The following is a 56,472-nucleotide window of genomic DNA, read 5'->3' on the forward strand; positions in this document are numbered from 1 at the left end:
AAGAAAATAAATCGGCACCGACTCTTCCTGAACAGTCACAGGAGCCACACTTAGTGAACAGTGAGTGTCACACACTGTCCTGGGGAGGAGCTCCAGGTGGACAAGAGGACGCTGAGCTCAGCTCCCCTAGAAACACATCAGGGTTCCATCTCCTGAAAACACACGACTCTAGCAGGAAGCCTTGTCCACACCAAGGCTGTAAAGAACTGTCCACACGGAGCTGGGTGGGAAGGGAAGAGAAGCCGGCAGATCAGGACTGAGTCCCCGGGAGGGGCCCAGATGAGGAATGGGGACAGGGGCTCAGAGGTCCTCCCTGGAGAGACCCGTGCACATCATCCACTTGGCACTGCAGCCCTGGGACAACCCCATGAGGTCACGGCCCCATAGCTGCTGTGAACCCAGGGGGACCCACAGGAGATCTGCAAGAACCTCAACTCCAAACCCTAGATGGCCGAAGATTAGTTCAAGGATTATTTCAAGACATAAATCCAAACACTATAGAAAACATTCTGAGTTTAGGAGAGAAGAGGTGGTATTCAAGATAAACTCAAGTAAAGTGATATAAAAAATCCCAATGTTGTATCAATAGGGAGACATAACCAAGAATAATATTATGGAAATAGTAAACAAAAATGACTAAGGGATACCATGCAATATCTGTCAGTTGAGCAAAGACAATGTGTGGTAAAGTGTTGACAGAAAATGTTATTCTATTCAGCTTTGTCACAAATATGATTTGAAAGATTTTTTTTTCCATCCTGTGGTTTGTCTTTCCCCCCTCTGGTAATTTGTTTCAGTGAGAAATAGTTTTGAATTTGGATAAAGACTAATGATAATTTTTTTCTTTTATTGCCTGTACTTTTGGCGTCAAATCCCCCAAATTGTGACCATATCCAACAATGAGAAACTTTTTCCAGAGGTTTTCTTCTGCGAGTTTCATATTTATATTTTGTGTGTTTAGACCTCAGAAGCATTTGGAGTTGTTTTTTCTATAAGGTCACCCCCCAACTTCTTTTTGCATGTGGATATCTAGCTATTCCACCACTGATAGCTGAAAACACTGCCTTTATAACTGTACCTATCTATTTAAAACAGATGTCATTTAAGTTCATGCATACCCTGAAAGATCTGGGTTTCCCTTGTAGCTCAGTTGATAAAGAATCTGCCTGCAGTGCAGGAGATCCGGGTTTGATCCCTGGGTCAGGAAGATCCCCTGGAGAAGGAAATGGCAACCCACTCCAGTATCCTTGTCTGGAAAATCTCATGGACCTAGAAGCCTGGTGGGCTGCAGTCCATGGGGTCGCAGAGTCGGCCACGACTGAGTGACTAACACACACGCACCAAAAGATCTACATCACTTCCAAGTGTTTTGTGTTTTGGATGTCATGTTTTATATCTTCAAGTCTATCCCTTAACTGTTAACTATAGTCTTCTATCCTTTTTATTAGTTTATTTAAGTGGTGCATGCACTTCTTTTGCCATATATTTGCTTTTGCTATGGGTTTTTTTTCCCCTTTCTGTATTTCCTTATTTCTATAAGGAAATAGCCTTTTATTTTCAAAGAAAAAAACAGGCTTCCATGGTGGCTCAGATGGTAAAGAATCTGCCTGCAATGAAGGAGGCCTAGGTTTGATACCTGAGTTGGGAAAATCCCCTGGAAAAGCGAATGGCAACCCACTCCAGTATTCTTGACTGGGAAATCCCATGGACAGAGGAGCCTGGTGGGCTACAGTCCATGGGGTGGGTTGCAAAGAATCAGACATGACTGAGAGACTGACATCATTTACTGTAGGGTCAGTTTAGTGAGGATCTCAGCTGTGCTTCTCTAGGAAACTCTTTATCTCTTCTTCAGTTCTGCATGACAATATTACTGGGTAGAAGGTCCTTGGTTGTAGATATTTTTATCCTTTCAGTATTTTAAATATATTATGTAACTCCATTCTGGCCTATAATATTTCAGCTGCAAATCAATTGAGAGCCTTGTGGGGATTCTCTTATATGAGACTGTTTTTCTCTTGCTCCCTTTGAAATTTTCTCTTTAATATTTGACAGTTTTAAGTCTTGGTGTGGGTCTCCTTGGTTTAATTTTTTTGGGACTCTCTGTACTTCTGGCACCTGGATGTATTCTCCTTTCTTTAGGTTTGGGAAATTCTCTGTCATAATTTCATCAAATGCATTTTTCTGTGCCTTTCTCTCACTCTTCTCCTAGGACTACTATTCTGTGAATGTTACTACATTTAATGTTGTCCCAGGAGACCATGCTTGTGAAAAATTGATTTTTCTTTTTACTGTTCTGATTGAGTGATTTCCATTATTGTGTCTTCTAGGTTGCTTATGCATTATTCTGTATTGGCTAACCTGTTGTTAACTCCTTCTAATGTACTTTTAATTTCATTTATTGTGTTATTCAGCTCTCATTGAGTCTTTTTTATATTTTATAGCTCTTTGTTGAAGTTCTCACTGTGTTTCTCTATTCTTTTCAAAATATATTATTATAACTTAACAATGTTATATATAATTCCTATGGTAACAACAAAGAAAATAAAATAGAGTATATGGAACATAAATATAAAAGAGATGAGAACCAAAGATGTCACTATGAAAAATCATCTGAACATTAAGGAAAGTGGTAATGGAGGAAATAAGGAACTAAGTCACACCAAAAATATGAAAAGACAAAAGTATTTTCCTATCAGTTATTACTTTTAATGTAAATAAAATAAACTCCACGTTCAAATAGTATATATTGTCAGAGTAGATTTTTAAAAAATATATCAAATTTCTGTCATTATAAGCGATTCACTATAAATCTAAGGACACAAATCTTTGAAAGGAAAAAGTGACAAAAGACATTCTATGTAAACAGTAACTGAAAGAGAGCTAGTGTGACCACACTCAATTTAGTTCAGTTGCTCAGTCATGTCTGACTCTTTGCAACCCCATGAACTGCAGCACGCCTGGCTTCCCTGTCCACCACCAACTCCCAGAGCTTTCTCAAACTCAAGTCCATTGAGTCGATGATGCCATCCAATGATGCTTTCTTCTTCTGTAGTGCCCTTCTCCTCCTGCCTTCAATCTTTCCCAGCATCAGGGTCTTTTCCAAAGAGTCAGTTCTTTGCATCAGGTGGCCCAAGGATTGGAGTTTCAGCTTCAGCATCAGTCCTTCCAATGAATATTCAGGACTGTTTAGGATGGCCTGGTTGGATCTCCTTGCAGTCCAAGGGACTCTCAAGAGTCTTCTCCAACATCACAGCTTAAAAGCATCAATTCTTTGGCCCTCATCTTTCTTTATATTACAACTCTCACATCTATACATGATTATTGGAAAAATCAGAGCTTTAATTAGACAGACCTTTGTTGGCAAAGTAATGTTTCTGCTTTTTAATATGCTACTTAGGTTGGCCATAGCTTTTCTTCCAAGGAACAAGTGTCTTAATTTCATGGCTGCAGTCACCATCTGCAGTGATTTGGGAGCCCGAGAAAATGAAGTCTCTCACTGTTTCCATTCTCTCCCCATCTATTTGCCATGAAGTGATGGGACCGGATGCCATCATCTTAGCTTTTTGAATGTTGAGTTTTAAGCCAGCTTTTTCACTCTCCTCTTTTACTTTCATCAAGAGGCTCTTTAGGTCTTCTTCACTTTCTGCCATAAGGGTGGTGTCATCTGTGTATCTGAGATTATTGATATTTCTCCTAGCAGTCTTGTTTCCAGCTTGTGTTTCATCCAGCCTGGCATTTTGCCTGATATACTCTGCATATAAGTCAAATAAGCAAGGTGACAATATACAGCGTTGACATACTCCTTTCCCAATTTGGAACTAGTCCATTGTTCCATGTCTGGTTTTAACTGTTGTTTCTTGACCTGTATACAGATTTTTCAGGTGGCAGGTAAGGTGGTCTTGTATACCTATCTCTTGAAGAATTTTCCACAGTTTGTTGTTATCTTCACCGGTCAAAGGCTTTGGTGTTACCAATAAAGCAGAAGTAGATGTTTTTCTGGAATTCTCCTGCTTTTTTGATGAGCAAATTGGATGTTGGCAATTTGATCTCTGGTTCCTCTGCCTTTTCTAAATCCAGCTTGAAGATCTGGAAGTTCACGTTTCACATACTGTTCAAGCTTGGTTTGGAGAATTTTGAATGTTACTTTGCTAGCATGTGAGATGAGTGCACTTGTGTGGTAGTTTGAACATTCTTTGGCATTGCCCTTCTTTGGGATTGGAATGAAAACTGACCTTTTCCAGTCCTGTGGCCACTGCTGAGTTTTCCAAATTTGCTGGCGTATTGAGTGAAGCACTTTAACAACATTATCTTTTAGGATTTGAAATAGCTCAAGTGGAATTCCATCACCTCCACTAGCTTTGTTCACACTGATGCTTCCTAAAAGGCCTACTTGACTTCACATTCCAGGTTGTCTGGTTCTAGGTGAGGGATCATACCATCATGGTTATCTGGGCCATGAAGATCTTTCTTTGTATAATTATTCTGTATATAACAGACAAAATTTAAAGGTTTTAAAATAAAATGTGTGACAAGACAAAGAAAGTGAAGTGAAGTCACTCAGTCGTGTCTGACTCTTTGTGACCCCATGGACTGTAGCCTACCAGGCTTCTCCATCCATGGAATTCTCCAAGCAAAAATACTGGCGTGGGTTACCATTTCCTTCTCCAGGGGATATTCCCCACCCAGGGATCAAACCCAGGTCTCCTGCATTGGAGGCAGACACTTTAACCTCTGAGCCACCAGGGAAGACAAGACAAAGAAGGATATTCTATACTGATAAATGGTCAATCCAAAAGAATATAGAGAAATTACAAACATAGATGGGCCAAACATCAGAGTTCCAAAATATATGAAGCCAAGATAGATAGAATTGAAGGGAAAAATAGGCAGCACTATAGCACTAGTTGGAGACATCAATATCTACTTTCAATAATCGATAAAACAACTAGACAGAAGACCAATGAGGAAATAGAAAGAGATGCTGTGAACAACTGTATGCCAACACACTGAATAATGTAGTTGAAATGGAAATTTTCTAGAGACACACAGTCTATGAAGACAAAATCCTGAAGGAACAGAAAGCCTGAGTAGACTTATTCCTACCAAGCAGATTGAATCAATAATTAGGAGACTCTCAAGAAAGAGAAGCCCAGGGCCAGATGACCACACTAGTAAATTCTGCTGAGCATTTATAGCAGAATTAACAGCAATCATTCTTAAATTCTCCAAAAAATATTGAAGAGGAAGGAATACTTTCCAACACATTCTATCAGGCCAGCATTAGCCAGAGACCAATCCCAGACAAAGATACTACAGAAAAATCATCTACAGACAGATGTTTCACATGATGATTGCTACAAAAATTCTCAATAAAATACTCGAAAATTGAATTCACGAGCATACTAAAAATTATACACCATGACCAAATGAGACTCTTCCCTGGGCAGCAACTGTGTACATATTTATTTTAGTAAAGGCAATACACCATATTAACAAAAAGAAGGGGGAAAATCACATGATAATAACAAGTGATGTGGAAAAAAGACTGTGACACAACTCAATATCCTTTTATGATAAAAAAAAATTCAATAAACCAGAAAGAGAAAGAAGCTTTCTCAACATAATGAAGCCTATACATGAAAAACCACAACATCAGACTCAGTGATAAAAGACTGAAAGCATTTTTGGTTAAGATCAATAATATAAAATTTTACCAATTTTCATCACTCATGGTAAACATACAATCATCAGTTTCAGCTACAGTAATAAAAAAAATAATATGCATTTAAAAGTAGTAAAATTATCTCTGTTCTGAGATGACATGATCATGTATGTAATAACCATAAAGATAAAACAAAAAACAGTTACAGCTAATAAATAATTTTAGCAGAGGTGTAGGATGCAATTTCAAAACAGAAAAGTCAGTTACATTTCTATACACTAATAATGAACAATCTGAAAAGAAAAACTTTAAAGCAATTCCACTGGGAAAAAAACATGAAAAAATAATGCATTTGGAAATAACCAAAAAGGCAAAAAAAAAAGAATGATTAGTAATATAAAATTTGTTTGAAGGAAGTAAAGACAAAAATACATGGAACGCAACCATGTTTCATGAATGAAAGACTTAATATTAAGATGAAAAAACTAATCAAAGTGATCTACACCTTCAGTTGAACTTTATATATGCCAACATTATTTGGAGGAAGGGGAAGTAGAAAAACTAACCCTAAAATGCACCTGGAATTACAAAGGACCCTGAATGGACAAAACAATTTGAAAACGAAGAAATAAATCTTGGAAAGTAGAAAGTAAAGAAAGAACAGAGAACAGAATTTGGTTTCTCACAATTTGAGCTTTCATAATTAACTACAAAGCTACTATAATCAAAACTGTGGGTAATGGCATAAAGACAGATATAAAGACTAATGAAATAGAACTCATACAGAAATAAACACAAACATAATATATGATAATCGACAAGGTTGCAAAGACCATTTACAAGGGAAATTCAGTCTTTTTAACAAACAATGCTGAATAAACTTCACATCTATATTCAAAATAAAGAAGTTACCCATTAACTTATATCACACACAAAACCACACACACACACACACACACACCAAAATGCATCAAAGACCTAAGCATACAAGACACAAATATGAAACTCCTGGGAGAAAAACTAGAGGGAAGGCTTCAGGATATTAGATTTGATGTTTCATAATAAGCACAGGCAGAAAAGTAGATAAATAAATTTTGTCAAAATTCAGAATGTTTTTGTATCAAAGAAATTATCAAAAGACTAAAAAGACAATCCACAGAAAGGGGAAAAAAACTTTGCAAATTGCATTTCCAATAAAATTGAATAGCATGGAACTTCCTGGAAACACCCTAAAAATCTTATTTTCAAATTGCTTGATTCACCAAGGTCTCTTGGTGATCTTTACTTTTTATTCCTTAATATGTCCATAATTAAACTTTTGATTATCCCTTCCTAGTGATGCAAAATGTAAAGTGTTTTTATTTCCTCACTCTTTCTGAGTTTGTCTTGGCTACCGCCATTTCTCTTCCCTACTGAATTCAAATCATTTTCTAAGAGCATTTGGATTTATACCTTGAACTAGTCCTCCTGCTGCTGCTGCTGCTAAGTCGCTTCAGTCGTGTCAGACTTTGCGACCCCATAGACGACAGCCCACCAGGCTTTGCTGTCCCTGGGATTCTCCAGGTAAGCACACTGGAGTGGGTTGCCATTTCCTTCTCCAATGCATGAAAGTGAAAAGTGAAAGTTAAGTCGCTCAGTCGTGTCCGACTCTTAGCGACCCCATGGACTGCAGCCTACCAGGCTCCTCAATCTATGGGATTTTCCAGGCAAGAGTACTGGAGTGGGGTGCCATTGCCTTCTCCTGAACTAGTCCTAGTGTTTCCCAACCAGCACACGAGGCTTCCCTAGTGGCTCAGACGGTAAAGCGTCTGCCTGCAATGCGGGAGTTCCGGGTTAGATCCCTGGGTGGGGAAGATCCTCTGGAGAAGGAAATGGCACCCCACTCCAGTACTGTTGCCTGGAAAATCCCATGGATGGAGGAGCCTGGTATGCTGCAGTCCATGGGGTGGCAAAGAGTCGGACACGACTGAGTGACTTCACTCACTCACTCAGACATGGATATGGTAGAAACTGTTGCAGTCTCTGTGTGAGCAGCCAACACACAGGAAAGGAAACACATTCTTTCACAAATATCGTACCAAGCACTCTCGTGTATTTTCTCCACACCCTCCAATACCAACTTCTGCTTCTCTTTGACTTCAGTTTTCTACACAATATATCCCAAACCATAGTAACTGTGGGGACAGGATGATGGTAAGCTCCAGATGACGGTGGCCCTGGTGCTTTGGTCATGTTCCCCGGTTCCTGCTTCTGTTCCCTCCCCTCCATGTCTCAGAACCACCACCTGTTCTTCTTCATCTTTGTATTCTTACACCTACTGGATCTCAGAGTTTGAGGGAACTTGAAGGCCAGTAACAATCAGAGGACAAGTGTGATCAGATCACAATAGGAATAAAGTGCTATATCAATAAACATCATCTTTTTATAGAAGCAGTTGATAATAATGTATAAGAAATGCTCAGATTCTCAAACAAGCATTCAAGGAACTCTTTTTAGGTAACGTGCATTTCAATATCTGCTGGGTGTTCATCCAATTCATCTTCAATAAAAACACAGTCTTCATGTCCTGAAGCAAGTACATCTATTGTTCTTGATCCGGTAACTAGAAAAGTCTTCTCACTATAGTGTTCATGATTTGCACCCACAAATTCAGATGAGTGGGAAGGAAGCACAGTTTTTCATTTCAAACATGATCTTTCAAGGAAATGGTAGCTGAAGAACATACTCTATTCTAGATACAGAACCAAGACTTGGGAGTATCCCCATCATCAGGGACTAGCTCCACAGAGACACCCATTGTTTCAAGTCCCTTGTGCATTCAAGTCCAGCTGCCTGAATTGTGGTCAGCTCAGCTCCAGAGGAAAAAGAGGGTTACTGCTTTGAGGTCTCAGCATCCAATTGTTGATATAAAAGAGAAACAAGTGCAAAAGTTTTAACATAATGGCATATACAAGCATGTGAATGGAGGACAGCTTAGGACCATGCTGGGAGAAAAGACCTCCACATCAGAAGACCCTTTGCTTATTCTCCAGACCAAAAAGAGTCTCTCTTAGACAGTATCTGGAAGGTTTCATGTGAATTTTGGCATTCACAGTAGAAACAGATATCAAGGACTATTGTTCTAATATACAGAAATTCAAATAATTTATCTTATTATTTGTTCAAAAACTCTTTTTGAACAAGGAAGAACCCTGACTTTGTGGATATATGACATGTCTAATGTACACAACAGGTCTGGTGGATCAATGGAAGACAATTCATTCATTACTCACCATCCAGCAAACCCCAGATTTACTGTCACATGTATGTAACAATAAAAAGGTATGGCATTTTCTGTACCTCAGCATTTATTTGCCACAGAAACTGTATGTCCTGCAGAAAATAAGGTAAAAAAAAGAGTCTGTGATCTCCTGGTTTTCAGAAATTAATTAAAACAATAACTGCTGTCCCTTTCCAAAGCATGGAAAACTGCCCATGGCTGAGATCTGCGAAAGAGTAGAGGTAAAAATAAAAATGATCTTAATCACAGACATACTCAAGGCGAAATGCCATGCTGATGGAGCAATAGCATCAATTATACTCCTCAACATCCTGGTGCATATATGTTAACCAACGTTATATTCTCTTTCTGCATTGACCCCTTCAACACTCTGTACTGCTCTTCTCTGTCCTTTGTTATAGACTGTATTTTAGAGTTTATTTTGTCTGATATGAGTATTGCCATCCCCCACTGTCTCATCATTTTCATTTTCATGAAATGTCTTTTTCATCCCTTTGCTGACAGTCTCTGTGTCTAAAGACACAGCTCTGCAGTGAGTCTCTTGTAAGCAGCATATAGATGGATTTGTGTTTTATTATTATTAAATCAATCAGCCAATCCATCTTTTGACCAGATAGTTTATTCCGCTGGCTTTTAAAGTGATTATTGATAGGATTGTACTAATTGCCATTTTGTTACTTGTTTTCTGTTTTCTTTCCCCTAGTTTTGTGCTGTTCTTTTATTCTTCTTTGCCTGGCCTCTTGATGAAGGTAAAAGAGGAGAATGAAAAATATGGCTTAAAACTCAACATTCAAAAACAGTTTATGGCATCCGGTCCCATCAGTTCATGGCAAATAGATGGGGAAAAATGAAAATAATGACAAAAGTCACTTGGATTTTTCTTGGGCTCCAAAATCACTGTGGACAATGACTCTAGCCACAAAATCAAAAGACGCTTGCTCCTTGGAAGAAAAGCTATAACAAAACTAGACAGTGGATTAAAAAGCAGAGACATCACTTTGTCAGCAAAGGTCCATCCGTATAGTCAAAGCTTTGGTTTTTCCAGTAGTCAAGTACAGATGTGAGAGTTGGACCACAAAGAAGGCTGAGCACTGAAGAATTGATGTTTTCCAACTGTGGTGCTGGAGAAGGCTCTTGAGAGTCCCTTGGACTGCAAGGAGATCCAACCAGTCAATCCTAAAGGAAATCAACCCTGAATATTCTTTGGAAGGACTGATGCTGAAGCTGAAGCTCCAATACTTTGACCACTTAATGTGAAGAGCCAACTCATTGGAAAAGACCCCGGTGCTGGGAAAGATTGAAGGCAGGAGGAGAAAGGACCGACAGAGGATGAGACAGTTGGGTGACATCACCGATTCAATGGACTTGAGTTTGAGCAAACTCCAGGAGAGGGTGAAGGTCAAGGAAGCCTGGCACGCTTCAGTCCATCATGTCACAGAGTCAGACGTGACTGAGTAACTGAACAACAGCAACTTGTGGTTTAAAGATTTTCTTTAGTTGTATGCTTGTGTTCCTTTCTCTCTCGTTTCTGCGTATTGATTGTAGATTTTTGACTGGTGATTCCTGTGGGGTCCATATGTGTTAAATTCAAGCTGTATTTCCTCATTTTAATTTGATAACCATTTAAGTTCAAACACATTTTAAAGGATCTGCTTTTTTTACTCTCCTCTCACACATATTGTGTTCTTGATGTCATATTCTTCCTTTCCTATAAACTCTTACGTCTTGGTGGCATCTCTTTTTCCACTTAGAGAAGATCCTTTAACATTTTTTTTCTGACTATTTTATTATTGATGAATTCTTTTAGTTTTTGCTTGTCTGAGAAGTTTTTTTAGGTCTCCTTCAATTCTGAATGATAATCTTGTGGGTTATCTTGCATTTTTTTCCTTTTGGTATTTCAGAAAGATCACGGCATAGTCTTCTGCCTACATAATTTCTGCAGGAAAATCAACCAATAATCTGATGTGGTTTTCCTTGTCTGTGACATGTTGTTTTTCTCTTGCTGCCTTGAGAATTCTCTCTTTGTAACATTTGCCGTTGTGACTGTGATACATCTTGGTGTGGGCAGCTTTGGTTTTATGTTGTTTGAGACTGTGCTTCCTGCACCTGGATAATTTTCCCTTCTTTGGGTTCTGGTTATTTGGGGTCAGAATTTCATCAAATGTCTTTTCTGCCCCTTTCTCTCTCTCCTCCTTCTGGGACTACTAGAATGTAGATGTTAGTATACCTGATGTTGTCCCAGTGGTCCTTTAAAGTATTCTCTTTTTTTAATTGGAGGATAATTGCTTTACAATGCTGTGTTAGTTTCTGCTGTACCACAAAATTAATCAGCCACACGTATACATAGGTCCCCTCCCGTTGGAGCCTCCCTCCCATTATACTATTATCTTCTTTAAAATTTGCTTTTCTTTTTGCTATTTTTATTGCATGATTTCAATAATGGTATCTTTCAGATTACTTCTGAATTCTGTATCACCTGCTGCTGCTGCTGCTAAGTCACTTCAGTCGTGTCCGATTCTGTGTGACCCCATAGATGGCAGCCCACCAGGCTCCCCCATCCCTGGGATTCTCCAGGCAAGAACACTGGAGTGGGTTGCCATTTCCTTCTCCAAGGCATGAAAGTGAAAAGTCAAAGTGAAGTCGCTCAGTCACGTCCAACTCTTCACTACCCCATGGACTGCAGCCCACCAGGCTCCTCCATCCATGGGATTTTCCAGGCAAAAGTACTGGAGTGGGGTGCCATCGCCTTCTCCACTGTATCACCTAGCCTGCTGTTATTTCCTCCTAGTGTGTTTTTTCTCTGAGTTATCATATTCTTCAGTTCTGACTGGTTATTGTTTTTAAAATTTTCTAGTTATACTTTTTAATGGGAGAAGGCAATGGCACCCCACTCCAGTCCTCTTGCCTGGAAAATCCCATAGACTGAGGAGCCTGGTAAGCTGCAGTCCATGGGGTCGCTAAGAGTTGGACACAACTGAGCGACTTCACTTTCACTTTTCACTTCCATGCATTGGAGAAGGAAATGGCAACCCACTCCAGTGTTCTTGCCTGGAGAATCCCATGGACGGAGAAGCCTGGTAGGCTGCAGTCCATGGGGTCGCACAGAGTCGGACATGACTGAAGCGACTTAGCAGCAGCATACTTCTTAATACTCTCATTGTGTTTATCTATTCTTTTCCCTTGTGAAGTTAGAATTCTTATTACTAATTCTTTGAAATATGGTAAATTATTTTGGTGAGTTATCTGTCTTATTAGCTATTTTTGCAGGGCTTTTTTTTTTTTTTCTTGTTCTTTAACTTGAAACAAATTTCTCTGTCTTCTCAATTTGCTTAACTTCCTCCAACTGTATGAAAGAAGTTACCTGTACCAGTCTTGCAGGGGTGTCCTTGTGTGGACATGTCCCTGTGCAGTCTGTGTGCTTAGAGGCTTTGGGACAGAGTTGGAGCAGAGTGGGCCAAGGTCGTGGCTTCCCCAGGGTGTACTGGCAGCTGGCAGCACGGTGGGAAGTTGAGACGGAGGCTAGATCCAGAGCCAAGTGTGAGCAGAGGCTTTTCTTGTGCTCTGTGGCTGTCCACACCCTACTGGACCAGGCGTGTCCCGAGGCACTTAAGCAGAAGCCCTGACTGTTGGTCTTAACTTGGTTCCACGTTGTAAGTATGCACCCCTCTCCCCCACTCTGGCACCTTTGCCAGAGGGTGGCAGAGCTGGAGGGAGGCATGCTGGACCAGCCCCTGGTGTGGGCGGCCATGCCTGTGGTGCAGCTCTGACACACCGTCAGAGCCCCAGACCCTGTTCCTCCGGCCCCTCTTTGATGGCTGCCCTGCCCCGTCCAGACATCCTGCTGGTCTGAGCTGGCTCTGTACCCCCCACCCCACTTCCCACTCTGCCCAGCATGGGCAGCCCTCACCCCAGGGGGAGTGAACTGGATCCAGAGGCAATGAGGGGGCATCTGTGGGCCAGGGGGCACACGGGCTGCCCAGTAAACTGGCTGAGGCCTGGGCAGTGTTTGGCTGCCCCTCAGCCTGTTCCAGGAGCAGATCAGATCAGTCGTTCAGTCGTGTCTGACTCTTTGCGACCCCATGAATCGCAGCATGCCAGGCCTCCCTGTCCATCACCAACTCCCGGAGTTCACTCAGACTCACGTCCATCGAGTCAGTGATGCCATCCAGCCATCTCATCCTCTGTCGTCCCCTTCTCCTCCTGCCCCCAATCCCTCCCAGCATCAGAGTCTTTTCCAATGAGTCAACTCTTCACATGAGGTGGCCAAAGTACTGGAGTTTCAGCTTCAGCATCATTTCTTCCAAAGAAATCCCAGGGCTGATCTCCTTCAGAATGGACTGGTTGAATCTCCTTGCAGTCCAAGGGACTCTCAAGAGTCTTATCCAACACCACAGTCCAAAAGCATCAATTCTTCAGCACTCAGCCTTCTTCACAGTCCAACTCTCACATCCATACATGACCACAGGAAAAACCATAGCCTTGACTTCCCCAAAACCACACCCCAGTTCTACCCAGGGTTTTATTAATACATGGTTTTGTCTATGTCTCCACCCTTAATCCTTTGTCCATGGCCCTACATATAGATATAGATATAGATATAGATATAGATATAGATATAGATATATAGTACATAGCCTTCCCTGAAGGGGACTTCCTTGTAACTCATACAGTAGAGAATCTGCCTGCAATGCAGGAGACCCTGGTTTGATCCCTGGGTCAGGCAGATCCTCTGGAGAAGGGAATGGCAACCCACTCCTGTATTCTTGCCTGGAGAATCCCATGGACAGAGGAGCCTGGCAAACTACAGTCCATGGGGTGGCAAAGTGTCAGAGATGACTGAGCAACTAAGCACAGCACACATCACTAAGCACTTTGCCAAAATGCCTGCCTTTAGTATCCTTTTCAGGGTTTCACCCTTCTCAGGTCTGTAAAGAAAAATAATTTGCTGGAGGGAAATACAAAAAGGCAAATTTCTTTTCATTTGATGTTTTGATTCTTTATTAAGGGATTACATTTTGAAACATGCTTATTAATATTAAACACTTTTAAACTGTGTGATTTGTATATGTGTGGGTGTTAATACTATAAGATAATTGTTTCAGTTGATGTTGGATCAAGATTGGGCTTCATAATCAGAAAAATGAAATGATTGTTATGTGGAAGTTTCCATGTAACATATGGTCAATAATGGTTAGCCCACCTCATCATTATATGATATGTAAGGTTATACTGATAAGAAAAAAAAAACATCAAACAAGTTAACTGACTTCAATCTTTTACCTCCAAAGGTATTGGTTTAACCATGCTCCTCCTCCTACAATGTATCTGCTGACACTGGACAGTGCAGCTGGCATGTTAACTTCCTGTTATTTATAACCTCTGAAGGCAGAAGAGAAAAATCAGAGTCTGCTTACTCAGAGGAGCAACAAACAATGGATCCCAAAAGCCAGAGGGTGAAGCTTAATGATGGCCACTTCATTCCTGTCCTGGGATTTGGAACCTATGCACCTGAGGAGGTAAGAGTAGAGGTTTGGGGTTGAGATATAATATAAATAGTAGTGGATGTGACATGAGTAGAAGGGGACTTGAGTTGTCAAGCACTGAGCTCCAGTGTGACCCTGGGAGGATCACATGGTTTCACTAACCGGGAGAGAACATCCAGTCTCCACTCTGTATCAGGGTCTGAGACTGTGCTCACCTGCAGATTACTCTGGATTCCCCTCCAGTTTCTGTCTCTTTCCCAGCTTATCAGAAGAGGTGAGGCTGTCAGGGACACTGACTGTCAGCTACTTTGCTTTGAGGGAGATTGCAATGGCCAGGTTTCTCGGTATATTTCATTAATTAAAGAACTCTTTCTTCTTTCCAAAAAGACATGACCCAGAGAAGTATTTGAGAAAAAATTTCCTGAAGATGAGGTGACTGAAAACTAATGGGAAGAATTGCTTTTCTACTGTGAGGTGCCTGCTCCATGCCAGGCAAGACACACTAGCTGTGTTTTGCCTTGTACTTCTGTTTCTGCTTGGAAACTTCTAATGGAAGTTTTAGTATCATTTGAAGGGATAAGCTATTGTCTTATATCCAACTTTGAATTCTTGGGAATTCAGTTTCTTTTTATTATAGTCTGCAATACTCAGGCATAAGAGGTGCTAATGGACACATCTCTAGACCTGATGCCAGAAAGTTTGCTGTCCATCTTGTCTTTAGAGCATGTAATTGTGACAAGGGACTGGTCCTGAAACTTTGAGTCTCACTTTTCTAATTTATAAAACAGAAGACAATATTCAGAGACATTTTTCAGATAGAAGATAGGGCTTGTTTACCTGTAGTGCAAAGTGTGATGAGGAAAGGGAAGGGTCCAGGTTATTACTGAGGTTCATTTGTTCATTCCTTAATACATCCCATAAGGCAAGTGATCTTAAGGAAAACCATGACTGAGACCCAACAGAGGAAAGTTAGACCAAGCATCTACTTCCTTGAAAGTAAAAGATTCTGAATTATAGAAACATAAATGCAATATTAGTCAACCTCAAAAGGAAAGTTAATCTCACCATTTGCAACCACACAGATGAACCTGGAGAACATTAAATGAAATAAGCCAGGCATAGAGAACAAATATTTCATGATCTTTTTATAGGTGGAATCTAAAAAAATTGACTCATAGAAGCAGAGAGCGTCAAATGTGTGAATTGTTTTATATCAAATTATGTTTATGGAAATGATTATAGTAATTATAAGGCTATGATGATTGTAAAGCAACCACCGTATTTGATGGTTCCTGTAAAATTAGAGGGACAGTGGTTTGATGATTATGCATTAAAAGTTTTATATGAATTTAATAGCTTAATTTCTTGACCTAAGAGATTCGTTGGAGCTCTGGTTGTGGGAATAACTGCCTTGATTGCCATAATTGCATCAGTTATGGTTTCTGTTGTTGCCCTGTCAAAAGAAGTGCATACTGCCTCATTTGTCGATCATCTGTTCAAAAATGTCTCCGTAGCTCTTACTACGCAGGAAATTATAGATAAGAAAATAGAAAATAAGGTCAATGCTTTAGAAGAAGCAATTCTGCTTATGGGGCAAGAAATTACAAACTTAAAAATTAAATTGTCTCTAAGGTGCCATGCTGAATTTAAATGGATGTTCGTTACCCCTCTACAAGTGAATGAGTCCATGCACTTTTGGCAACGCATTAGGGATCATATTTTAGGCACCTGGAATCATTCAGATTTTAGTATTGATATTTCTAAGTTACATCAGGATATTCAGAATATGAAGCAGGTGGAGTTTGACTTTTCTTCTCAATGGCTTTCTAATTCCCTCTTTGAAAATATGGAGGGGTATCTTTCCCATGGATCCTTTTCTACAATAATGATTAATACGGCCATGTGCTTATGCCTGTTAGTTCTGATTTGTGTAATAGCCCCGTGCCTTTTCAGAATACTCAACCAAAGTGTTTCTGCTCTATCTACTGAGTGTCATACCTATGCTCTAAAAAATAAAAAAGGGGGAGATGTCGGGAGCCATGTTAGGCATTACTGACAAAAAAAAGAGAGGCCCCAACCCCCTCTCTTTGTCCCACAGGTACGGACCCGGGGTGAAGGAGTTAGACCTTGTGATTCTGACTTGTTTTTTCCTCTCCTCGGCTGAGTTGACTGAAAATGAATATTAAAATGCTTATTGTTCTTGAGAGGAGCATGAGAAGGCACAAAGCCTTCTGCAGCTGTGCTCAGAGAATAATTCATGAAGTTAATCATTGACATTTGTCTAAGGACTTTTACAAAAGAGTGTTCCAGGATGAGCACATAGGCCGCAGCTTGAGGCCATGGGAGGGATTGCTATCTTAAGCCTATTTGTGAGGAAAATGTTTATGGCAAAGGAGTTTACTGAATTTAGGGCTTAGAAATAATTAAAATGGTTAGAAGTTAAAGATTTAAGGAATGTTTTAATGTAATGTTAGTATATTTTACTATAGCTTATAGAGGTTAGGAATTTTAGAGATACTATAGCTAGAAGCCTTTTTAAGAGATAGTGAGCTCAGGATGTTAGGGGCAAACAGGATTTAGAAAGATAAGAAATAAACTAAGGAATGTAGCATGAGTTACAAGGTAATCACAAGTTAACTATAGGACACATAAGAGGAAGTAGATAATAGATGGTAAAGCTGATTCAGAGAGAGAATCGCTGAAGCAGGAACTCTGTTTGAAGGGCAACAATGATTTATGGAGATAATAAATCTGGGTGAGGGGGAACTGAAAATGTCAAACCTCTGACCTAATGCTTTTGTAAAAGTATAAAAGAAAATCTTAAACTTGAAATAAATGCACAGTTCAAGAAAAAAAAAAAAAAGAAGAAGAAGAAGAAGCAGAGAGCAGAGACATAGTGCTCAGAAACTGAGGACAAGGTTCTGAAGAATGGAAAGATGTTGATCAAAGCTACAGACCTTCAGTTATAAGATACATAAGGCCAGAGACTTGATGTAGAGCATGGTGACTATAGTTAATAATAATAAATCTTAAATGTTCTCACCACACACAAAAGTAACCTATGTGAGGTTATGGATCTTCCGGTAGCTTAATTGTGGTAATCATTTACAATGGATAGCTATATGAGAACATCACTTTTTAAACCTGAATAGATAGTTTTAGATGTATTCTGTGTGGCTTCACCTGTATACTGAGGTCTCAAAAGCTTTCACCTGGTTTCTTGATGCTTTTCAAGTGAATTTAAGTGAAAGTCTCTCAGTTGTGTTTGACTCTTTGTGACCTCATGGACATGTACTATGGAGTTCTCTAGGCCAGAATACTGGAGTGGGTAGCATTCCCCTTCTCTAGGAGATCTTCCCAACCCAGGGATCGAACCCAGGTCTCCCACATTGCAGGCGGATCTTTACCAGCTGAGCCACAAGGGAAGCCCTTTGATGCTTTTACCATGCCCTCATACTTTAGTTGATTTTTCCTCAGACATCTCACAGTATAATTTGTATACATGATTACAACTTTATTTTGAGTCCATTGGATTGTATCAGCAAATCACTGAAACTGGAGGCAGCTTGGGTCCTCTGATGCCTGTGATCAACCACTGGTCACCTGGAATCGAAGGGTTCCTGGGTGTCCATTTAATCACTGACCAGGAATATTCAGGGAAACTGGCATGGGTTTATCACCACACACTTGCAGAATGAACCAAATGCATGAAGAAAAGTTGGTTCTTGGGATGATCAGTCTCGTGCCTTAGCAATCTCTTAATCATGTGGATATTCAATTTCTACCTTTGTTACTCATGTAGGTTCCTAAGAGTGAAGCCCTGGAGGCCACCAAATTTGCTATAGAGGTTGGGTTCCGCCATGTGGACAGTGCTCATTTGTATCAAAATGAGGAGCAGGTTGGCCAGGCCATTCGAAGCAAGATTGCAGATGGCACTGTGAAGAGAGAAGACATATTCTACACTTCAAAGGTGCTGTGTGTGGTGTGTGTGTGCACATATGTGCAAGTGATTGTGTGAAGGTGACAATTAGGTAATAGGATCCATAGTTAGGTGAATGTTGTCTATTGGTACAGATTTTTTTGCACATATTTACATCTTAAATCTAGTATCCTCTTCTCTTCCCCCTCCCAAAAGAGAGAGTGATTATAACTATTTCATCATTGCTGTGTTCAAATTTTAATTTTAATTTAAAGTCACTTTACTTCTCTGAACGTAACAGAGCAGTGTGATTTAGTATGGGCTAATGAATCAAACCCATTCACTGGAATGGGTGAATTTAACTCAGATGACCATTATATCTACTACTGTGGGCAGGAATCCCTTAGAAGAAATGCAGTAGCCATCATGGTCAACAAAAGAGTCTGAAATGCAGTACTTGGATGCAATCTCAAAAACGACAGAATGATCTCTGTTCTTTTCCAAGGCAAACCATTCAGTATCACAGTAATCCAAGCCTGTGCCCCAACCAGTAACGCTGAAGAAGCTGAAGTTGAACAGTTCCATGAAGACTTACAAGAACTTTTAGAACTAACACACACAAAAAAAGATGTCCTTTTCATTATAGGGGACTGGAATGCAAAAGTAGGAAGTCAAGAAACACCTGGGGTAACAGACTAACTTGGCCTTGGAATACAGAATGAAGCAGGGCAAAGGTTAATAGAGTTTTGCCAAGAGAACACACTGGTCATAGCAAACACCCACTTTCAACAACACAAGAGAAGACTCTACACATGGACATCACCAGATAGTCAACACGGAAATCATATTGATTATATTCTTTGCAGCCAAGATGGAGAAGCTCTATACAGTCAGCAGAAACAAGATCTGGAGCTGACTATGGCTCAGATCATTAACTCCTTACTGCCAAATTCAGACTTAAATTGAAGAAAGTAGGGAAAACCAATAGACCATTCAGGTATGACCTAAATCAGATCGCATATGATTATACAGTGGAAGTGAGAAATAGATTTAAGAGACTAGATCTGATAGATAGAGTGCCTGATGAATTATGGACAGAGGTTCATGACATTGTACAGCAGACAGGGATCAAGACCATCCACATGGAAAAGAAATGCAAAAAAGCAAAATGGCTGTCTGAGGAGGCCTTACAAATAATAGCTGTGAAAAGAAGAGAAGCAAAAAGCAAAGGAGAAAAGGAAATATATAAGCATCTGAATGCAGAGTTCCAAAGAATAGCAAGTAGAGATAAGAAAGACTTCCTCAGTGATTAACACAAAGAAATAGACGAAAACAACAGAATGGGAAGACTAGAGATCTCTTCAAGAAAATTAGGGATACCAAGGGAACATTTCATGCAAAGATGGGCTCGATAAAGGACAGAAATGGCATGGACCAAACAGAAGCAGAAGATATTAAGGAAAGGTGGCAAGAATACACAGAAGAACTGTATAAAAAAGATCTTCACGACCAAGATAATCACAATAGTGTGATAACTCACCTAGAGACAGACATCCTGGAATGTGAAGTCAAGTGGGCCTTAGAAAGCATCACTACAAACAAAGCTAGTGGAGGGGATGGAATTCCAGTTGAGCTATTTCAAATCCTGAGATGATGCTGTGAAAGTGCTTCACTCAATATGCCAGCAAATTTGGAAAACTCAGCAGTGGCCACAGGACTGGAAAAGGTCCGTTTTCATTCCAATCGCAAAGAAAGGCAATGCCAAAGAATGCTCAAACTACCGCACAATTGCACTCATCTCACACGCTAGTAAAGTAATGCTCAAAATTCTCCAAGCCAGGCTTCAGCAATATGTGAACTGTGAACTTCTAGATGTTCAGCTGGTTTTAGAAAAGGCAGAGGAACCAGAGATCAAATTGCCAACATCTGCTGGATCATGGAAAAAACAAGAGAGTTCCAGAAAAACATCTATTTCTGCTTTATTGACTATGCCAAAGCCTTTGACTGTGTGGATCACAATAAACTGTGGAAAGTTCTCAAAGAGATGGGAATACCAGACCACCTCACCTGCCTGTATGCAGAAACCTGTATGCAGGTCAGGAAGCAACAGTTAGAACTGGACATGGAACAACAGACTGGTTCCAAATAGGAAAAGGAGTACATCAAGGCTGTATATTGTCACCCTGCTTATTTAACTTCTATGCAGAGTACATCATGAGAAATGCTGGGCTGGAAGGAGCACAAGCTGGAATCAAGATTGCCAGGAGAAATATCAATAACCTCAGATATGCAGATGACACCACCCTTATGGCAGAAAGTGAAGAGGAACTAAAAAGCCTTTTGATGAAAGTGAAAGAGGAGAGTGAAAAAGTGGGCTTAAAGCTCAACATTCAGAAAACTAAGATCATGGCATCTTGTCCCATCACTTCATGGGAAATAGATGGGGAAACAGTGGAAACAGTGTCAGACTTTATTTTTGGGGGCTCCAAAATCACTGCAGATGGTGATTGCAGCCATGAAATTAAAAGATGCTTACTCCTTGGAAGGAAAGTTATGACCAATCTAGATAGTATATTCAAAAGCAGGGACATTACTTTGCCAACAAAGGTCCATCTAATCAAGGGTATGGTTTTTCCAGTGGTCATGTATGGATGTGAGTGTTGGACTGTGAAGAAAGCTGAGCACCGAAGAATTGATGCTTTTGAACTGTGGTGTTGGAGAAGACTCTTGAGAGTCCCTTGGACTGCAAGGAGATCCAACCAGTCCATTCTAAAGGAGATCAGTCCTGGGTGTTCTTTTTTGTTGTTGTTGTCTTTCATTGATTTAATTTAGAGTAACTTTTTACTAGTTTTAACAGCGAATCTTAAAGTTACAATTGGTTTCATATCCTAGTGAATTTGAATTTTATGAAAACTATTACCACTAGAGTTATTTTAAGTTTTTTTTTTAATTTTTAAAAATATAAATGTATTTATTTTAATTGGAGGATAATTACTTTACAATATTGTATTGATTTTGCCATACATCGACATGAATCTGCCACGGTGTTCTTTGGACGGATTGATGCTAAAGCTGAAACTCTAATCCTTTGGCCACCTCATGCGAAGAGTTGACTCATTGGAAAAGACTCTGATGCTGGGAGGGACTGGGGGCAGGAGGAGAAGGGGATGACAGAGGATGAGATGGCTGGATGGCATTGCCGACTTGTTGGACATTAGTTTGAGTGAACTCTGGGTGTTGGTGATGGACAGGGAGGCCTGGTGTGCTGCAATTCATGGGGTCACAAAGAGTCAGACATGACTGAGCGACTGAACTGAATATATCAAACAGAAAGAAGTATGATTAGATTATAGTTTCCTTATCATCTGGGAGACTTCCCAAATTTCTTCACATTCTGACTCTCACATCTCAGCTGTATCAGTAAGAGAGCATTAGGGCGTCACTTTGTATATTACAGAAGATCTAGCCAAAGTGTGTAGAATTATGTTCTGCACATGTTAATATGTTCAAAGCACCTTCCCCTAGGTTCGGTTAGGTTCAGTTCAGTTCAGTCACTCAGTCGTGTCCAACTCTTTGTGACCCCATGAATTGCAGCTCGCCAGGCCTCCCTGTCCATCACCAACTCCGAGAGTTCACTCAAACTCATGTGCATCAAGTCGGTGATGCCATCCAGCCATCTCATCCTCGGTCATCCCCTTCTTCTCCTGCCCCCAATCCCTCCCAGTGTCAGAGTCTTTCCAATGAGTCAACTCTTCACATGAGGTGGCCAAAGTACTGGAGTTTCAGCTTTAGCATCATTCCTTCCAAAGAACACCCAGGACTGATCTCCTTTAGAATGGACTGGTTGGATCTCCTTGCAGTCCAAGGGACTCTCAAGAGTCTTCTCCAACATCACAGTTCAAAAGCATCAATTCTTCAGCGCTCAGCTTTCTTCACAGTCCAACACTCACATCCATACATGACCACTGGAAAAACCACAGCCTTGACTAGACCGACCTTTGTTGGCAAAGTAATGTCTCTGCTTTTGAATATACTATCTAGATTGGTCATAACTTTCTTCCAAGGAGTAAGCATCTTTTAATTTCATGGCTGCAATCACCATCTGCAGTGATTTTGGAGCCCCCAAAAATAAAGTCTGACACTGTTTCCACTGTTTCCCCATCTATTTCCCATGAAGTGATGGGACAAGATGCCATGATCTTAGTTTTCTGAATGTTGAGCTTTAAGCCCACTTTTTCACTCTCCTCTTTCACTTTCATCAAAAGGCTTTTTAGTTCCTCTTCACTTTCTGCCATAAGGGTGGTGTCATCTGCATATCTGAGGTTATTGATATTTCTCCTGGCAATCTTGATTCCAGCTTGTGCTCCTTCCAGCCCAGCATTTCTCATGATGTACTCTGCATAGAAGTTAAATAAGCAGGGTGACAATATACAGCCTTGACGTACTCCTTTTCCTATTTGGAACCAGTCTGTTGTTCCATGTCCAGTTCTAACTATTTCTTCCTGACCTGCATACAGGTTTCTCAAGAGGCAGGTGAGGTGGTCTGGTATTCCCATCTCTTTCAGAACTTTACTTGGTTTACTGTGATCCACACAATTCAAAGGCTTTGGCATCGCCCATAAAGCAGAAATAGATGTTTTTCTGGAACTCTCTTGTTTTTTCCATGATCCAGCGGAAGGTGGCAATTTGATCTCTGGTTCCTCTGCCTTTTCTAAAACCAGCTGAACATCTGGAAGTTCACAGTTCATGTATTGCTGAAGCCTGGCTTGGAGAATTTTGAGCATTACTTTACCAGCATGTGAGATGAGTGCAATTGTGCGGTAGTTTGAGCATTCTTTGGCATTGCCTTTCTTTGCGATTGGAAACGGACCTTTTCCAGTCCTGTGGCCACTGCTGAGTTTTCCAGATTTGCTGGCATATTGAGTGAAGCACTTTCACAGCATCATCTCAGGATTTGAAATAGCTCAACTAGAATTCCATCCCCTCCACTAGCTTTGTTCGTAGTGATGCTTTCTAAGGCCCACTTGACTTCACATTCCAGGATGTCTGTCTCTAGGTGAGTTATCACACTATTGTGATTATCTTGGTCGTGAAGATCTTTTTTATACAGTTCTTCTGTGTATTCTTGCCACCTTTTCTTACTATTTTCTGCTTTTGTTAGGTCCCCTAGATTATGTAATGCTAATTAATTCTGAGAAAATTGACTGTTTGATCAAATTAGACTGTGTGTCCTCTGACACTCTTTCAAACATAATTCAGATGATGGGCTTGGTAATTATTTGATAAGGTTATTTATATTTCAATTCATTTCATTCTTTTGTGAATAGTGAAGTGATGATAAATTCAAACAATGTAGTTTACATGGGTAGATTAGACTTAAAATTGAACTCCAGAAGAAAAGGGGCATTTTTTTTAAAGTGGTCATCCATTTCTAACAAATAGAAAATGTCTAATTATTGAGTGAAATGAGTCAGACAAAATTAGCTACAGTGTTCATTTCATACAACTTCCTTTTTTTAACCTCTGCAGCTTTGGTGCAATTCCCTTCAACCAGAGTTGGTCCGACCAGCCTTGGAAAAGTCATTGCAAAATCTTCAACTGGACTATGTCGATCTCTATATTATTCATTCTCCAGTGTCTCTGAAGGTTAGCAATCTGCTTTTGTATTCAATCATATGTATTTTTTTTTCTTGCCTCAGAGTGCTTATAAACTTGAATGGATGGTTGACTTAAGACTTTCTTAGTAGGTTGAAGAGATGATTACACTAGAGTAGAATCCCCCAAATAATCATTTCTGATTATCTTTTTACTGGGCTTCCTTGAATCCTTAGTTCTGTTACATGCCTCCCAGAGAAAGGCATTCAACAATAATCTCATATGCTTTGCTCAAAAACTTGGTAAAATATAAATGGGCATTTTTAGCACACAGCCCTGATTATGACTTCTGAATCTCTTGGGGATTTTATGAACACAGTTTGGTACAGAGTGGTGAGCAATGACACTGCCTCACACTTGCACAGTCTGAGTTGTTCCCCCTTTCACTCTTTCAAGAGGAGCAGATTTGGTGGTGCTCCCTCTGGGTGGGTCTAAACCTCCCAACCTTTAGAGGGACTTGAGAGACATTGCCTACACTGTTGCCTGACTTCACAATGAGGATTATAGAATGCACTTAGCCATTAAGAACTGCACATGTACACCCATGGCAGATTCATGTCAATGTATGGCAAAACCAATACAATATTGTAAAGTAAAAAAATAAATAAATAAATAAAACTGAGATTTAAAAAAAAAAGAACCACAAGGGGAATTTCCTGGCAGTCCAGTGGTTAGGATTCCATGCATTCACTGCTGAGGCAAGTTAAGTTGAGGGAAGGAGTTCAATCCTGTTCTGGGAACTAAGATCCAGCAAGCTGTAGCCAAAAACAAAACAACAGCAACAACAAATGTATTACGTAGAACTCTTGATTTTAAGTTACAGAAATCTACTCAAGCCATCCTATGCAGAAGAGTCTATTTGACTATGTATATCCTAGCCATGGACAGATTTAAGGATTTGCAATACTCTTCAGTAATGTAACCCTTTTTAAAAAATCCCTTATCCTGTCATTACTCTTTATTTTTACTGAACATGAACATTTGCTTTATTTTTACTGAACATGTTCCATTGGTGGCAAATATAGCCTTGGGGGAACTCAAGGTTCATACTCGTGAAATTTAAGAGCATGTCTGGATCTTCAACATTCCGTATCCACCTAAACAAAGTCTTGCTGGTTCATGTGTCTGTCCTAGCGCATCAGATGCTCAGAGGGAAAAGAAAGTCTGATTATCTAGCCCAGGTCAAGTATGCAATCTTTAATCTGGAAATAAAGCCATGTAACTTACTGCCATTCCCAGGACAAGAGAGGCATTTTGCAAGAGTAAAGTATAAGGGGCAGAAAAAAAATTCACATAAGTCACTGATAGTCCCCATTACAATGTATGAAAATTATATTCATTAAAACATATATTAGGTGTAAGAGATTAGTGGGCGCCTGCCTCCTGAAGACATTGCTCATAACTCCATTTGCAAATCACTTTTCTAATATTGGTATCTAGAATATTGCTTTACCTATCTCATAGAGGTTTAGTGCCTGGTCTAGACATGCCTGGCAGCCTAGCTAAATGTGGAGAAATCATTTGGTAACAGCTCTACAATGATTGCTTCTATTCCAGCCAGGGAATAAATTTGTTCCAAAAGATGAAAGTGGAAAACTGATATTTGACTCGGTGGATCTCTGTCACACATGGGAGGTGAGTCTGGGGAGAAGCAAGCCCAGAGGAGGAGCCAGGAGAGGGGGAATTTCTTTCATTTCTTCCACCTGTGAGAATGGGCTGTGGACCATCAAACTCAGCAGTTTATGAACCTAAGGGCTGGGATGCTGGGGTTGTGGGGAGGAATCATTGCTGAAATGTTCACAGAGAAGAACAGTGGAGGAGAATATGGGACAGTGAAGACAGGCATCTATTTCCTTCCTTGTGATATGTCTTCTCTGGGATTTTTCTAATGAGGAGATGGTGATTCTTCTTGTGTCATGACCCTCTTCTCCTTTTTTCTTTCTTAAAATCAATGTCAATTCTTGACGTGAGACACTTTTTGCAGATTTTTTCCAACATTTATTCTTGATCTATCACTCATTCCAAGTGACTGTCCACCACCTCTCCCTCCCAGGCCCTGGAGAAGTGTAAGGACGCAGGGCTGACCAAGTCCATTGGGGTGTCCAACTTCAACCACAAGCAGCTGGAGAAGATCCTGAACAAGCCGGGGCTCAAGTACAAGCCTGTCTGCAACCAGGTGAGCAGCTCAGCTCCTCTGCCTCCTGCTCTTCAGAACCTCCTTCTTGCCCTGGCACCTGATGTCTGTCTGTCCTCCCCTCCTGTTTATCCGACATTTGGGGACAGAAGGTTCCAGAGAGCAGAGCTTCTGTCTGGATGGTGTGAATAGAATCCATAACAGTATCTTTGATAAAATCTGGGTGGAAAATATGTGGAGGACTTACCACTAAGTTGTGTAGGAATTGAGGGAAGGTTATGGGGGTGAAGGGGCTTAAACCAGTCCCCCAGAACTTAGAGGAAGGAGGCCTTTCCCTGAGCTGAAAGGGTGATCACTAATCAGATGTGAAAGTTCCTCAGAGGGAACTGTGTACAAGAAGGAAGACCATGAAAACACAGAATGAGAAGTAAATAACAAAGGGAAAAATCAGCTGAGATAGGTGTTAAATGTTTGTGTGGGGTCTAGATGCCTGAATCCTTAGTCTTGGTGTCTCTACATTCATTGGTCTTCATCATGGAGCACGGTACAGAAAAGTTTGCTGGAGACAATGAAGGTCTGTCAAGTCAGATGGATTAAGTTAAAGGCTTATGGTGATACTAACTGTAGATATTCACTCAGGAACATTTACTTAGCTTAGAGCACATCTGATCATTTACTCAGTCTTGGACTGGTTCTCCCATCAATGTCCATCGTAAAATTAACTGGTTAAGCACACTTGTCTATGTCTGTTTCTGCACTCTTACATTTTTGGTTCTATTTTTACTTTATTGTGGTGAGAAAACTTAACATGAGATCTAATCTCATAAAAAATGTTTAAGTATTCAGTACAATACAGTGTTGTTTAAAATACAGTGTTGTACAGCAGATCTAGAATGTATTCATCTTGTATAATTGAGACTTCACACCCATGATTAGCAAATCTGGATTCCTCCTTCCTCCCATCCCCTGGTGACCATCTCTCCACTGTTTAATTCTAAGTTTGACCGATCTACATATATAAGTGAGATGTGATATATATGTAATGTAATCTTTATCCTGGTTAAATGGTCTTATTTCAAATGTATCATAATGTCTCTAATGTACAACTTGAAGTCAAGGATAAAGAATCTCCTATAGCAGAATTCTTTGCAAGCCGAGTGTAGCTTACATAATTCAAGAAATATACATATATCAATTATATATATGTTTTTCAATTTTAGAAATTAAAATATTAATGTGATTCTAACATCAATTTTGCCTATATTTGTTTATTATGAAAAATTTCAGATATTAGAAGAGTTAAGATTATAACAGGAAATATACATGTATTTAATTTTATGTATTTATTATGTATTCTATATTTAATAAATAAAGATCTATAACACTTTGTTGACCTGTATCTTATGCGGTTCCCATGTCACATTGAGCCACGTTTCTCAAGGTTTTTTCACCGAGAATGACCACTAAAGTATTCTGTTACCAGAATATCTAGACAAGCTTTTGACAGATTCACTGTATTTATCGTTGTTTTGTGACATTAATTAGTATGCATGTGCATGTGCTCAGTCATGTCCGACTCTTTGCAACCCTGTGGACTGTAGCCCGCCAGGCTCCTCTGTCCATGGGATTCTCCAGACAAGAATACTGGAGTGGATTGCCATGCCCTCCTCCAGGGGATCTTCCTGACCTTGGGATCAAACCTGCATCTCTCACATTGGCAGGAGGGTTCTTTACAACTAGCACCACCGGGGAAGCCTCCACACTTATCCCTACAAGACAGGGTAAAAACTTAACTCCTTGTCACTAATCGTCAGTTTCTGAGAAAGGATTTATTGTAATAATCATCATCCCCGGAGGAAAATATTTTTGTTCTTTCCACCTCTTTCCACTAGGGCTTCAGGGATTTTTATTTACTCTGTGTGCTATACTTGTTTTCACTCGTGATTCCTTCTGATGCTCAAGTCTACCCAAATGTCACCAGTGGGCTCCCCATCAAAGTGGTTCTTTTGTCCTCAAGTCATTTGTCCATAAGTCTTTGTGCAATTTCTTGCTGCTGGCACAGTTTGATGTCCGTGATTCTGACAGCTCTTTTCCTGTCCCTGATCTGGAATTAGGCAAGTGTCCTGGTGGTGTCCAGTGGTGTTCGGCAACCAAAATCTGGTTCCTAGAGTTGCTTCTTCTCAAGAATGTCATTATTTTTGTTTTTATCTTTTCAGGAGACAGCAATAAAATTTCTTTTTTAAAAAAATATCATGCCTGTATACGAGAAAGCAAAAGAGACACTAATGTATAGAACAGTCTTATGGACTCTGTGGGAGAGGGAGAGGGTGGGAAGATTTGGGAGAATGGCATTGAAACATGTATAGTATCATGTATGAAATGAGCCACCAGTCCAGGTTCGATGCTCGATACTGGATGCTTGGGGCTGGTGCACTGGGTCGACCCAGAGGGATGGTATGGGGAGGGAGGAGGGAGGAGGGTTCAGGATGGGGAACACATGTATACCTGTGGTGGATTCATTTCGATATTTGGCAAAACCAGTACAATATTGTAAAGTTTAAAAATAAAATAAAATTTAAAAAATATATCATGACTTAAGGTTGATGTTTTAAGTTATAATTTGATGTGATGCAGTTTTTTCTTTAGCATTTTTAAGCTTTTAATCTTTGTAATATTAATATTGTCTTTTCATATAAACTGACACTCTTCTATCTTCCATTCTATAGGTGGAATGTCACCCTTACCTCAACCAGAGCAAACTGTTAGAGTTCTGCAAGTCACATGATATTGTCCTAGTTGCTTATGCTGCTCTGGGAGCCCAACTATTGTCAGAATGGTATGAACATTACTGAAGACAAAAAAGAGATTCTCTAAAACTCAGTTTTTGAAGAAATATTTTAATCTTAATGTAACAGTGCTCTGGAGATAACTCTAATTTGGCAGGGGAAGAGGAGAGAGATGGGAGAAACCCTTCTCTTTTGTCTTCCCATCCATCACCCAGCCAATTTTTACATTTCATGTATCTTGTTGTAAAATGTTAAAATGCAAGTCTGCAATAAATTTATATATAATTCCATATTTGAGAACTAAGACATAAACTTAAGTCATGATTCACTTATTTATTAACTGATGAATACATTACTAACGAATACTAAACTTTTCAAGCTTCCCTTACCTTATGTCTAAAATCAGGATAATATTAAGTACCTCCCAGGTCTATGATGATCAAAAAATAACAAGTTGAATCATTTTAGTAAACATTTATTTATAGGAGTATTGCATGATGAAAACAACAATGAAATGAATAGTTCTCCTCTTTGGACTACTTGATTTTTATCAACGCTTGAGAACAGTGAAAATTTAAAAATTTCCTGGTCTTCTCCATCTCAATTTCTTTTCACTCCCTTGTATTTACTTTAGAGTTGTGATTATAAAAGAAAAACAACCACTAAGAACTAAAAACAGAAAAAAAATTTTACAAGATTGGCAGTACTCACAAGCATGCATCAAATGCCTGGGAGAGCTTTGAAAACGCAAACTGCCAAGTGCCACAGTTGAGTTTCTGATTCAGTTTGTCTGCAGTTAAGCCATGGAGTTTGCATTTCTAGGAAGATCCTAGGTGATGCTGATGCTTCTGGCCCATGGACCACACTTTGAGAAGCATTGGTCTAGAGTGAACCTACTTGGTCTGTTTGAGAAGCCTCCTTAGAAACTGAGTACTTAGTCTCAGCTCCTCAGCATTTCTGAATTTCCTTCCAGGGTGAACTCAAACAACCCCGTTCTCTTGGAGGACCCGGTTCTTTGTGCCATTGCCAAAAAGCACAAGCAAACCCCAGCTCTGGTTGCCCTTCGCTACCAGGTACAACGTGGAGTTGTGGTTCTGGCCAAGAGTTTCAACAAGAAGAGGATCAAAGAGAATATGCAGGTGATGATGAGTGGGGCTGTGGGCAGAGGGCTCCTAAGGAATATCCTTCACGAGGGTCATTCTTTGTCTGTCTCTAAAGACTTTCCTTGAGTCAAGACAAGTCACCTATTCTTCCCCATGCATGAATGTGTTGTGTGTTCCTGGCGATTTTCTCCTCCTGATGTGGCAACAAGAGAGGTGGCATGGCTGGAGAGGGTTCAGGTTGGACAGAAAGCAGAGATTTTTGTTTCAGCATTACATCAGCCATTTATTCTGTCACCTTGTGCAAATGACATCTCATTTTCTTTGTTCTCAATTGACTAAATTGTGTTATGTGATTCCCATAGATCATCTAGGCTGCTCTGACAAACACCACAGATTGTGTGGCATAGAAACAATTGAAATTTGTAGTCTCACCTCTGGAGGTGGAGATCCGAGATCGGGGTGCCCATGTGGTCAGATGAGGGCCCTCCTCCGGGTCACAGGCTTCTCCTTGTATCTTAACTTGGTAGAGGGGGCAACAGAGCTCTCCTAAGTCTCTTATATGAATATGATATTGTTTAAATCTCATTCATGAGGGCCCCACCATCATAACCTAATTAATCACTCTTCAAGGGCCAATTTCTACACCATCACAGCAGTGATCTTGAACCTCTAAATTATCATGATTTTATTTTACATTTCCCTGAATAGTAATGTAGCTTCATTTTTATACTTCATTTAATCTCCGTGAGCTTTTGCTGTTTCAAAGTTCCTATGTAAGACCGTGCCCATTTTTGCTGAGATGTCTTTTGATTTGTGTGTTTGAGATCGTTATTGTACTCTTAGCCATAGCTGTACAAGAAACTCTCCCCAGTTTCAGGGTTTAATGCAGAGATCAGATATGCTTCTCTTGATTCTATAGTTTGACGATCAGCCTGCACTCAGCTCAGCTGTTGTCCTCTTGTCTGGGCTCTCGTGCATTTGCAGTTCAGTGCAGAGCAGCTCGGGAGTTCTGCTTTAGCAAGTGGATGTGGCTCTTGTAAGAGGAGCCTGCACATCTTTCCATCTAGTTTTTCATACATGTTTGGCTAGACTGTGGTCAACTAACCTGGTCTTCATCTCAGCACAATGCTATGATCTCCAGTCAGTGAGTGGGGAAAAATCCCCTTCATGTCTGGACTCAGAACTAACTCACCACTTCTGGGAAATATCACAGTCCAATGCAAATATCACTGTCCAAGGCAGGTTACAGCTCAGGTCAAGTCAAGGGGAAGGGAAATTGTCCCCTGAAAAACTGTTTCCATTTAAATTTGATTCTGTAATATAGCTGAAACTGATTTTCTAATAAGATATGAAAAGAAAATGGAAATCTAAAGGTCCATATTTTTCTACAGATTTTCATTGTCAACTCTGTCATATATTAAGTGTCCATAAGTAAATTTCTGACATCTCTTCTACTTAACAATTCAGTTTTCTGTACTGTCTTATTATAGTGGAAAATAAGTCTTGCTTTTCAGAATGGCACATTCTCCTTCCTTAAAGAGATCTTTGCTACTTTTCACTAGCTGTTCCTTGATGTAAATTTAGTATCACTTTCCCAACTCCCACAAAAGAATACATGTTTAAGTCTTAGGTTCATGTTGCATTGAAACACTAGAATGCTTTGGAGAAAACTGATTTCTTTACAACATTGAGATTTCCTTGCTATGATTATGAGATGAATTTCTAATTATTTAGGTGTGCTTTAATATTTTAAGCACATTTCATAACTTTTTTCCTTAAAGGCTTTACATAATCCTTTTGGGTTAGATTTACTTGTAGATAATGAATAAGTTTGATATAGGATTATTGGGTAGGTTTTTGGAGGTAGGGCTCCCCCTTACAATTCTTATTAAGTTCAAAGTTATATCATATTTAGGGGGTGTTGGGAAGAAGAAAAACAGCTTAATGCGTGGTAAAATGCAGGTATTTTGTAGGCATTGTCCAACTGCCCCTTTGTTTTTGAAAGAAGATATTTGTTTTTTAATTTTCTGTCTCAAATAATTCACTTAGAAAGATAAGGGACTGATGTGCTATAATCTGTTTAAGGTGGACAGAAAAGGAGAAGGTGTAGGAAGGAGAGGTGAGAACTCAGCAGAGGGTCCCAGGCTTGTTCACCAGGAAGCTGAGGACAGACACGGCTTCCCTGTCCCCTCTTCTTGTCTCCATCCAGCTGAAAGTCCTCCAGTCCCCAGGGGGAGGCCAGCTCCTTGGAGGAGAGGTTAATGTGATTCTTCCTTCCTTCCAGGTGTTTGACTTTGAACTGACTCCGGAAGATATGAAAGCAATCGATGGCCTCAATCGTAATACAAGATACTATGATTTTCAACAGTAAGTGACTTGTATATATTACACACACACTGGTTTCTCTAGCATATAGCTCAGCAGAGGAATAAGCTTTCCTAAAACTTAGTTTTAGGGAGGATGTCCTGATTTCCAGCATAGGAGTAAACCAAGGGCTTCCTGCAGACCTCAGACCAGAAGTTTCCTCCAGGGCTCCATTTACCACTAATAGAAATGTAATTGGGGCCTGGAACAATGCATAAGTAAGGTCTCCAGATTTGACATTGTGGTGAATTCACTACGTTGTGCCTGTAATCCCTGTGCCTGGTGTACCTCCTCTCAGGGCTGAGAGACCTAGTAGACGCAGAGAGCACAGTGCCTGCAGCCCACTGTTCTTTCAGGGACCTGCACGGATATTTCACCTTTAAATCGTTTTAGAATCAGGAGGAAATGATAAATAAGGACTGTGTAATAATCCATCTTGGATTACATTCATGTTTATCCTAATGTATGTGTATGGTCAATTATGTCTGACTCCTGGTGGCCCAGGAACTCTAGCCCTCCAGGCTCCTCTGTCCATGGGATTTCCCAGCAACAATACTGGAGTGGGTTGCCATTTTCTTATCTAGGGGATAAGATCTTCCCAACTTGGGGATCAAACCCACATTTTCAGCATCTCCTATATTGGCAAGTGGATTCTTTAACAGTGAGCCACCTGGGAGTCCCCAAGTTTATCCTAACACAATTGTAAATGTATTGCTGATGTTTTTTGGCAGAGGGGTCCACAAAGCCCAACAGGCATCATTGCTGAGTAGTCACAGTGGGCCTGCTTCCACCCGCTCCTCCTACTGTCTGATGGTTTTCTCCCTAATGGGCATTTCTTGTACTCAGACACCATCCATTTCATCCAAATCCATCCCTTTCCCCCCTGTTACAACACATTTCCTCATCCTTGTAATGTCACCAAATGAATTGCAAGTAGATCATGAGCTTAACTGATGCTCCAGAGAGTGACTGCTGTGTCCTTAGCAGGACACATCCTGGTAAGATCATCTGGGTCTCTAGTTTCTTGAGTCCAGACTTAATCTAGTGCTGCCTTTGTCCAGCAGATGTCTATCCCCTGGGGAGCCCCTACCTCCTTGATTTTGACTTAGTCACAAACCTAGGATTCCAGCTACCTAATTACTGCAGGAGCATGTCAGGACTGAAGAGAAACAGGGCTAATCAAACAGAGAGATATTGGAAAACGTTTAGAGAGAAGCAAATACAAATTAGCGATAAAATGAATATTTAGTTTCAAATGAAAGATCTCAAAACTCTTCTTGTTTGTAAAGAAGATATTTATGTATACATATGCATGTGTTTATAAGTATACCATGATTCTAAGAAAAGACATAATGCTAAATGAAAGTTACTTTTCTGTTCTCAAAAGCTTATAAGTGTGTTCTGTGTTCTCCTTCATTATGCTGTGAATTCCTAGACATATTCATCCTTGTGGGTTTATGTCAACAGCACAACTCTTGGCACATGGAATTGCTCTCAATGCACTCTTTAATGAATTGAATTGAAAAGGACCAAGTTAGAAAGAAAAATCAGGCCATAAGAAAAGATAACAGCAATAATACTAATGAATAAATAATGTGTTGTCATATAAACTAAGAAAATCACAAGTTATAGGTATGATTATTTAGGTGTATGCGGTATTTCTTCAGCTTAATAGTAATTACTCAACGGAGGCATCCTGTATTTTGGGTATGCTCAACATTTTTTCATTGAATGTTTATGAAAAAGAGCAAGGTATTCCTTAACTGTGATTATTCTCATCACTTAGGGCCGAAAGTTCCACCTGTGTCTGAAATGACCTCCACAGCCAGCCCTAGGTCTTGTGCTCCCATATAAATTGTATGCTTATATATTGTATAAGTCATTGTGGAGTAACTGTTACACGTGAATGTTGGGATTGGACATGCAGGTGCAGTGCGCACATGAAGCAGACACCTGGTGTGTGCTTGCTGGGGGAAAAGGAGGGACATGTAGATTTCGAGTTTGAGCCCATTCTGACTGCATCCACAGAGTAATGCTGTCTATGACAACAAGACAGATTTAATAAATCAATCCTCCTCCTTCTCTTTCAGGGGTATTGGTCACCCTGAGTATCCATTTTCTGAAGAATATTAACTGGGTGAGCTGTCCACCATGGCTTCTACCTGAACGTCTTGCTTCTAGGGCTACGAAGAGCGTGTCTATACTTGGTGGAGGTGTTTGAAAGAAGTGCCTGAACTTTTGAAAGATTTTTTTCTTTAAAAACTCTTTATGAAATAACCAAGATTTCAAATATGGGTACTAGTTTTTCCTAACAAAATAATTTGAAAAATAAAAGGGAAAAGATAGAAAATAAAGATAACCTGGTTAACCCATTTAATAAATTTGGTGCATTTTCCTTTGTTGAAAATGAATCAGTCAATCTAAGAAAGAAATAGAAAATTTTATTCAAGCTAAATTTGAGAACTATAACCCAGAAAACTCTGATGGCTGTTCTTCTTCTAGAAGTCAAGGCACGGGGGATGTAAGTTTTGGAGACAGAGGGCTCTACATGAAAAGACATATTATTGACAGTGTACATAATACACATATAAGTGTCATCGTGTTGAGTCATATGACCCCTTGTAAGATCAAGAAGAAATTTGTCTTTTAAGAAGCTGTCTTACTGATGCTGGGAGAATGCGGCTGTTTATGGTTGAGCACGTCCTCACATTGATGGAAGAGGTCCGGTACATGTATAATGCAGATGAGCAGGTCCTCACATTGATGGAAGAGGTCCGGTACCTGTATAATGCAGACACACAGCCCACAGTGAGCAGAGAGGGGTGCAAAGGGCACAGAAGAATTTTTCATATTTAAATTTCTGCCATAAAATATAAATTTTATTTCATACCTTCATGACTCCGTTATACAAAAGTGTGTGTCTGTTTATAATTTGAAATTATTTTCAATATGCAGGTTGTATACTTATTTTTTACTTAGCATAAGTTTTTTTGTAAGCTATAGAGTGTTATTTGATGGTTGCCAAGGGTCAAGGGGTTGGGAGAGGGTTGGATTGGGAGGCTATGGTTAGCAAGTGCAAGCTAGTATATATGGAATGGATTAACAACAAAGTCCTACTGTGTAGCACAGGGAACGATATTTATCTATGGTAAACCATAATGGAAAAGAATATGAAAAATAATGTATAGATGTGTATAACTGAGTCACTTTTGTGTACATTCACAATTGAAACATTATAATTCAACCATACTTCAATAGAAAATAAACTAAAAACTTACAGTATTATATTTAGCTTCTTATAATGCTTCTCAGGTGGCTCAGTGGTAAAGAATCCTCCTATCAATGAAGGAGACACAGGTTTGATCTCTGGATAGGGAAGAGTCCCTGAAGAAGGAAATGGCAATTCAGTCCAGTATTTTCACCTGGGAAATCCCAGGGACAGAAGATTATGATGGGCTACACTCTGTGGGGTGGAAAAAAGTTGAACAGGATTTAGTGACTGAGTATGCACACACGTTATAAAGCAGTGCATCTTTTCAATTTATTTAATTTTTTAAAACTGTTAGTTCTCTATTTAAAATGTTTTTATTGAGGTTTACAATGTTGTGTTAATTTCTGCTGTACAGCAAAATGATTCATATATATATACACATATATAAGTATATATATACATTCTTTTTTATGCTAAACACTTTGATTAGTTATTATATGTTTAGCCATTCATTCATTGATTTATTCAGCACAAGTTTATTGAATATTTTTAGTAAGACTGTTTTATCAATGAAATGGACAACAAATTAAAATAAATTATTGAGTCGATAATCTAGTGGAGGGTGAGACTATGAATGAAATCAGGAGTATTTAACCATTAGAAATTAGTAAGTGCCTGTTGAGATAATTCTGCACATTCTCTCAGTTTTCTGTACATGTATCAGGAAGAGGCACTAACTACCCTTCATCCCATACAACTTTTCATCTGTAAAACAAAGCCTTGCCCTGCAGAAACATGTAAGGCGTGTTTGCTGCCATGTAATGTAAAGAAAACATCTCCCTCCTGAGAAAGGGAGGGATGCTGAGTGCCTACAGTCATTGATCCAGGATCCCTAGACTCAAGGTTTTTATCCTGTCATTCAATTCACTAAATATTCAGGTATCACCTGGGACCTTCATTTCAACTTTAGAAATAGGGACCCAGGAACTAGCACAACACACCATATATATGCACACCTAATTATCACATTGGGAGAAGGCAATGGCACCCCACTCCAGTACTTCTGCCTGGAAAATCCCATGGATGGAGGAGCCTGGTAGGCTGCAGTCCATGGGGTTGCTAAGAGTCAGACACGACTGAGTGACTTCACTTTCACTTTCCACTTTCATGCATTGGAGAAGGAAATGGCAACCCACTCCAGTGTTCTTGCCTGGAGAATCCCATGGATGGAGAAGCCTGGTAAGCTGCAGTCCATGGGGTTGCACAGAGTTGGACACGACTGAAGCGACTTAGCAGCAGCAGCAATTATCACATTATAAAACCTCAGTTCAGTTCAGTCATGTTAACTCTTTGCCACCCCGTGGACTGCAGCACGCCAGGCTTCCTTGTCCATCACCAACTTCCAGAGCTTACTCAAACTCATATCCATCAAGTCAGGGATGCCATCCAACCATCTCATCCTTTGTTGTCACCTTCTCCTCCTGCCTTCAATCTTTCCCAGCATCAGGGTCTTTTCCAAGGAGTCAGTTCTTCGCATCAGGTGGCCAAAGTACTGGAACTTCACCTTCAGCATCAGTCCTTCCAATGAATATTTAGGACTGATTTCCTTAGGATTGACTAGTTTGGTCTCCTGGCAGTCCAAGGGGCTCTCAAGAGTCTTCTCCAACACTGGAATTCAAAAGCATCAGTTCTTTGGCTCTCAGCCTTCTTTATGGTCCAACTCTCACATCCATACATGACTACTGGAAAAACCATAGCTTTGACTAGGCAGACCTTTGTTGGCTTTGACTAGATGGACCTTTATTAGGGGTTGTAAGCACTAAGCCTATACAATGTTATATGTCAATTATGTCTCAACAGAGCTGGAAAATGACATTCCTATTTTGGCTACAGCATTTGTTGTGGGTGATAAAGGGTCCACCTTCTATAAGCATCCATGAAACCAAGGCAAGGTGATTTTTAGGCTTGCAGGTCAGGTTGAAATCTTAGATTCTTTGTAACTCTTAACTGCGAAAGGAAGAAAAAGAAAGCAGGGAGGAGAATAGGCCATGCTGGGAGTTGGGGGTTGGGCACTATTATAAGATGATTAGAAAAGATTTCATTGAGCAAACATGAAGGCAAACAGTGAGCTCTGTGGACAAGTGGGACACAGAACAGAAAACCTAAGTCCAGGAAGAGTCCCCTGTCACATTTAAGGGACAGCAAGTCAGCTGCCTCTGGAGGTAATGCATTCCTGTTATGGAGGTAACGCATTTCTGTGAGGACTCAGCCAATTTTGAGATAAGTGTTCTTGACTTGGGCTTTCTTTCATGCTCTGCTTCAGAACTCAAACAGCTATCAAAGTTATCAATTTTCCATTGACAACCCCCTTGCACTTTGCACCTAGTCAGGAGTTTCAGAACCTGAGGAAATTGCTGAGTCATCTTTGAGCCCATTTCTGTAATGGACTCTAAGGATTTGATGATAGTACTGAGTGATATGAGTAATAAGTGAAGCAAATAAGCATCGGCTTGCTTCTTCACTCATCCTGAGGCCACATTTGAGATAGCTTTTATTCTTCAGTCTGGACCCACTCCATGACACATTAGTGAGGGTAGTGGATTTTACTAAAAATTCCAGGGTTACTAATTTCATCAATCATCATAATTAAAACCTCATAAATATCTTGGTTCTTTTCCTCCAAATTCCTCCCAGGACAACAGTGTCTGCTCTCCTCTCTACATCCTCCCTCCCTTTCCCATCCCTTGTCCCTTGCAGCTCCCAGCTTCTCCCCCACCGTCCAAAGCAATGCCATTCTGACCATTGGCCAGCACTTCCCCACTCACAAGCCTCTGTCAAGTTCAAGTGTAATCTAGTTTTGTTTGTACAGAACACGAAATACCCCACTCACACCACAAATGCCTCATTAAACAAGAGACCACTTTCTAGAGACAAATACCACTGGCTCTATCATTTTATTTTTCTAAAAATCATGGCAGTGTGCTGTTTGATGAGCAGATATTTGCTTTTCTCTCTATACTGGCAAGTCTCTTCTAGGGATTGAGTGAGGACAAACAAAAGTCTAGGGTATATGTTCTTCTGGTCAGAAGTTTTCATCTGGAGGGGGTCTGCTTCCTGTAAAAACAGTTTAGGAATGTGTGTCAGGCCTTTATCTGTATCTATCAGGAAACTGTGAGTTCCCTGATTCTGTAGTGTGGAAGAATTGTAGTCTAAATGGTTACTAGTTCGCTAGTCCTATTTCTGTTCTTTGCTTCTACATCTTCACATTTCCCAATTATTAACTCTTGAAGCAGCATTCTACTTCAAAGGACAAGGACACAGAAGCTCAAACATGGCTTCAGAGCTAGTCCCGGATGATCAGGGCACCCCCTAATCTTGGTTCTTTATTTAGAATACAGTGTATTCTTCAGCTACCTTTTCTGAGACAGATCAATTTCAAAAGAGCCCAAATAAAATCAATTCCAAGAAAAACAAAGAACTCTGTTTTCTTCTTACTCATCTGAATTTGTGGGTGGAAATCATGAACACTATAGTGAGAAGACTTTTCTAGTTACCAGATCAAGAACAATAGATGCACTTACTTCAGGACATGAAGACTTTGTTCTCATTGAAGATGGACTGGATGAATACATAGTAGATGTAGAAATGCACGTTACCTGAGAAGAGCTCCTTGAACGCTTGTTTGAGAATCTGAGCATTTCTTACACATTTTTATCAACTCCTTCTATAATAGTGATGTTTACTGATGTAACACTTTATTCCTGTTGTGATCTGATCACACTTATTCTGTGACTGACTGGTCTTCAAGTTCACTCAAACTCCGAGATCCATTAAGTGTAAGAATACAAAGATGAAGACTAACAGGTGGTGGTTCTGAGATGTGAAGGGGAGGGAACAGAAGCAGGAACCAGACTATGTGACCAAAGCACCTGGGCCACTGTCTCCTGGAGCTTACTATCATCCTGTCCCCACAGTTACTTTGGTTTGGGATGCGCTGTGTAGAAAACTGGAGTCAAAGAGAAACAGAAGAGAAACAGAGGTGACTACTAGACGGTGGGGAGAGATTACATCAGAGTACTTGGTGTTTAGGTCTTTGATGCAGTTTGAGTTTTCTGTGTGTGTGTGTGTGTGTGTGTGTGTGGCGTAAGGTAGAGAGATCTAGAGAGGTCTAACTTCTTTCTTTTGCACACTGATATATAGTTTTCTCAGCATTGCTTGTTGAAAAGACTGCACTTTTCCTATAAATGATCTTGGCAACCTTGTCAAACAACATTACTTATATTTATGTTGACTTTTGTATTCTGTTTTATTTCGCTGGTCTTTATATCTCTCTTTACACCATTACTCACACTGTTTTGATAAGAGTAGCTTTTGTTTATTGAAAATACATGCACAACCTAAAAGGTGAGAGTTATGCTCTATTCAATGGTAATATTTAGGACTTCAAGCCTGGGATACAGTATCTCAAGTAACCCTGAGAGAAGTGGTCCATGGAGGCTGGGGGTGGGGAGAGAAGTCAGGTTGTATAGAAGTTTGCAAGAAGGGGCGTGTAGTTCAAACATCAAAAGATTATTATTAATTAAGGAAGTTCAGATATCTCAAATTAAGGAATTAAGTGATTTTATATGTATGGGAAGATGCAAGATTTCTTGGCTCACTGAAATCATTCCTTTTGTATGTATCTTAGCTATATGGGGCCAGTGTCCTGCCTCTTTTCACATTTCACTGAGCTCCTCAGTGCTTGCAAGGAGTGCCAGCAACTCAATGGCCATTGGATAGCAGGCCTTGTTTTTCCTGGGTGTTCTCTGGGCTCAGAAATTCATATTTGGAAGGCTGGAATAGCTGATGGCTGTGACATCCTTGTTTATTGATATGGCAGGAAATACTCCATTCTGCACTTGGAGTAAGTTATAAAATCTGGAATTGTGACAAACTCAAATCTATTCTCTTTTTACTTTACTTTTTATTTTCCAAAATTTATTTCTTTCAAGATTGCTTTGTTTGCTCATGTTGCAGTGAAAAGGAAAACAAAAAGAGTGAGGTTTTTTTTTTTGTTTTTTTCCCCTTAGTTGCAGTGAAAAGGGGAAAAGAAAAAGAATGAGTTTTTTCTTTCCCTTTCCTGAGAGCAAAGAATATAGAGAAAACAGTGAGAAAGCATTTTTGTTTTTTTAATTTAACTGCTCCTAACTCTGCATTTCTGTAACTAAGTTTGCTTTTCTGCCCCCTAACTTTGCAGGAGCTACACGTCACACCTATTTTCTTTTGACTCTATGGTAAATTCATCCTGTATCTGGTGTTTACCCTTACAACAGCCTTCCCCTCATAGATATATATCAGAAAGAAAGCTGCGGAGCCACCAAACTGCCAGACTCAATTACTGGGTTACTGAGGCAAGCCTATGACTGTCTTTGGAACAGTGCAAGAGGAAGAAATGAAGCTCCTATCACCTCAATTCCTCTTCACCGACTCCTGACTGTGAGCTCTCAGCTTATATAAGTCCCCTCATGGAGCGGGGACGGGCCACAGTTCTTGCAGCTTGAGTCTACTGTGTTCCCTTCTCTGCCAGCTGAGAATTTAGGTCACTTTTCTATTTCCTCCAAACTCTGTCCCCTTATTTTTTATTTGGGTTTGGTGGGCAGAGAAAGCCAAGAATTTTTGTCAGCAACATTCAGGATGTCTTGAGATCCCATATGAATTTTAGGGTGAGTTTTTCAACTTCTGCAAAAAATGACCTTGGGGTATATACAAAATTCAATTGAGTGTGTCGATCATTTTGGTTAGTATTGTCATCTTAATAGTAAGTCATGAACATGGTTGTCCTTCCAATACTTGTCTTTCTTCAAACAATTTTTTTAATTACTAAAAAATTATTCACAGCCTAAAAGTTGAAAGTTATATTTTATTCAGTAGAAATTTATACAACCTCAAGTCTGGGAGGCAGCATCTCAAGTAACCCTGAGAGAAATGCTCTGAAGAGCCAAGGAAAGAGCCTGGTTATATAGGAGTTTTGCAACAAAGGACAGGTAGTCTGAATGTAAAATGATTATTGTTAATTAAAGAAAACCAGATATCCCAAGATAAAGAGTTTAGTGCCTTTCCTCTTATGGGAGGGCTTCCCTGGTGGCTCAGACAGTAAAGAATCTGCCTGAAATGCAGGAGATCTGGGTTCAGTCCCTGGGTTAGAAAGATCCCCTCAAGTAGGAAATGGCAACCCACTCCAGTATTCTTGCCTGCACAATTCCATGGACAGAGGAGCCAGATGGGCTACAGTCCATGGGGTTGCAAAGAGTCGGACATGACTGAGCAACTAACATACACACACTATGTATGGGAGGATGCAAGAGTCTGAGCTCACCAAAATCATTCCTTTGATATGCATCTCAGCTGCATGGGGCCAATTTCCTATGTTTTTATATCCTAAGTTTCCTCAAGGCTCACCTTAAGGAATGGATGTAGTCTCCTGGCTGCTGTTCAGTCACTAAGTCGTGTCCCATTCCCAGTGATCCCATGGACTACAGCACATCAGGCTTCCCTGTCCTTCACTATCTCCCAGAGTTCTCTCAAATTCATGTCCATTGAGTCAGTGATGCCATCCAACTATCTCATCCTCTATCGCCCCCTTCTCCTCTTGCCCTCAATCTTTCTTATCATCAAGGTCTTTTCCAATGAGTCAGCTGTTTGCATCAGGTGGCCAAAGTACTGGAGCTTCAGCTTCAGCATCAGTCCTTCCAATGAATATTCAGGGTGGGTTTCCTTTAAGAGTGACTGGTTTGATCTCCTTGCTCTCCAAGGGACTCTGAAGAGTCTTATCCAGCACCACAGTTTGAACAGCATGGCTGCTAGATGTGTGTTAGATGGCAGGTATTCTTTGTTTCCTTCCTGAGTTCCCTCAGGGCTCACGGCTCATTTTCTTCAGCTGGTGGCTGCAGTTGCTGAGAATTAAGACATCCTTTGTTTAGAGATAGGGCAGGAAATACTGCTAAAGCTGAAACTCCAATACTTTGGCCACCTGATGCGAAGAACTGACTCATTTGAAAAGACCCTGATGCTGGGAAAGATTGAAGGTGGAAGGAGAAGTGGAAAACAGAGGATGAGATGGTTGGATGGCATCACTGACTCAATGGACATGAGTTTGGGTAAACTCCAGGAGTTGATGATGGACAGGGAGGCCTGCTGCTGCTGCTAAGTCACTTTAGTCGTGTCCAACTCTGTGCGACCCCATAGACAGCAGCCCACAAGGCTCCCCTGTCCCTGGGATTCTCCAGGCAAGAACACTGGAGTGGGTTGCCACTTCCTGGCGTGCTGCAATTCATGGGGTCGCAAAGAGTTGGACACAACTGAGCGACTGAACTGAACTGAACTGAGACCTAGGAGTTATATATTATTTTCCCAATTTTAGACATAAGGTAATTGAGGCTTGAAAAGTCCATTTTTAGAAATGTGTTCATTAGTTAATAAATAAGTAAATCATGACATGCCTCAGATATGCAGATAATGCCACCCTTATGGCAGAAGGAAAAGAGGAACTAAAGAGCCTCTTGATGAAGGTGAAAGAAGAGAGTGACAAGGCTGGCTTAAAATTCAACATTCAAAAAACTAAAACCAAGGCATCCAGTCCCATCATTTTATGGCAAATAGATGGGAAAACAATGAAAAACAGTGACAGACTTTATTTTCTTGGCCTCCCAAATCACTGCAGATGGTAACTGCAGCCATGAAGTTAAAAGATGCTTACTCCTTGGAAGAAAAGCTAGGACAAACCTAGACAGCATATCAAAAAACTGAGACATTACTTTGCCAACCAAGTTATGTTTAGTCAAACCTATGTTTTTTCCAGTAGTCATGTATGGATGTGAGAGTTGAACTATAAAGAAGGCTGAGCACTGAAAAATTGATGCTTTTGAACTCTGGTGTCAGAGAAGACTCTTGAGAGTCCCTTGGACTGCAAGGAGATCAAACCAGTCAATCCTAAAGGAAATCAGTCCTGAAATATTCCTTGGAAGGACTGATGCTGAAGCTGAAGCTCCAATACTTTGCCCACCTGATGCGTAGAGCCAACTCATTGTAAAAGACCCTAATGGTGGGAAAGATTGAAGGCAGGAAGAGAAGGGGACAACACAGGACAAGATGGTTGGATGGCATCACTGACTCAGTGAACATGAGTTTGAGCAAGCTTTGGGAGCTGGTTGATGGACATGGAAGCCTGGTGTGCTGCAATCCATGGGGTCACAAAGAGTCAGTGACAACTGAGCAACTGAACAGCAAAATCATGACATGGCTTATGTGTTTGGAGAAGGAAATGGCAACTCACTCCTGTATTCATGCCCGGAGAATCTCATGGACAGAGGAGCTTGGTGGGCTATAGTGCATGGGATTGCAAAGAGTCAGACACACCTGAAGCAACTTAGAACATATATAGATTTTAATGCAGATGATTGTTATTGATATTTCTATGAGACGTGAGTCTCAGTGAACTCCAGGAGTTGGTGATGGACAGGGAGGCCTGGTGTGCTGCGATTCATGGGGCCGCAAAGAGTCGGACACGACTGAGCGACTGATCTAATCTGATCTGATCTGATGAGACTAATACAATGTAGAGAAATTCAGTTCAGTTTAGTCCCTCAGTTCCAACTCTTTGTGTCCCAATGGATTGCAATAGAGAAACTGGCCGGGTGCTAGAAGACAAAAATAAAGAATTTGCTCCATCCCTCCTTTCTCTCCTCCCTGCCTATGAGAGTTATCTCCAGAGCCCTGAGTTGTTGAGATTCCAGAGAACCATAGGCAACAAGAACAATATCACGTGACCTGCAGAACTTCAACAGTTTGCTCTGACTGAAATAAGGGTGACATTCTATGTGTAGAATGCCAACAGAGAAAAGTGTCAGATTATGTGGAAAGATAATATTAATATGACAGAGAAAGAGCAAAAGTTTAAAAAATACTAAAGGAAATATTGGAACATTAAATGTGACCTGGAAATATCAACATCAAGTAATGAGCTTTTTAATAAAAGAAATTTTATATCTCTGTCTCCTGAAAAGGTGAAACATTATGACCTGTCTGAGAATAAGCAGGGACCAGATCTTAATTACTAAGACCACTGTGCTCTAGCAGGAGACATGCCTAATTCCAGAGTGGGACAGTACTCAACTGTTGGCCTTGGACATCCAATTGTGCAGAAAGCAAGAATTTTTGAGGGTGGAGGTCAAGATGGCAGAGTAGATCCCACCTTCCCATGAATACATCAAAAAGACATCCACATCCACGTGTCCAAGAGTTCTCACAGAGGACCTACCAAATGCTGGCAGAAGATCTCGTACAACCAAAGCTACATGAAAATTGCTGTGGAACTAGGTAGGAGGAAAGAATATAACTGGAGTGGGCAAGTGATCTGCACCCCAGGGAGGGAACTATGAAAGAGGAAAGGGTCCCTCACCCTTGGAGCCTTCTTAACAGGCTGGGAGGGCTTCTGGGACAGGTAAGGAGCTTCTGAGACCCAGAGGGGTGTGGAGCTGTTGGCTTACAGCGGGCAGGGCAGAGAAAGACCAACAGAGACAGTCCCTGCATCCTCGCTGCCCTTCCCAGCCAAGAGGCATGCCCGCTGGTGCATGCAGAGGCTGGGTGCTGGAACTCAGGCTGCAGAGGACAGACTGGGGAGAGGATGCTCCTTGCCCGTGAGGAGACAGCCCCCCGGAAAGAGCCGGGAGTGTGGCCAGGGCCTCACCTGGGGGTGTGTGCAGGACAGATCCCAGGTCTGCCCTCAGAGCCCCACTGTCAAGGGGTGGGCAAGGGAGGGTTGTGGCCACAGCCAGGGAGCTGGGCTCCCCTGCTAAGAGCTCTGTGGGAGCAGAGCTCCCAGGGAGCAGCTGCCCCCAGAGGTGGGGCTGAAACCTGAGCCATTCCCAGCACCCCACAGCCCTGCGAGTGTGCCACCTGGGCAGAAGCACACCTGCAGCTTCATGAGCCCGGTGCCTGGGAACTGCTAAGCAGGTGGATGTCCCCGCAGCTGAGGTGGGTCTGGCCCCAGCAGCAGCAGTGGGCTTTGTGAGTGCACACGCTTGCATGGGCTGAAACCTGAGCCCATTCCAGTGTTCTCACAGTGGAGGTGAAGCCAGGTGCAGCGCCAGCTGTCTACTTGTGGGTTTTGCATTCTGGGCAGCTGGTGACCTCACAGAGCAAGTGGCCCTGCTGACAGTTCTTAGAGAGGGACATGCACTGGATGCTTTCTGGCAGGAACACCCCAGTCCCCCCACCTCATACTCAGCTTTGAACCAGGTCTGGGGGCTTCCACTCCAACACTCAGTTCCCAAACAGGACAAGGGGCCAGAGTGGGGGTGTGGATAAATTAGGAGACTAGAATTAACAGATACACACTGCTATTCATCAAATCGGTAAACAACAAGGACCTAACTGTATAGTGGAGGGAACTATACGCAGTACCTTGCAATAACCTCTAATATAACAGAATCTTAAAAAGCGTGCTGTGTTGTGCTCAGTCATGTCCAACACTTTGTGACCTTATGGACTATAGTCCACCAGACTCCTCTGTTCATGGGATTCTCCAGGCAAGAATACTGGAGTGCTGGAGTGGGTTGCCATGCCCTCCTCCTCTAGGGGGATCTTCCTGACCAGAGATTGAACCCAGGTCTCCTATATATATATATATATATATAACTGAATCACTTTGCCGTACCACTGAAACATTACAAGTCAACTATCAGTTCAGTTCAGTTTCTCAGTTGTGTCCGACTCTTTGCAACCCCATGGACTGCAGCACGCCAGGCTTCCCTGTCCATCACCAACTCCTGGAGCAGTTGACAAAGTCAACTATATTTCAATTTTTAAAGACAAAAAACAAACAGAAAATGATAGAAAGACCATTCTAGGCTAAAAGAGCTTGAGAAACATGGCTTAAAGTGACATGTGAAGCACAATCAATTCTATATCAGCAAAATCTTATGTGTACATATATGGCAACATGGCAAAAATTTTGCATATAAAAGGGAAAATAGTGATTTTTTTATAATACCCTTTGTTTTTATTTGAAATTTTTTCACAATAAAAACTTAAGGAAAAATTAATGCTAAAATAACATTAATTTTTAACTTTTATAATTGAAAATATTTATTATGTTTATATAAATATACATATGCATATATATATATACGATTATTTAATTCACAAAGTTGTATTTTTCATAGAACACTCCTCCTCACTGATTTTAGCTTGTACTTTGAGGACATTACATTATATGAAATAAGATTGTCAGAAAAAGAATAATTTTATGTCAATACACATTATATGACACATCTTAATTGGTCAGACTGAAAGAGTTAAATGGGAGAGCGATGGTTACCAGGGGCTTGGAGGAGGGAGAAATCAAGATTTGCTAAGTCTCAATTATACAAGATGAATAAATTTTAGAGATCTGAAGTACAACTTTTTCCCTAGAGTTAATAATATTATACCACACTACATTGTATTGAAGAGTATTGTATGCTTAAAATTTTTTTATGAGGATGGATTTCATATTAAGTTTCCTAACCCCTCATAGGAGAAGGCAATGGCACCCCACTCCGGTACTCTTGCCTGGAAAATCCCATGGACAGAGGAGCCTGGTGGGCTACAGTCCATGGGGTCGAGAAGAGTCGGACACGACTGAGCGACTTCACTTTCACTTTTCACTTCCATGAATTGGAGAAGGAAATGGCAACCCACTCCGGTACTCTTGCCTGGAGAATCCCAGGGACGGGGGAGCCTGGTGGGCTGCCGTCTATGGGGTCGCACAGAGTCGGACACGACTGAAGCGACTTAGCAGCAGCAGCAGCAGCAGCAGCAACCCCTCATAGGTTAGTCGGTAAAAAATCTGCCTGCAATGCAGAAGACCTGGGCTTGATTCCTGGATCGGGAAGATCCCCTGGAAAAGGAAATGGCAATCCACTCCAGTATCCTTGCCTGGAAAATCCCATGGACAGAGGAGCCTGGTGGGCTACAGTCCATGGGGTTGCAAGAGTAGGACATGACTTAACAACTAAACCACCACCACAACCAACCATGAAACAGTGAAAATATAACAGAAAATATGAGAATACAGAAGCCAATAGAGAAAAGTGTGTCTAAACAGTTAATTTTCTGATGGACGCCAAAGGGAGAACCAGTCCAAGATTGAGTAAATCACAAGGTAAATCACAAATCTACGTTTGAGTAAATGTTCCTGAGTGGCTATTCCATCTACTATTAGTATCACCATAAGCCTTTATCGTGACCTGTCTAACATAAATGACTTTCACAGTCTGGCAAATTTTCTGTACTGTGCTCCCTGTTGAAGACTCATAAATGCAGACACCAATGATTAAGATGCAGGCATCCAAACCCCACACAGACCCTTAAACCTATATTATCTGATTTTTCTCTTCTTTTGACTTCCCATTTCATGTTTTCATGGTCTTTTTTCTGTATGCAATTCTCCTGAGCTGATTTCTGGTCACCTTTTCAGGTTAGGGACATGCCTCTTCCCTCTAAGTTCTGGGTAACTTGTCTAACCCTCCTTTACCTTCTTTGCATGCATGCACGCACACACAGTTGCTTCAGTCATGTCTGAGTCTTTGCCACCCCATGGACAGTAGTCTGCCAGGCTCCTCTGCCCATGGGATTCTCCAGACAAGAATACTGAAGCAGGTTGCCATTTGCTTCTCCAGGAAATCTTCCCAACTCAGGGATCAAACCCAGGTTTCCTGCATTTCAGGCAGATACTAAGCCACCAGGGAAGAGCTTAATATATGTTGCAATAAATACAATTTTTCTAGGTTCTAAAAGGGGTTCATTGTGGCTTATGTGAATTTTGTCTCTTCCCTGTGCTTGCCTATTTTGAAATGCCTCTTTTGAGCTTGGAATGGCAGTAAGTTACATGGCTTTATTTCCAGAATAAAAATTGCAATCTTGACCTGGTCTAGATAATCAGACTTCCTTTTCCCTCTGAGCATCAGAAGCCCTAGGGCAGTCATATGAACCAGCAAGGTTCTCTTTAGGTTGGTATGGAATGTGGACGATCAAGACAGGCCCTCAAATGTTCATGATCATGAGCCTTGAGCTGCCCCAAGGCATATTTGACAGCAATGGAAAATGTTCAGTAAAAATAAAGAAAACCAAGAGTAATGCCTTAATAAGAGGTGAAAAAAAGGAGACATATCTGAAGAGTTCTGCAAATCCTTAGATCTCCATGGTTGGGACCTGCCATCTACATAGTCCTCTAAGCTATTTTGCATCAGATGGCTTGAGTAGATTTCTATAACTTAAAATCAAGAGTTCTACATAATACAGTTTTTAGTGACTGAGTGCAGTCTACAAATCTCATCATGAAAACAGCCATCATTGTAGGCAAGATCTCCAAGTTCCTATAAAGGTCCTAGGTTTAGACCCACCCAGAGGAAGCACCATCAATTTGTTCAACTTGAAAGGGTGAAAGAGGAGATAAAGTCATCGTGTTCAAGTGTAAAAAGTGTCACTGCTCCCCACTACTGCACCAAACTGTGGGCTCAGGAAATCCCCAAGAGACTCAGGCATCATAATCAGGACTGTGCTGAACTCTCCTATTTTTATTTCCACAAGTTTCTGAGGGAAAAAGATCATGAAACTGGAGGGGAACCCAGAGTAATCTGCAGGTGAGCACAGCCTCAGACCCTGATGCAGACTGAAGACTGAATGCTCTCTCCTCTTTCATAGGGAATGGTTCTAGCCTGCTTAGTGGAACCAAGTGACCCTCCTAGTGTCATACGGGGACTCAGTGCTTGACAATCCAAGCCCTTCTCACTCATGTTACATCCACTACTGTTTATATCTCAATTCCAAATCACTACTGTTACCTCTGGAGGTGCACAGGTTCCATAAACCAGGACAGGAATGAAGTGGCCATCATTAAGCTTCACCTTCTGGCTTTTGAGATCCACTACCTGTTGCTCCTCTGAGTAAGCAGACTTTATTTTTTTCTTCTTCTTCTTCTGCCTTCACGGGTTATAAATAACAGGAATGTAATGCCTGAGCTGCATTGTCCAGTGTTATACTGGACAGCAGTTATATTGCAGGAGGGGCAAGGTGAAATCAGTACCCATGGAATCAGAACAGAATCAAAGCCAGTTAACCTGTTTGCTTTTTTTTAAAAATCAGCTTCATCTTAAGTTATATTATGATAAGAATGGCTGAACAAGTATTGACTGTATGTTAGACTAGAAACTTCCACATAGCAATCTTTCTGCATTTTTCTGATTATGAAGCCCAATCTTGATCAAACATCAGCTGAAATAATTAACTTAGTTACAGTAAAAATGCACACACATACAGAATCACACAGTTTAAGGGAGTTATAATAAGAATTTTTCAAAATCTTATCCCTAAAAAATTCATGAAAACATCAAATGAAAATAAATTTGCTTTTTAACTTTTCCCATCGGCAAGATTATTTTGTTTTATTTTGAGAGTGGTGAAATTCTGAATAGGACACAAAAACCAGACATTTTGTTATTGTTCAGTCACTAAGTTGTGTCCAACTGTTTGTGACCCCGTGGATGGTAGCACACCAGGCTTTCTCGTACTTCACTATCTCCAGGACTTTGCTCAAGCTCATGTCCATTGATTCAGTGATGCCATCCAACCATCTCACCCTCTGTTGCCCGCTTCTCCTCCTGTCCTGAGTCTTTCCCAGCATCAGGGTCTTTTCCAATGAGTTGGCTCTTTGCATCAGGTAGCCAAAGTATTGGAGCTTCAGCTTCAGGATCAGTGTTTCCAATGTATATTCAGGGTTGATTTCCTTTAGGATTGTCTGGTTTGATCTCCTTATTGAAGATTAGTTATTAATAGCTATTGGATACCATGTCCAGTGTGTAAACAGACTCTTAAAGGGTTTATACCTTAATTATGCAACTTTTAGAAATGTTTCATAACAGAAATGATACTTATTACATACTTGACTATCTTGCTCAGTGGTTATTCAAAAGAAGAACCTGTAAACAAGTTAAATTGTAACAAATTTAGGAAGAGTTAGGGAAATCATGATGCACTGATACAATGGGATGTTGTGAAGCCAAATAAAATTTAACACATGGAGTGAAGGCAGCAAAATGGTGAGCCAGGAATCATTGAAGCCTTCCTTAGAAAGATAAGAAAGCAACCAGAAACCAGATGGGAAACCTCATAGGAGCTCTGGAAAACACTCAATCAAAAATCTACAACAACAATACTTAAAATGGATAACCAACAAGGACCTACTGTATAGCACATGGAACTCTGCTCAGTGTTATGTGGCAGCCTGGACAGGAGGGAGTTTGGGGGAGAATGGATATATGGATATGTACGGCTGAGTTTCTTCCCTTTTCACTTGAAACTACCACAACATCGTTAATCAGCTATACCCCAATACAAAATAAAAAACTTAAAGTTTGGGAAAAAATCTACAGCAACAAAGTGAACACACACTTAGGAAAAATCCAGAACACAGTGGGTGGACATTTCATTGTGGTTTTATTCACCTGTACCCTTCTCCTGGCAGTGCAGGGCAGTCTTTATCTCTAAAGGGTGACAGTTCAGCTCTCAGTTACCTCCCTTAAACCAGACTGATCACAAAAAAATATGCAATGTTCCAGGCTACTTGCAGGCTGCCTGAAGACTGGGGTGTGTATTACTTCAAGGGAAATAGGAATGGCAGTTACAGCTGCAGGGGCTATATAGGCACAGATGCCAAGGACAAGGGACTAAGGGTGGAGACAGAGACAAGAACTTGTAACACCCTGAGTAAAACTGGGCTGTGGATTTAGTGGACACCGGGCATTCAAAAATAGCCACATATTCTGGAGAATCAAATAGGTACACGTATGCCAGGCGAGATGCTGACTCAGAAATGAACTGAGTTGCCCTTAGCTGAACTGTTGGACTGACCCCAGGACTAGGAACATGCCAAGTTAACCAGTGAAGGCCCGTCAGTGACATGGCAAAATCTGCAAAGAGTGGGTATTTGCTGTTGTTTTAAGTACGGAATTATGAACATGCACACATACCAACTAATGCATCAAAGGCCTTCACATACAGATACAAATATGGAACAATTAGAAGAAAAACTAGAGGGAAAGCTTCATGACTTTAGATTTGGATATGTCACCAAAGTACAGGCATGCATGTGTAGTAATTTTCATGCTTCAGTCATGTCAGAGTCTGTGCAACCCATGGCTCCTCTGTCCATGGGATTCTTCAGGCAAGAATACTGGAGTAGATTGCCATGCCCTTCTCCAGGGGTTCTTCCTGACCCAGGGATCGAACCTGCATCTCTTAATGCTCCTGCATTGGCATGTGGGTTCTTTACCACTAATGCCACCTGGGAAACCACTAGTGTGACCAAAGCACAAGGAACAGAAGAAAAATAGGGAAATCAGTATTCTTCAAAACTCAAAATACTTTTGCATCAAATAAGCTACCAAGAGAGTGAAAAATCAATCCACAGAACGGGAAGAAAAACCTTTGCAAATAATATTTCTGATAAAGCTAAGTTGACTGGAACTTCTTGGAAACATCCTAAAACTTTATCTGAAATTACTTGGTTGAATTGCCAAGGTCAATTAGTGACCTTTACTCTTTATTTTGGCTAATATTTCCACAATTAATCTTCTGCTTTTCCTTGTCTGTTGATGCAAAATTTACAGTTTTCATATTTCCTCACTCCTTCTGAGTTTGTCTTAACTACCACCATTTCTCTTCCTTACTGATTTAAAGCATTTTCTAAGAGAATTTGGATTTAAACCTTGAACTAGGACTAGTGTTTCCAAACGACCAGAAATGGATATGGTAGAAATTTTTGCATTCCCTATGTGAACAGCTGACACTCAGGAATGGAAGCACATTGTTCCACAAAATCACACAAGCACTCTGGTGTATTCTCTCCACACCTCCAGTAGTCACCTCTGATTCTCTTCTGTTCTTCTTTTGATTCCAGTTTTCTACGCAGTGCATCCCAAACCAAAGTAACTGTGTGAACAAGATGATGCTAAGCTCCAGGTGACAGTGGCCCAGGTCATGTCCCCTGGTCCTACTTCTATTCCATCCTCTCCACATCTCAGAGCCACCACCTGTTCTTCATCTTTGTATTCATGCACTCACTGGATCTCAGAGTTTGGGGGAACTTGAAGGCCAGTCACAGTCACAGAATAACTGTGATCATATCACAACAGGAATAAAGTGTTACATCAATAAGCATCTTTATTATAGAAAGAGTTGATAATAGTATATAAGAAAAGGTCGATTCTCAAACAAGCGTTCAAGAGTTCTTCTTATGTAACATGCATCCTAACATCAGCTGGGTGTTCATCTAATCTCATCTTCAATGAGAACAGTTTTTTCACGTCTTGGCAGAAGTACACCTAGTATTCTTGATCTGATAACTAGAAACATCTTTCATCATAATGTTCATGATTTCCATTCACAAATTTAATGAGTAAGAAGAAATCAGAGTTCTTAGTTTTTCTTGGAATTGATTTTTTTGGGGCTGTTTTGAAATTGATCTTTCTTGGAAAACATAGCTGAAGAACATACTACATTCTAGGTAAGAAGTCAAGACTTGAGGGAGACCCTGATCATCGGGCACTAGCTCTGAAACCAGGCACAAGCTTTTGTGTCTTTGTTCTTTGAAGTAAAATGCTGTCTTAGGAGTTAAAGATTGAGAAATGTGAAGATGCAGAAACAAAGAATAGCTGTGGCATAGGAAACTGGTACAATTTAGAGTATAATTCTGCCACATTGCATAATCACCAAACTCTCAGTTCCCTGAAATTTATAGACAAAGGTCTGACATACATTCCTAAGTTATTTTTACAGTAAGCAACCCCCACCAAATGAGAACTGGTGACAGCAAGCATGTAGACCGTAGACTTGTTGAAAGCAGGAGGTTGATAATGCTTGAAACTTCACCTTGAAGCCAACCAATCCAAGGACTGTGCATGAGCTGGTCTTGCCTGGATCCTTAAACACCATGAAACTCCTCACTAACTGCTCCAGGGAGAGTTACATGACCTTGAGGGCATTAGTCCTCTGTGGCTCCCTTTACCTGGTAAAGCAACTCTTTGCTACTTCACCCAATATTCTGTCTCTGTGTTTCTATTTGGCACTAGTGAACAAGGGCAGAGTTTTGCTAACAGCTGCACAGAGACATGCTTCATCCCAAGTCATGTGTTCCATTCAGGTAGAGCTGCCTGAAAGGTGGTCAGCCCAGCTCCAAAGGAAATACACAGGGCAGCGGCTTCAAAGTCTCAACGTCTCAATGTTGATATAAGAGAGAAACAAAAAGCCTTTACATAATTGCCTATATGAATGTGAGGATGGAGGACAGCTGGAACTGTGCTGGGAGAAAAGACCCCATATCAGAAGAGCCTATTATTATTCTCCAGACCACAGAGACTCTCACTCAGAAAGTATCTAGAAGGTTTCATGTGAATTTTGGCAATCACAGTAAAAGCTATCAAGGACTATTTGCTCAAATGCATAGAAATTCAGTGTTATTTGTCTTATTATTTATTCACAAACTTTTTTTGGGTTTTATTTTGTTTTAATTGGAGGATAATTGCTTTACAATGTTGTGTTGGTTTCTGCTGTACAACATTGAGAATCAGCCATAATTATACATAGTCCCCCTCCCCCTTGAGCCCCTCTCACACCCTCTCCCCCACCCACCCCTCTAGGTCCTCACAGAGCACAGAGCTGAGCTCCCTGTGCTATACAGCAGCTTCCCACTATCTATCTGCTTTACACATGTATAATAGTGTATATATGTCAGTGCTTCCTCCTCAACTCGTCCCAAACTTTTGAAACTGCTTCCAATCAAGACTGTCTTCCTCATCTCTAAAACATCTTTAGGTCTCCCTTTTGGGGAAGAACCCTGACCTCTTGGATATACAGCATGTCTGAAGTACACAACCCCTCTAGCAGGATCCCAGTGAGACAGCTCATTTCCTTCTTCACCAACCAGCAAACACCAGATTTACTGTCAAATACACACAAACTCGGCTTTGAGCAAACTAATAGAAAGCTGATTTTGCAACACTTGTTGGGTTCCAAAGTCAAAGACACAAAGCCTGCACCTATTAAGCAAAGCACACTTATCCACCCTATACAGCCCCAAACTTTAGTAACATTTTCTTAATTGATAAGATTTGAACTCATATCACCCCATGAATATTCAGGGAGTAGAGTAACGGGAGAAAAACCTTGAGTCTAGGGATCCTGGATCAATGGCAGGAGGCACTCAGGTTCCCTCTCTTTCTCAGGAGGGAGATATTTTCTTTATATTACTGCACAGCAAGCCTGCCCTCCATGTCTCTACAAGGAGCCACTGTCTCTGTGTTGCAAGGGTATTTGTTGTACAGACAAATACTTGTGTGGGATGAACAGTAGTTGGTGCCTCTGCCTAATAGATATACAGAAATGGGAGAGATTTTGTAGAAATATCTCCTCCTGGCATTTATCCATTTCTAACAGCTAAATTCTAATTTCATTCACAGTGTTACCCTCCACTAGATTGTCAACTCAAGAATTTATTTTAATTTATTCTTCTCTATTTTATTTATTGATGAAACAATGTCTTCCTAAAAGGGTTCAATAAACTTTTGCTGAAGAAATCAAGGAATGAATGGCAAAACATATGAGAACTAATCAAAACGCTTTGCATAAAAAGGCATGAAATTGCTTCAGTCATATCCGACTTTTTGTGACCCTTTGGACTATAGCTTTCCAGGCTTCTCTGTCCATGGGATTCACCCAGCAAGAATACTGAAGTGGGTTGCCATTTCCAGACATATCTAAATCATTTTCCTGTACAGCAGAAATTAACAGAACATTGTAAACCAACTACAATGGTAGTTGAAGTATTACAACTTCAATAAAAAATTTTTAAATAAAGAACTAACAGTTTTAAAAAATTAAATCGATAAGATGCACTGCTTTGTAATATGTGTGCATGTTCAGTGGCTAAGTTGTGTCCAACTCTTGTGACCATGGACTGTAGCCCACCAGGCTCCTCTATCCATGGGACTTCCCAGGCAAAAATACTGGAGTAGGTTGCCATTTCTTTCGCCAAGAGATGTCCCCGACCCAGGGATTGAACCGGAGTCTCCTTCATTCTTTAGAATTCCTTACCACTGAGCCACCTGGGAAGCATTATAAGAAACAAAATATAATGTTGTAAGTATTTTATTTCATTTGTATTGAGATATAGTTGAATTACAATGTTGTGTTAATTACTGCAGTACAGCGAAGTGACTCGGTCATATATATACATATACTTTTTCATATGCTGTTCCATTATGGTTTGCCATAAGATATTGAATGTAGTCCCCTGTGCTGTACAGTTGGACTTTGTGTTAATCCAATTTGTATACAATAGTATGCATCTGCTAACCCCAACCTCCCAGTCCAACTCTTTCCCAAGCCCTTCCTCCCTGGAAACCATCAGATAATACTTGATAGCTTACAAAAATACTTACACTAAGTTAAAAAAAAAGTGTAAAACCTGTATATTGAAGATTATTTCAAATTGTAAATAAACACGCAAATACGTTTACATAGGAGAGTCATGAAAGTATGAAATTAAATTTATATTTTATGGCAAGAAAAATTTAAACATGAAAATCTTTTCTCTACCTTTGCACTCCTCTTCCTCACTGTAAGTTGTGTGTCTGCATGATGCATGGACCAGACCTCCCACATCAGAGGGAAGATGTGCTCGACATTGAAGAGCAACAGACTCCTAGCATCAGTAAGACAACTCCTTAAAAGATAAATTCCTTCTAGACCTTGTAAGGGGTCACATGACCCACCTTGATGATGCCTAGATCTGGATTATGTA

The 56,472-nt window shown here is 40.6% G+C and overlaps 1 protein-coding gene across 2 annotated transcripts; it reads left to right on the plus strand.

Moving 5' to 3' along the window:
* The first annotated feature begins 14,343 nt into the window (after positions 1-14,343).
* Positions 14,344-34,767, plus strand: LOC147360785 (aldo-keto reductase family 1 member C3). 2 transcript variants are annotated; one of them, XM_086331105.1, is made up of 9 exons: positions 14,344-14,458; positions 18,228-18,395; positions 23,874-23,990; positions 25,557-25,634; positions 26,053-26,175; positions 28,860-28,969; positions 29,893-30,058; positions 32,307-32,389; positions 34,477-34,767. In XM_086331105.1, exons 1-9 carry the CDS (start codon positions 14,375-14,377, stop codon positions 34,517-34,519), a joined length of 972 nt encoding a protein of 323 aa, XP_086187231.1. In that variant the 5' UTR covers positions 14,344-14,374; the 3' UTR covers positions 34,520-34,767. The 2 variants fall into 2 exon arrangements, with proteins under 2 accessions (XP_086187231.1, XP_086187232.1); XM_086331106.1 differs by lacking the exon at positions 18,228-18,395.
* Positions 34,768-56,472: the final 21,705 nt, after the last annotated feature.

Source organism: Bos grunniens, chromosome 13 (genome assembly GCF_055505025.1).
Source record: "Bos grunniens cultivar Pamir isolate PY7600 chromosome 13, Bosgru_T2T1.0, whole genome shotgun sequence".
Lineage (NCBI taxonomy): Eukaryota > Metazoa > Chordata > Mammalia > Artiodactyla > Bovidae > Bos > Bos grunniens.

Bases quoted from the DNA above. Each gene is read 5' to 3' on its own strand.
- LOC147360785 (XM_086331105.1), top strand. From the start codon at position 14,375: ATGGATCCCAAAAGCCAGAGGGTGAAGCTTAATGATGGCCACTTCATT. The intron at 25,635-26,052 runs GTGAGTCTGGGG...TCTCCCTCCCAG, and splicing joins ATCTCTGTCACACATGGGAG to GCCCTGGAGAAGTGTAAGGA. The intron at 30,059-32,306 runs GTGATGATGAGT...CCTTCCTTCCAG, and splicing joins GGATCAAAGAGAATATGCAG to GTGTTTGACTTTGAACTGAC.